Here is a 72,089-nt window from a genome sequence, read left to right as displayed (position 1 = left end):
TCAAGTGGCAAGTTCGATCCAAAGAACAGCTTGTATCTATCCTTTTGTCTATATCTCCGGTCAAACAGCAAGTTCGATCCAAAGAACAGTTTGTACCCTGCTTATGTTTGGTTATCGGTCAAACGGAAAGTTCGATCCAAAGAACAGTTTGTCCCTACCTACATGTTATGATACTGATCAAGCGGCAAGTTTGATCCAAAGAACAGCTTGTATCAGTCTTTTGTCTATATTTCTAGATCAAACAGCAAGTTCGATCCAAAGAACAGTTTGTACCTGTCTATCTGTTTGTATCATCAATAAAGTGGCAAGTTCGATCCAAAGAACAGCTTGTACCTATCTTTTGTTTGTATTCTCTCGGTCAAGTGGCAAGTTCGATCCAAAGAACAGCTTGTACCCGTTTCTTGTTTGTATTTCCCCGGTCAAGTGGCAAGTTCGATCCAAAGAACAGCTTGTACCCGTCTCTTGTTTGTATTTCCGGTCAAGTGGCAAGTTCGATCCAAAGAACAGCTTGTACCCGTTTCTTGTTTGTATTTCCTCGGTCAAGTGGCAAGTTCGATCCAAAGAACAGCTTGTACCTGTTTCTTGTTTGTATCTCTCGGTCAAGTGGCAAGTTCGATCCAAAGAACAGCTTGTACCCGTCTCTTGTTTGTATCTCTCGGTCAAGTGGCAAGTTCGATCCAAAGAACAGCTTGTACCTGTCTATTTGTTGCCCGTTCTTTCTACCTTGATGTCTATAAATCCCTTGGTGGTGTGACACAGCCCGTAGATTCCGGTTCGATTGTCTTGCATTCATAAATGAAATGTTGCATGGCATTCGTGTTTGTTTGAAAATCTGAAAGTGTATTTTTATGTCCAAAAGCAGTGCAAATGTTAATATTTAAGTATCTTCGTCCCGTCAACTCAAAGACTCCGTCTCTTGACCCTCCGGACAAAGAAACTTAAATAGGGGCAGCTGTTATACCCTAATTTTGGACCTAAAAATACTTGATCAATTCTTCTTTTCTTGCATTATAAGTCATTTGATATGTCTCTGATCAATTGCATCTTTCTCTGCATTTTATTTCAATATTATTTGCAAAATTCATGTAAAAGGGTATTTTAGTCATTTCCTGCATTTAACTCATTTTTATCCTTGAAAATTGTTTGAGTCTGTTAAATTGGTTTGTATAAGTCCTTGTTTCAACCTCATGTCAAAATTCATTTCAGAAAATATTCAGTTGAGTCATTTTTTAGTCATTTTAGCCCCTAGGGGCATTTTAGTCATTTCATATGTTAAAATTCTTTCAGTCTTTTAAAAATTTGTTTGAGTCCTTTCAAATAGTTTGAATAAGTCTTCATTTCAAATTCTATGTCAAAATCCATTTTAAAATTGCATTTGAAGTCATTTTGAGTCAATTTTGCCCCTAGGGGCATTTTAGTCTTTTCATGTGTCAAAGCCCTGTTTAAATTCTAAAAATTGTCTCTGAGTCTTGTATAAACTCTTGCTTTAATCCCTTGTTAAAAAATCATTTTAAAATTGCATTTGAGTCGTTTTTAGTCATTTTAGTCCCTAAGGGCGTTTTGGTCATTTCACATAATATTTCTGATTCGTTTTAATCTGCTTCGTTGTTTTTAATCGTCTCATTTTACGTTAATTTTCATTTTTTACTTTTTCAATTCAATTTTAGTTTTAATTTTCATTTTAGTCCGCGCACTTTCGTTATTTACATTTTAATCCCTTTTAAGTTTGTTAGAGTCCAAGTGCCACGTGTCCAAATGCTATTGGTCCTTAAGAGTTTGTTACAAGTCTAGTGCCACATGTCTCTATCCTATTGGACCAAGGTCAATGACTTAGCCTATATAAGTCAAACCATGGTCAATTTTTTCATGCACCAATCATTTTTTACAAACTCCAAAAAAAAATCACAAACTTTCTCTCTTTTTTCCCTCCTTTCTTCCCTCATGTAACAACCTTCTCCTCCACCATAACCACTTCTCTCCACCACTATCACCACTCTAACTAACTCATCACCACCCTAACAACCTTCTCTCTCCACCATAACAAACCATAACAACCTTCTCTCTCACCTCTAACTAACACAAAACCACCTTTAACCACCACTCAACCACCACAATCCACCATAAAACCACCACAACAACAACCTCCAGCCGCCACTTACACCACACCAACTAATCCAATTCTGCACAAAAACAATCCGAATTCAATCATCATCACCGCAAAATCATCGGATCAAAGCAAGCGTCTGTACAAAGATTCCAATTGCATCCGAGAAAGAAATAGGAAAGAGGAACGGTTCACGCAAACTTCCAACAGCAAGCTCAATTGATTCAAATTCAACAAAATCAAGAACAGAGAGCAGCAATCGAATTGGATTCGAACGGCGACGAACAACGCAAGCTGAATTGAAGGCGGAGTAGGATAAGAACGCAGTCACAAAGTACCGGAACGAATCAACCAGAATCACAGTGAGGGAGTTCAACACTGAAACGTTGAACAAGGTAAACGCCATGGCCTCATGCTTTTACGTGTCGTTGATTTCGTCTTTGTGTTGTTTGCGAACCTGTTTGCATCGGATTTAGGCCATTCTTGATCTGATCTCGAAAGATATGCTTGATTTCGAATAGAAGAGTGAATTCTGGTTACGAAACCATAATTTTTGTGTAAGTTGGAATGTTGTGAGGTTCGCCGGAATCTGCACTTCTCGCCGGAGAAGATGAAGATTCCGGCGAGTTCATGAGTGTCCGGCAGTGCCATGCGATTTCCGGTGAGGCTAAAGGAGAGAGGAGAGGGAGCGATTGGTATAAAGAGGGAATAGCGATCAAAACGTGAGTTTAGGAAGGAAGAGGGAGGAACATCACGTTTCCGTTTTTCTTCAGCAAAAGGAACGTGAAGCTTCCTTCAAATTCTGCTCCTTTAACCCGTTTTTTTTGCTTGCTCCATGACCCATGACCCATGGGTCAACCCATTCTGCATCATAAAGACTGGGCATGGGCTTAAGTTATCTGTTTCCTTTGTTTTCTTGCAATGTTTTTACTATCCTAACACCACCTAATGCTGTTTGCACCCGTGTTCTTACTAAAATCCTTTCGAAAATTCCAAATAAATTCTTGTATGTTTTTTGATACTTTTTTGAAGTGTTGTGATGATTTTTGCATGTTGAACATTGATAGAAAAATGGTGAAAGTTTCGTGCTTATATGTGATGTTTTGTATTAAATTTTGAGGAATTTCGCAACGTTCTTGACTTTAAACCTTGACACATGATATTGAATTTTGATATGTGAATTTGTGACGAATTTACTTCTTTTTTTGATATTTTACTGTTTGTGAATGTGTTGTTGTTAGTTACTCGTCTTACAAGTCATGGTAATATTTGTTTGTGGAAAATAAGTGTGAAATAAGTTTAGAATATGTTATAATTCGTAAAATTTGGCGTTGCCTTGTAATTCTCTTGTTAGGGCCTGAATGGAATTTTTTTTTGGAAGATTGCAAGTAACATGAGAATTATAGGTCTTGGGCTTATATACCTTCTATGACATATTCTAGGCATATTTTTGCTATCTTTTTGGCTAAATCTTTGTGACTTTCTTTTTTTTGTCGAGTTTTGCTCGCTTTGCTATGCAATTTCTACTTGCTTTATTTTCCATATTATATCTTATATTGCTAACCTTTTTGTTTCATGTTTCATTCATAAGCATTCCATACTCCATATCCTCCTTCATTTTATTTCTTGCACTTTAATTTTCATGCAAAATTAGAATGTAATAATTAGGAGTTCTTGTAATATTTTACTTTTATGCCACTTTTAATTTCTTGGCAAAGAGGCCATAGAATGTATCTAGGGTATGATGTAAAGGACAATGGACTCTAATGATGTACACCGACACAAGCACCGACACATGCACACACACCACCATAGCTAGAATATGCATGTTTAGATGTATGCTTAGGATTGTATGTTTAGATGAATGCCTAGGACTTATACTTAGAGAAAACCAATTTTCCAAACAAATGTGAACAACTTCACTCAAACCTTTTCCAAATAAACCTTGGGATCCAATATCCCATTGTATTTTCTTTTCCATTTTCTTAATCAAATTTCAATGAAAATAATCAAACTTTGACTTCTTTTGCAATTCATTAATTCAACCTCACTATTTTCTAAACTCATGCCCTTGAGGCCTCTTTCTATTCTTCAAACTCCATTTTCAAACTTAAAATCAACCAACAAAAACAAAAACATTTTTGAGAGAGAACTACGGTGGATTTGATCCCTTAAACGGGTACGTAGGCAAGGAAACAAAATTCCTTCAATTCAACTAAAATAAAAATCCAAAAACATTCTTCTCCCTCCAATTCCTCACTTAGTAATTCTTAGGTGTAAATATCATTTCAAAATAGCATTTAAAAATAAAGCGCGCGCGTAGAAATTAAAGACGGTTCCTATAGGTTACTATAGTCGTTATGGGTGCCTAACACCTTCCCGTAGCGAAAACAACTCCCGGACCTCGATTCTCAAGGGTTTTGCTTACTTTTTCCCTTCCCAAGAAAAAATAAGATATCACCGGTTCAAAAGGTTCAAACGTAATCAATGTTTGACACCCGAAAACCAAGATAAAACACCTGCCTATCTGTTTGTGTTTTCAATCAAGTAGCAAGTTCGATCCAAAGAACAGCTTGTATCTACCTGTCTTTTGTTTGTATTCCCAGTCAAGTAGCAAGTTCGATCCAAAGAACAGCTTGTACCTGTCTATTTGTTGCCCGTTCTTTCTACCTTGATGTCTATAAATCCCTTGGTGGTGTGACACAGCCCGTAGATTCCGGTTCGATTGTCTTGCATTCATAAATGAAATGTTGCATGGCATTCATAGTGTTTGAAAATGTGAAAGTATATTTTTAGGTCCAAAATAGCGTCATGTCTGATATTTAAGTATCTTCGTCTCGTCAAACAAAGACTTCGTCTTGTGATTCTCCGGACAAAGAAACTTAAATAGGGCAGCTGTTATACCCTAATTTTGGACCTAAAAATACTAGCTCAATTCTTCTTTTCTTGCATTTCAAGTCATTTGAATTTGTCCTTGATCAATTGCACCTTCCTCTGCATCTTATTTCAATGTTATTTGCAAAATTCATGAAAAAGGGTATTTTAGTCATTTCCTGCATTCAAACTCATTTTAGTCCTCGAAAATTGTTTGAGTCCTTTCAATTGGTTTGTATAAGTCCTTGTTTCAATCTCATGTCAAAATCCATTTCAAAAATTACGTTTAAAGTCATTTTGAGTCAGTTTAGCCCCTAGGGGCATTTTAGTCATTTCCAGTGTTAAAGCTCTGTTTAATTTCTGAAAATTGTCTCTGAGTCTTTTAATTTGCCTGTATAAACTCTTGCTTTAATTCCTTGTTAAAAACCATTTTAAAATTACATTTGAGTCATTTTTGAGTCATTTTAGTCCCTAGGGACATTTTGGTCATTTCACACAAAATTTTGACAGAGAGAGGTTACGTTAAAGTACCTCATTTAGTAGTTGGTTCATTTTAGTCCGTTTTGTTATTTTTAATCGTTTCACTTTACGTTAATTTTCAAATTACTTTTTTAATGCAACTTTAGTTAATTTTGCATTTTAGTCCTCAAGTTGTTAAAATTGCATTTTAGTTCATTTTTTGTCCAAGAAGTTAGTTACGCCACATGTCCTACTCCTATTGGCCCAAAAATTCACACATCACCTATATAATGGGTCCCATGGTCAAAGAGTCAACACATTAATCATTTTTTCACAAATACACAAAAAAAATCACAAAAAAAATTTCTTTTCCCTCTTTCTTCTCCAAGCCGCCACCTTCATCACCATTTCCACCACCACAACAAACTTTTTCCACCACCCCAAACCACCATAACAAACTCTTTCCACCACAATCTTCATCTCTAACTAACTTCTTCCATCACAATCTTCATCTCTAACCTCTCTCCAACCACCACAATCTTCTTCATCCACCATTAAAATTCACCACAAAACCTCCATAACCACCACAACCTTCATCTCTAACAAACTACAACCACCACAATTAACCTCAAACCTCCACAAATCCATTACCAAATTCAAGGATTCATCCAAAAACATTCATCAACACAAACCTTCAATTCCACAAAAATCACATCCATGAACAACAATCTTCAATCAATTCCATTGTGACCGAATTCAACAACGACGAACCGGAATCGGACGGAAGAAAGGAATGCAATCGAAGCAAAGGGAGAGGAAAAACAGCACCTAATCCGAATACATAAGAAGAATCCGGAGCCATTCAAAGCTTCGTCAAGCATCACGGTATTGTTCTTGATCCAAACTTTTTATTCCATCCTTTTTTCTTCCAATTTGCGCGGCTATATGTGTAGATGTAGGTGGATTGATTGTGTTTTGGATGTTTCCGGGTTCATATTCGAAAAGAGGATAACGATCCGGTTTTAAAAAGTGTAAAAAAAAATTCGAATCGGAGCTCGCCGGAATCCGGAAGTGTCGCCGGAGTTATGAATTTTCCGGCGAACCTTTGAAGATTCCGGCGAGTTTGATGAACTTTCCGGTGACATTCATAAGGTTGAAGATGAACATTTAAGAGAGAGAAGAGAGAATTCATGCATGCTTTGGCTTTAGAGAGAGAAAGGTGTGTTGTTGTTGTTTTTTTCTTCTTTCACGTGAATGGTTTTCTAGTCACCACATGTTGTGTGATTTTATCCTATGCGCGCATGACCACATTCATTCCATGCTCCTTTGCCTTTTTGATCGTTGGATCAAGGATTGATCCAATTGGATCAATCCTACGGTCCCTAATGCTTTCTGTGTGGATATGGATCTTGTGTGTTTGGGCTTGGACTTTTGTCACTACTTTTTCCTATTTTCTCGCTATATGCACACTATTTCTTGCTGTTTGCACCACTGTTTGCCTAAAAACTTTGATAAAAATTCCTAAAAAATTTGTTCAATATTTCCTTGTTATTTTCAATAAATGTTGATGAGTTTTACATGTTAATCTTGATAGAAAATACATGAAAATAATTTGTTCCTTGTGGATTCAATTCTTTTTCATTTCTTGATAAAAATTTTGTTAAAAACTTCTAAGAGTTTGTGTGAGTTTTCGTGTGAGTAATTCTAAGCATTTAAGACCTATCTTTTGAATAAAATTACATGTAAAAATTTCATTTCAAAAATATGTAGGATATATTCTTGTTTTTGCTTACTTTTTGTTAAATTTTTATGACCTTTTGGTATGATCTTAAACCCGGATTTTGGCATATATTTGTGGCCTTGAACATGTAACTTTTGAAGTGAGTTTGCCCCTTGTTTTGGTGTATGCTTGCTGTTTTGATTTAGTTTCTTGTGGATTTTGTGTTTGGTAAATAATGTGAAATAAAAGTGCATAAAGAACTTGAAAGTCTTGTAAACTTTGGCATAATTAAATCCTTAGATTCTCATGTTGATTTTCTCGAAACAAGTCATCCAAAATTTCTCCAACATTATGAGAATCTAGGCTTCAATCTAGTCTTAGTTTTGCATTAAGTTTCAAGTTCTTTTATCACTTTTTGTCAAGCTTGATTGGTTTACTTTTCTTGCAAGTTACAATAGCTTTACTATGCATTTTGATACTAGTTTCTATATCATTTGTGCTACTAACCCCTTTTGTTTCATGTCTCGTTTCCATAGCATCTCACATCATATTTTCATCTCTTATTTCTTGCACTTTAATTTCTTGCACTTTAATTTTTACCAAGGCTTAGAATGTAAAACTTAGGGATTTTGTAATTTTTTCTTATGCTTTTAAATTCTTGCAAGACCATAGCATGTATCTAGGGCATGATGTAAAGGACAATGGACTCTTAATATGTACACCGACACTCACACCGACACTAGCACACACCTCACTTGGTTACTTTAGATGTATGGCTAGGATATGCATGTTTAGATGTATGTTTAGGATTGAATGTTTAGATGAATGCTTAGGATTTACACTTAGAAAAAAATCAATTTTCCAAAAAACTTTAACAACATCACTTGAAAACCTTTTTCCAAAAAATATAGGAGTCAAAACTCCTTTGCATTTTCTCTTTATTTTCTTAATCAAATTTCAATGAAAATTAATCATACTTGACTTTTTTCCAAAATCACTAATCAAACCTCACAATTTCACAATCTTATGCCCTTGAGGCCTCTCTCTCTCATTCTTCAAAATTCCAATTTTCAAACTTAAAATCAACCAACAAAAACAAAAACATTTTTTGGAAGAGAACTACGGTGGATTTGATCCCTTAAAAGGGTACGTAGGCAAGGAAACAATATTCCTTCAATTCAAATAAAACAAAATCAAACATTCTTCTCCCTCCAATTCTTCACTTAGTAAACTCTTAGGTGTAAATATCATTTTTTCAAATAGCATTTAAAAATAAAGCGCGCGCGTAGAAACTAAAGACGGTTCCTATAGGATACTATAGTCGTTATGGGTGCCTAACACCTTCCCGTAGCGAAAACAACTCCCGGACCTCGATTCTCAAGGGTTTTGCTTATTTTTCCCTTCCCAAGAAAAAATGAGATATCAAAGGTTCAAAAGGTTCAAACGTAATCAATGTTTGACACCCGAAAACCAAGATAAAACAGCTGGCGACTTCACTGGGGAGATTCGAGAGTTACGCCTAGTATTTATTTCCACGCTTGCGCTTTCGTTTTTACTTGCTTCTTTTACTTGCTTCTTTATGTGAATAAATGTTTAATTTCTTGCAAACGTGTGGGGTGAGAATATCAAAAGTCCTACACCCGGGCTGAGTGAACTTAGGATTTAGGGGGGATATAATCGACAATTCACTCCGAGGGTTGCCTTGTGTATTGGATTATGCGATCAATCCCACATAGCTGAGGCATTTTGGGGGTGATGTTGTAGGCGCGTGTTGTCGCATTTAGGCACTTTACTTCTAATTGTTCTATGACGCTATGAACCGTAGATAACCGAACCCATCCATGGCCATTTTTTTAGGATGTAGTGCGGAGGCTAAACCGAGTGTTGTCTCAAGTTTTAGTCATCACGCGATACTACGCTCAAGTTAGACCTTCTTACGGATAATCATGGAGCGAGTGTTTGTCTCGTGGCACCATGATATACGTCGGAGAGGTTGCAACTTGGGAACCTTTTTAGAACCCGGTTACTATTATCCAAAGCCCTAGTTTCACCGGACACCGTGTCCACCCATGACTCCTTGACTTTGAATTTCAACCCACCATGTTTTCTCCGTACTTGAAACATAATCATGCATACATGCATACATGCATAAACTTTTACCATGCATTTTATCGAAGGGCTTAGACAAATTGAATTTGTAAACATTGTAGGAATGGGGAAGACTAAGTCCTACAAGTTCAAGGAAGTGGATTTGGCTAGTTTGAGAGATTTGGCACTCAAGATCGAGGATCCGACTAGTTTCCGACATCGTTACGGGGCTTTACTTACTCTTCTCTAGACTAATGTGGATGAGAAGCTTGTGCACACTCTAGTGCAATTCTATGATCGGGACTATCGGTGCTTCACTTTTCCCGACTTTCAGTTGGTGCCCACACTCACGGCTTATTCTTGCTTGATGGATCTATCTATTGCTAAGGGGGTACCCTTCACGGGACTTGAGAATCCTCCTACTCCATTGGTTATTGCTAAAGATCTCTATCTCAAGACCACCGATGTCTCCAAGAATCTTGTCACTAAGGCTCACATCCGAGGGTTCACTTTGGAGTATTTACTTGAGAAAGCCAATCTCAAAACCACTTGTCAAGACACTCTTGAGGCTATTCTTGCACTACTCATCTATGGGCTTATTCTCTTTCCACACCTTGATGACTTCATGGATATGAATGCTATTGTGATCTTCTGCTCCAAGAATCCGGTTCCTACTTTACTAGCTGACACATACCATGCTATTCATGATCGATCCGGCAAGGGTCGTGGATATATTCTCTGCTGTGTACCTCTCCTCTATAGGTGGTTTATTTCGCACCTTCCAAATTCTTTCCATGATAATCCAGGGAATTGGACTATTTCGCAGCAGATCATGGCTCTCACTCCTAATGACGTGGTTTGGCTCACTCCTGCCGCTAGAGTCAAAAAGATTATCTTCGGATTTCGCACCTTCCAAATTCTTTCCATGATAATCCAGGGAATTGGACTATTTCGCAGCAGATCATGGCTCTCACTCCTAATGACGTGGTTTGGCTCACTCCTGCCGCTAGAGTCAAAAAGATTATCTTCGGTGGTGGGAAGTTTCTTAATGTACCTCTTCTTGGTACCCGGGGTGGAATCAACTACAATTTGCAACTTTTTTATTCCTAATAATGTTTACAAAAGCTCTAATTTGTCTAAAACCCTTCGATAACACAAAAAGAGTCTTTTGCATATGCATCTGTACATATCATGCATCATTTTACATTCATAGTTCCTCGTCCGTGTCTCACGTGTTCTCTTTCCTACAAAAGGGTAGTCTCTGCAGCCTAAAGTCAAGCTACAACTGCAAAACGCTCGGGCTAAACAAGAAATCAGAATGAGTCCATTTGAACAAGAAATCCAGGAGCTTCGCGAAGAAGTAACAACTCTCCGTGGGGAGGTGGAGAGGTTAAGCGCCTTGGTGACAATATTGGTAGCCGCACAGGGTCAGCCAACACCCTCATCACCAGCCAGCTTTCAAGCTCAAATGCCTGATGTTACTGTTCCGATTCTGACGAAGGTTGCCAATACTCCCGTGCTCTATGGTCTTGATGAAGTACCTCTTCCCCATGTCTCTGAGGTTCCAACGCCTACGCACCTGATCAGAAGAGGTGGTCCCACTGATGGTCCTGGAGAGAAAGAACAAAGAGCGAGTATGGTGAACTTCAATGATGCCGCTGTTATACCTATTATCAAGGCTGCCCAAAACCTGGGTCATCAATCTACTGCAACTGTGATACCTGTCTTCCATGCTGCTCAGAAACATGTTGCTACTGTTACACCTGTAATCAAAGTTGCTCAAAGTCCCAGTTATCAGACCCAGTTTCAACTTTACCAGCGTCGAGGACAACAGAATCTCCAACAATCTCAACAGCCTCAACGGCAACATCAGGGTCCCCAACCTAAGCAAATCTTTCCTCCTATACCAATGCAATATGCTACACTGCTCCCATTGCTTATTGCTAAAGGGCATTGTCGGACTAGGAAGGGCAAGCCTCCACCCAATCCTATGCATCCCGAATTCTGTACCGATCTCAGGTGTGTTTTTTACCAAGGTGCTAGGGGCTATGATGTTGAGGAATGCTATGCTCTGAGGTATATTGTGAAGAAGCTGATAGACAAGGGAGAGTTAACTTTTGAAAATAATACTTCTAATGTCCGAGACAATTCTCTTTCAAATCATGCACCTGTTGTTGGCAAGACACGACCATTACTACACCTTGCACCAAGGAGCACGAAGCCTTGAGCTCGAGCATTGTTTTTTTCTATGAAAATGGAAGTCCAGAAATTGATTGAGGATAACATCTTTCTGTCCATATGTGGAAGTCAATTTGGAACCAGGGGCATGGCGCCTACTGCTGATACATGGGATATTCAGCCGCAACTGAGATGTTTTGTTGATGTTTTATACTGGTTGTTTGTTTGATAATTGTGTTTGTTTGCTGTTTTTCAAAAATAAAAAAACCCTTTCGTCTCGCCCGAGGACGAAAGTGAACTTATTTAGGGCACTTTGCTTCATGTGTTTGCATCATTAATAAAAAGTCGTTTCTATCGCGGCTTTGTTTTTTTTTTTTACTTTGTGCTTTCTTTGGAAAGAATGGTAATACCAAAAAACCGTAAAAAAAAAATTTTACTTCACTTTGATCATTTCTGAATACCTGCATAATCATAATTTCTATTCAAAATCAAAGCATGCATTGATAAACCCGTTGAACACTGTAACATTGTGCTCTCTCGACTTTGAGTTCCTATGTTCGAAGCTGAAGGAGCTGGAGATGAGAAGTTTTCCAATAAGATCTCTCGTCCACTAGAACATTCTAGTCATCTGAGCTGCAGATATGAGCATCAAGAAGATTGTCCCGCAAGGACATTTGCTTAGAAAAAACTGATTCAGGGAGCTACCACTAGTCTGGCATGGATATCGTACTTCAATACACATCAACAAGGGCAAAGGGATGCCTAGTTCCAAATGATAATGACAGGTTCGCATGTCTATGAACCCCAATGCAGTCAATGAATGCTTTGTCAAAAAAAAAAAGAGAAAGAAAAATAAAAAAAAAAATTCAAAAAGCTCGACAAGTCACACACCTAAAAGGTGGCTTGGGCAAAAAAAAAGAGCGTCTCGATGGACTAAAGCAGTCCATGCAAAATTTAGAGACACAAAAAGTGTATCCTGATAGATCGAAGACCCGCAAGGGCGATCTATGCAAAAATTAAGGATTTATGACAAAGCAACTGCATCGGGTCCGACAAGATTCACCTGGGGCAATCCTTTTATCTCTAGTATATGGAATGGAATCAGTACTCCCGGTGGAAGTCATGATCATGTCAGTGAAAATTCTCATGGAAATCGAGTTTGTCTGTGTTTAAATGATGCTCCAACAAATGCGATCGGCTAAATTCGAATGTTAATGCTTTGTGCCATGGTCAATTATATCAAGAGGAGGATGGATCAAACTTTCGACAAGAAAGTCCATCTCGGTGCTTTTCAAGAAAGAGATCTCATGTTCAAGTATGGTCTTATATTTTCAAGCCCACTCCAGGGGCAAGTGGAGGCTGAGCTATGAAGGCCCATATGTCGTCAAGATGATTTTCTCCAGTGGTGTAATGACTCGTGCAATCATGAATGATGTTGAACTTTCTCGCCTTGTGAATACTGATGCAGTCAAGAAATACTTTGTCAAAAATAATGAAAAGAACAGCGTGGTAGGTCGAAAACCCGAAAGGGCGGCCTAGGCAAAAATGCGCTTCCTGGTGGATCGAAAACCCGAAAGGGCGATCCAGGCAAAAATTAGGGACAAAAAAATGAATATGAAAAGCTCGCTGAGATTGTACGCAACTCAGGCAAGAATGAGCGTCTCGATGAACCGAAAACCCGAAAGGGCGGTTCATGCAAAAATGTGATTCAAATGAAAAGACAAGTAACTATATCAGTCAGTCACGACTCACTTGGGGCATCTTAGCTATCAAAGGACCCCGATTCAAAACGTCATCTATCAGAGGACTCCAGTTCGGAATACCTCTAATATAAAGTCTCTGCTATGCAAGGCGTATCAAATTCAAGACATCTCCAATGCAAAGTCTCTGTGGTTCAATGTATCTGTAAATTCAAAGCATCTCCAGTTCAACGTACTTACAACTCCAAAACATCTGTGTTTCAAAGCATCTGCAATCCGGAAGTGTCTACCATTCAAGCATTCGAACAGAGGAATTCAAAGTTGCCAGTGAGAACAATGTTATTGTGTTCCATGTATCCTTTCAAATATGATTACCATCTTCCAAACTTTTTAGATCTGTGGAGCTGCGCCCTCGGCCGGTTACCACTCTTCTACATCCATTTGAGCCTGTGCCCATTTATTTGGAACTCTCATTTCTTCTACTTGCAAAATTTCTTCTATTTGTGATGCTAATACTTAAAGCAAAATTTCAAAAAAATCTTTTTTCAAAAAAAATCTTTTTATGCAAACAACAAACATGCACTATCTTTGAACTTATGAACAGGTGAAACATGCATCAACATCCATCTCAACATGCAATATGAACATACAATCTCTCCAGGACAAACTGTGGTCAATGGCAAGAATGAAAAAACAGAATGAAAGTAAAAAAAAATGCAAATAAAAAGCTCGCTAAGTTGAAAACCCGAAAGGGCGGCTTAGGCAAAAATGAGCACCCCGCTGATTGACAATCTATGAAGGCAATTCAGGCAAAAATGGGGCAATGAAAAGAATTTATTCCCGGTGAATCGAAAACCCGAAAGGGCGGTTCAGGCAAAAATGGGATTGAAAAATGAAAGAATGAAAATGAAAATGAAAGCATTGACCACAGGTGCGACATTCAAAGTCTATCCAATGCTGGTTCTGGAGAACTGGCGACCTCTGCCAAAGCCTTGTCTAAAGGACTTCCATGTGAAACATCCAATGTATATCCATTACTAATTCCTGAGAAATGGCGACTTCTGCCCGAGTTTGTTCGAAGAATTTTCAGGGGCAATTTTCAAAGTTTATCCAGCTTGCGACTTCTACCAAAATTTTGATCAAATGGCTTCCCCCAAGAAGCATGTACTATTGCAAGTATGATATGATCAGGTTCTCTCAGTTATGGTTTTGATACGTCTTTCAACAACGTCATCCCCTTTGAAGATAGCCGAGTGCGTATGTTGTAGCTCAAGTCACTACGTGCCCAATCTTCCAATGTTTTGTCTATCTCTGTGAAACTTTCTTGCCAAATTGTAAACCAATCATGCATTTCCAAGCATTCATACATGCATAAGCATGCATTTTATGTGCTCATACATTCAACGATGTTGTTATACCATACATACATGTTGCATTTCCAATCTCAACTTTCAATTTAACCCAATTTCAACTGTCAATTCAACTCAATCTCAAACTTTCAAATTCAACTCAATCCCCAGGTTCAATTCAATTCAATTTCAACTCCCAATTCAATTCAATTCCAACTCTCAAATCAAATGTCAATGTCAATGTCTATGTCTATGTCTATGTCTATGTCTGTGTCTCTGTTAAACTCTCTATTCAATACCATGTCAATGCATTTGTTTCTGATTACTTTCGACTTTCAATACCTCTTTCAATGTCAACTTTCAATTCAATTCAAAACAATGTCAATTCACTCTCAATTTGCTTTTGGGCCAACAATAATGGCCATGTCTATTTTCAAATCAGGTCAATGTCAATTTACCCTCAATTTGTATCTTGTTAAATCAAACTTCCAATTTGTATCTTGTTATGGGTCAAGTGGCTAGTTTGATCCAAAGAACAGCTTGTACCTGCTTATATGCCTATGTTTCCGGTCAAACGGCAAGTTCGATCCAAAGAACAGTTTGTCCCTACCTACATGTTGTGATACTGATCAAGCGGCAAGTTCGATCCAAAGAACAGTTTGTATTAGTCTTTTGTCTATATTTCTAGGTCAAACAACAAGTTCGATCCAAAGAACAGTTTGCACCAACCTACATGTTGTGATACTGATCAAGCCGCAAGTTCGATCCAAAGAACAGCTTGTATCAGTCTTTTGTCTATATTTCTAGGTCAAACAGCAAGTTCGATCCAAAGAACAGTTTGTACCTGTCTATCTGTTTGTATCATCAATCAAGTTGCAAGTTCGATCCAAAGAACAGCTTGTATCTATCCTTTTGTCTATATCTCCGGTCAAACAGCAAGTTCGATCCAAAGAACAGTTTGTACCCTGCTTATGTTTGGTTATCGGTCAAACGGAAAGTTCGATCCAAAGAACAGTTTGTCCCTACCTACATGTTGTCATACTGATCAAGCGGCAAGTTCGATCCAAAGAACAACTTGTATCAGTCTTTTGTCTATATTTCTATATCAAACAGCAAGTTCGATCCAAAGAACAGTTTGTACCTGTCTATCTGTTTGGATCATCAATAAAGTGGCAAGTTCGATCCAAAGAACAGCTTGTACCCATCTCTTGTTTGTATCTCTTGGTCAAGTAGTAGGTTCGATCCAAAGAACAGCTTGTACCCATCTCTTGTTTGTATCTCTTGGTCAAGTGGCAAGTTCGATCCAAAGAACAGCTTGTACCTGCCTATCTGTTTGTGTTTTCAATCAAGTAGCAAGTTCGATCCAAAGAACAGCTTGTATCTACCTGTCTTTTGTTTGTATTCCCGGTCAAGTAGCAAGTTCGATTCAAAGAACAGCTTGTACCTGTCTATTTGTTGCCCGTTCTTTCTACCTTGATGTCTATAAATCCCTTGGTGGTGTGACACAGCCCGTAGATTCCGGTTCGATTGTTTTGCATTCATAAATGAAATGTTGCATGGCATTCATAGTGTTTGAAAATGTGAAAGTATATTTTTAGGTCCAAAATAGCGTCATGTCTGATATTTAAGTATCTTCGTCTCGTCAAACAAAGACTTCGTCTTGTGATTCTCCGGACAAAGAAACTTAAATAGGGGCAGCTGTTATACCCTAATTTTGGACCTAAAAATACTAGCTCAATTCTTCTTTTCTTGCATTTCAAGTCATTTGAATTTGTCCTTGATCAATTGCACCTTCCTCTGCATCTTATTTCAATGTTATTTGCAAAATTCATGAAAAAGGGTATTTTAGTCATTTCCTGCATTCAAACTCATTTTAGTCCTCGAAAATTGTTTGAGTCCTTTCAATTGGTTTGTATAAGTCCTTGTTTCAATCTCATGTCAAAATCCATTTCAAAAATTACGTTTAAAGTCATTTTGAGTCAGTTTAGTCCCTAGGGGCATTTTAGTCATTTCCAGTGTTAAAGCTCTGTTTAATTTCTGAAAATTGTCTCTGAGTCTTTTAATTTGCCTGTATAAATTCTTGCTTTAATTCCTTGTTAAAAACCATTTTAAAATTACATTTTTGAGTCATTTTAGTCCCTAGGGGCATTTTGGTCATTTCACACAAAATTTTGACAGAGAGAGGTTACGTTAAAGTACCTCATTTAGTAGTTGGTTCATTTTAGTACGTTTTGTTATTTTTAATCGTTTCACTTTACGTTAATTTTCAAATTACTTTTTTAATGCAACTTTAGTTAATTTTGCATTTTAGTCCTCAAGTTGTTAAAATTGCATTTTAGTTCATTTTTTGTCCAAGAAGTTAGTTACGCCACATGTCCTACTCCTATTGGCCCAAAAATTCACACATCACCTATATAATGGGTCCCATGGTCAAAGAGTCAACACATTAATCATTTTTTCACAAATACACAAAAAAAATCACAAAAAAAATTTCTTTTCCCTCTTTCATCTCCAAGCCGCCACCTTCATCACCATTTCCACCACCACAACAAACTTTTTCCACCACCCCAAACCACCATAACAAACTCTTTCCACCACAATCTTCATCTCTAACTAACTTCTTCCATCACAATCTTCATCTCTAACCTCTCTCCAACAACCACAATCTTCTTCATCCACCATTAAAATTCACCACAAAACCTCCATAACCACCACAACCTTCATCTCTAAAAAACTACAACCACCACAATTAACCTCAAACCTCCACAAATCCATTACCAAATTCAAGGATTCATCCAAAAACATTCATCAACACAAACCTTCAATTCCACAAAAATCACATCCATGAACAACAATCTTCAATCAATTCCATTGTGACCGAATTCAACAACGACGAACCGGAATCGGACGGAAGAAAGGAATGCAATCGAAGCAAAGGGAGAGGAAAAACAGCACCTAATCCGAATACATAAGAAGAATCCGGAGCCATTCAAAGCTTCGTCAAGCATCACGGTATTGTTCTTGATCCAAACTTTTTATTCCATCCTTTTTTCTTCCAATTTGCGCGGCTATATGTGTAGATGTAGGTGGATTGATTGTGTTTTGGATGTTTCCGGGTTCATATTCGAAAAGAGGATAACGATCCGGTTTTAAAAAGTGTAAAAAAAAATTCGAATCGGAGCTCGCCGGAATCCGGAAGTGTCGCCGGAGTTATGAATTTTCCGGCGAACCTTTGAAGATTCCGGCGAGTTTGATGAACTTTCCGGTGACATTCATAAGGTTGAAGATGAACATTTAAGAGAGAGAAGAGAGAATTCATGCATGCTTTGGCTTTAGAGAGAGAAAGGTGTGTTGTTGTTGTTTTTTTCTTCTTTCACGTGAATGGTTTTCTAGTCACCACATGTTGTGTGATTTTATCCTATGCGCGCATGACCACATTCATTCCATGCTCCTTTGCCTTTTTGATCGTTGGATCAAGGATTGATCCAATTGGATCAATCCTACGGTCCCTAATGCTTTCTGTGTGGATATGGATCTTGTGTGTTTGGGCTTGGACTTTTGTCACTACTTTTTCCTATTTTCTCGCTATATGCACACTATTTCTTGCTGTTTGCACCACTGTTTGCCTAAAAACTTTGATAAAAATTCCTAAAAAATTTGTTCAATATTTCCTTGTTATTTTCAATAAATGTTGATGAGTTTTACATGTTAATCTTGATAGAAAATACATGAAAATAATTTGTTCCTTGTGGATTCAATTCTTTTTCATTTCTTGATAAAAATTTTGTTAAAAACTTCTAAGAGTTTGTGTGAGTTTTCGTGTGAGTAATTCTAAGCATTTAAGACCTATCTTTTGAATAAAATTACATGTAAAAATTTCATTTCAAAAATATGTAGGATATATTCTTGTTTTTGCTTACTTTTTGTTAAATTTTTATGACCTTTTGGTATGATCTTAAACCCGGATTTTGGCATATATTTGTGGCCTTGAACATGTAACTTTTGAAGTGAGTTTGCCCCTTGTTTTGGTGTATGCTTGCTGTTTTGATTTAGTTTCTTGTGGATTTTGTGTTTGGTAAATAATGTGAAATAAAAGTGCATAAAGAACTTGAAAGTCTTGTAAACTTTGGCATAATTAAATCCTTAGATTCTCATGTTGATTTTCTCGAAACAAGTCATCCAAAATTTCTCCAACATTATGAGAATCTAGGCTTCAATCTAGTCTTAGTTTTGCATTAAGTTTCAAGTTCTTTTATCACTTTTTGTCAAGCTTGATTGGTTTACTTTTCTTGCAAGTTACAATAGCTTTACTATGCATTTTGATACTAGTTTCTATATCATTTGTGCTACTAACCCCTTTTGTTTCATGTCTCGTTTCCATAGCATCTCACATCATATTTTCATCTCTTATTTCTTGCACTTTAATTTCTTGCACTTTAATTTTTACCAAGGCTTAGAATGTAAAACTTAGGGATTTTGTAATTTTTTCTTATGCTTTTAAATTCTTGCAAGACCATAGCATGTATCTAGGGCATGATGTAAAGGACAATGGACTCTTAATATGTACACCGACACTCACACCGACACTAGCACACACCTCACTTGGTTACTTTAGATGTATGGCTAGGATATGCATGTTTAGATGTATGTTTAGGATTGAATGATTAGATGAATGCTTAGGATTTACACTTAGAAAAGAATCAATTTTCCAAAAAACTTGAACAACATCACTTGAAAACCTTTTTCCAAAAAATATAGGAGTCAAAACTCCTTTGCATTTTCTCTTTATTTTCTTAATCAAATTTCAATGAAAATTAATCATACTTGACTTTTTTCCAAAATCACTAATCAAACCTCACAATTTCACAATCTTATGCCCTTGAGGCCTCTCTCTCTCATTCTTCAAAATTCCAATTTTCAAACTTAAAATCAACCAACAATAACAAAAACATTTTTTGGAAGAGAACTACGGTGGATTTGATCCCTTAAAAGGGTACGTAGGCAAGGAAACAATATTCCTTCAATTCAAATAAAACAAAATCAAACATTCTTCTCCCTCCAATTCTTCACTTAGTAAACTCTTAGGTGTAAATATCATTTTTTTCAAATAGCATTTAAAAATAAAGCGCACGCGTAGAAAGTAAAGACGGTTCCTATAGGATACTATAGTCGTTATGGGTGCCTAACACCTTTCCGTAGCGAAAACAACTCCCGGACCTCGATTCTCAAGGGTTTTGCTTATTTTTCCCTTCCCAAGAAAAAATGAGATATCAAAGGTTCAAAAGGTTCAAACGTAATCAATGTTTGACACCCGAAAACCAAGATAAAACAACTACCGTCTAGGAAAGCAAGTCCCCACACACGTATAATCAACCGCTAGGTTGTATTGTAGACACGTGGTGACCGTAGGTTTTCCCCGTGGTTGCCTATAGCCTAGGATTTAGGGGAACTCACTGAGACATTATGTCTCATCCCAATCCTTATTTGTTTCAGATAAGCTGGATGATTATGCATGTTCGTTGTTGGAAGGATGTTCCATTAAGGGTTCGTTCGTATTGCTGCAGGATGTTATGGTCATCAAGGATGTATTTTTATGTATGGATGAGATGCATTGTATTATTGTTTATACGAACGTGACTTGATGTAAATATTATTCATTACGAAATTTTATGTTGTATATTTTTAATGTATCCAGTACTAAAGATAACGCTCATGCTAAACTTTCTAGATACGTCTAGTATGGGTGTTATAGACATCTTGTCCCATCCCAATCCTTTTATTTATTTTTCAGATTAGCAGGTTGCTTGTATCAAGAGGAGACAAATATGCGATCGAATGGGTTATCGTAAAGAGCTCGTTTCGTACCAGATGAAGATATTCTATGCTTTCAAATACTTATCAGATATATGTATTTGGCAGTCAATATTTTTATCAGATATACGAACTTATTGATGTATATATATTTATTTGGTCGAAATTATGTTGTAATTTTAATGTATCCAGTACTAAGTTAACGCACATACTAAATATTCTAGATAAATTTAGTATGGGTGTTACATTTGGTATCAGAGCAGGTCAATTCATATCGTGCCTTGGGTCATTAGAATTCAATAAACGTAGTGTGACCATTAGGTTCTAGATATTTATTCTGAATGTCACATCTAGTTGAGCCTGATCAACTCAGTCTAGTATATGATAGTTAGAACGAATGTCTGAGAGCTAAATAAGACCTAGGAGGAATGGAGTATATGTAGAAGACGAATCGAAGTGTCAGAACTTGAGACGAAGGTTGGTGAAGAAGTACTCAGTGCCAAATGGTTGCCAATATTGTGAAGTAATTAAGAGAATTGACAGTGAATTTTCTTCAAGAAGATATTGGGAAAGTTTCAAGAGCAAGGCGGGGTACCACATCACCGAGGGGCGTGTAGTGGAATACAACTTCGTCCGCGGAAGTAAGAATTCAGAAGTGTTTAAGGGAATCATGTGGGACCTTAACGGAAACCGTAGTTAAGAAGCGGAAATATGATGCAGAGTAAAGAAGTAGTTTTGAGTGGAGGTTTAAGGTTGTGGAAATAGGAAGAAAAATTAGAATGAGGAAATTATCAGACGATGAATGGAACTCCTAAACCCTAGATGAAATTATCAAACGAACTTATTATGTTTTATGCACCTGTGTTTTTTAATTCAATTGGGTTTAAGGATGATGCTGCTCTAATGTCAGCTGTCATCACTGGTGTTGTTAATGTTGTTGCTACTTGTGTCTCAATTTATGTAGTTGATAAGTGGGGTAGGAGAGCCCTTTTCCTTGAAGGTGGAGTTCAAATGATCATATGTCAGGTAACCCCTCTCTTAACTTTCATTATAGACTTATAGTATTCAACTCCATTCTAATTTTATAATATTGTTTGTGTGTACTTTACTTTGACAAAGATTATTTCATTACCAGTGCAATCAATTATTATAGGGTTAAACAAGTAATTGATCTCCTTAAATATATCAACTTTTGATTTTAATCCTTCTAATTTTTTTTTTAAGTTTTTGGTCCCTACATAATTTTTCATCTATGAAATGAATCACTATTTTTCAGTCAACTCATGTCTAACCTTTATATTTTTTAATGAAATTTTCCATAAATTGGTAGAATATTATGACAATTTCTCCAAAAAAATGGAATTTTTTAACAAAACACGAATTAAACATGAATTCTTTATGTTTTGGATGCTAAAAAATTCATATTAAATTGATGTTTTGTTAAAAAATTCTATTTATTTTTTTTGGAAAATATTGTCATAATTTTCTACCCATGTCTGAAAAATTTCATTAAAAAATATGAAGGTTAGACATGGGTTGACTAAAAAGTATAGACTAATTTCATTAATGGAAATTTTTAGAGGGACCAAAAGTGTAAGAAATATTTTAGGAGGACTATTTACTTATTGAATCCATTATTATAAGTTAAAAATATTGAAGTTGTATTGAATTAAGTTCCTCATTATCAAGGTAGAAGATTCTTTTTTTTTTTTTTAATTATTGAATAAATAATGTATATGTTCTATAATGAGAAATGATATTTTGACAACCACTTTTGACAATTTTTGGACAACTTTCTCTCTCATACTCACATGATGTTGTTATCCTCTCTCTTCCTTTTTCTCTCTCCATTGTTTTTGACCAATAAGAAGTAAGAAAAACAAAGTTGTCAACAAAGTTGTCATCAAATGGATGTCAAAATATCATTACTCTTCTATAATATAAATCAAATACCTCATTCACTCAATGAATTTAAAAAGAGAATTTTCTCTTATATTCAAGATAGAAAGGAATATATGTGTGTGTGTGTTTGGCAACCTCATATTATGTGTTCAGTAGCATTCAAGCCCCTTTAACAAAAAACATGTCCTTAGCATATACAACAAAATCTAATTTCATTAGATACATGTTGATATGAACTGTATAATTAATACAATATTTCTTGATGTATGCAGGTTGTAGTTACAGTTGCTATTGGGTCCAAGTTTGGAATTAACGGAGACCCTAGTGATTTGCCAAAGTGGTATGCTGTAGTAGTTGTACTCTTCATCTGCATTTATGTATCAGGATATGCTTGGTCATGGGGTCCTCTTGGTTGGTTGGTGCCTAGTGAGATTTTCCCACTAGAGATTCGTTCTGCTGCTCAAAGTCTCAACGTATCGGTCAACATGTTCTTCAGCTTCTTTGTTGGACAACTTTTCCTGACAATGCTTTGTCACATGAAGTTTGGCATGTTCATCTTCTTTTCCTTCTTTGTGGTGGTGATGACATTCTATATATACTTTATGCTTCCTGAAACAAAGGGAATACCAATAGAAGGGATGAGTAGGGTTTGGAAATCACGCTCATATTGTTTAGTATTTGATTTTTTAGTGTTTAATATAGTAAAAACTAATCAGGCCTAAAAGGCCTCATTTTTTTTATATAATCAAGATTATGCAATGGATATTCAACCATTTTGAACTGAATGAATAGTCAAATTTGTCCCTAAATTTACACGAATCAGACAAAAACGTCCCTAAATGGCTATTTTGTCTCTGAATTTGTCATATGTCACTCAAATTAGTCCCTCTGTCCATTTTGGGTGTTAACGGTGATGACGTGGCCGTTAACCTCTCACATGGGTTGCCATGTTAGATGTCACATAAGCAGGGACTAATTTGACCGATAGTGACCAAAATTTTCAAGGACGAAACTGATTGATTGCAGAAAATGATATGATAATTAATCCCTGTTATATTTGACTAACTATGAAATCGATCTCTCAATTATAAACCATCAAATAAGTCCTTGAATTATATAAACAGATATCAATTTGATCCCTGAAGCATATATGTGCAGAACAAAGTAAAAAAGTCAGAAGGCACAACTTCATTCTTGAAAATACCATCAAATAAGTCATAAGTCTTAAGTCTGAAATATTACATAGGCAAAAGCAATTCAACTATGAGGCATTAACAAGTCATAAGTCATAAGTCTTAAATAGTACAAAGGCAAAAAGAAACCCAACTATGGGGCATAATTCAAACAAGTCTAAATATTACATTTCCAAAAGCATATTTTAAATACGTTTCCATCAAGCATCACTTCTTTGAAAATCTAGGGGTTGGGATAAACTCCATGAATTTAGGTTGAGTCGAACCGGAAGGACCATAACTTGGATATGGTACTCTAATAATGCCAGAAGCAGTTGAATGTGTTGGTGCAGGACCCCTCCTTGGTGTTTGCTTAGGCCTCTCATTTGAAATAATTAGTCATCTATTGCCATACTTCCTTGTAGGAACAACATGCAACAACATTTTCAATCAAATCAGTCCCTAAAACATAAAATATTCAATCAAATCAGTCCCTAAATTATTACACTTACTAGCAAATCGATCCTTAACATTTAAGAGTCATATCTATCTATGCACTACTTCATTTGCAACAACATTTACAACATTTTGAGCATTTGTAACATTTCCTGCATTTTCTTTAGCATGTCCAACATTTTCAGCAACAACATTTTTTGCATTTCATGGCACATCATTTTCAACATTTTCTGCATTTTCAACTTTTTCTTCTTCTGGCTCAGTATCAATCTAATTTTTTGGTCACTTATCAACACCTTGCTGCACACATCCTCTTGACTTATGATCAATCAATCCACACCTTCCACATTGAGTGTCATTGTAAGTCTTCTTCATTGACTCCCACAAACAGGTTCCTCGTTGCCATCCTTTATCCTATTCTTCTTTGGTCTTCCTGCAACCCTTCTCACCTTTGGTGGCACAGGTTTGTCATAAGGAGTTGGTTCCCAATATATTTAAGAATTCACTGGTTGGATAAAGTAGTTAAAAGTTGGCTTATATGATCCAAGGGTCAACCAAGCATGACAGTGTTCTTTGGCATTCCTGTTAATACAAATAACAATACAACCAATGTAAAAACCTGTTATAAGTATATCAAATCTAAACCAACAAAATAAGTCAAAAAATACAACATTTACTTGTTAACTACCAAAATATGTAGGTGCAAGTTTGCTTAAACAGATCAACATCCACCTTGACTTGTTAAAGCTCCATAGTTGGGTTGTTTTTGCCTATGTAATATTTCAGAGTTAATACTTATGACTTATTTGATGGTATTTTCAAGGATGAAGTTGTGTCTTCTGACTTTTTTACTTTGTTCTACACATATATGCTTCAAGGTTCAAATTGATATCTATTTATATAATTCAAGGATTTATTTGATGGTTTTTTAATATAATTTAGGGATCAATTTGATAGTTAGTCAAATATAACAGGGACTAAATTGCATAACATTTTCTGCAATCAATCAATTTCGTCCTTGAAAATTTTGGCAAACTTTCATAAAGCTCAGTGGATTCTAGCAAACCTTCATAAAGCTCAGTGCATGCATTCTGGCAAACTTTCATAAAGCTCAGTGAAGCCCAGTGGATTCTGGCAAACTTTCATAAGCCCGGTGGATTCTGGCAAACTTTCACAAGGCAAGCGGATAGCTTGCAAATTCTTATCTTATCAAAAAGTGTCATTCCCAATGTGTCTGGTCAAGAGGTGTCCCTAAAAAATTTTGTCTTTATTAAGCTATCGTTCTGAACCAATGCGATAGTAGACGACCTTTTTCCCCAGTGAAACTACATTATCCACCAGCAGAGTCGGATCCCTTTCTTCAACGAACTCGGGTATCTTTTTGTTGAGTCTTTCCCCAATCGGATCGTTCTTGCCGTCTTGCATTCATACTTGCATCACGAGCATTCATGACATTTTAGGGTCAAAAAATGGTGTACTTTATATTTAAGTCTCTTCGGCTCGTCGAATCAAAGATTTCATCTTCAAGTCTTCCGCCCGTCGAATCAAAAAATGGTGTACTTAATTTTTCAATTTTTATTATTTTTATTTTTTTTAATTTCGTTTTTTATTATTAATTTTATTCTGTTTTTTTTATTTTTATTTCCTTTTGTTTTATTATTTTATTTTGTTATTAAAATTTAAAAAGAATTGTCCAAAACATTTCTGTCTAAATCATCAACCAAATCAAGGTCTCTTTTGTCCAACAAATTTTTTATCACAAGTCTAAAACCCTAATCCCACCCTCTTTATATATACCTCTTAAATTTAAGAGACAGGGGAGGCAGAACTATGGGAAAAATTGTCAAGTCCAAAACCCTAAAAACTTTTGTTTCCAGAGTCCCAAATCCAAAACCAACACGTTTCCAAATAATACCATCAAGTCTCAAAGCCAACATTTTTTCCAGAAAACCTCAAAACAATATCAACGGAATCTCAAAAAATCAACATCATACAAACTGCGAACCTCAAATCGGCCAAACCAACATAACTACATAACAAAACCAAATCGTTTACGACACTCAAAGAATACCATAATCGAATCACAAAACCACACTCAAAGAGTACAAAAACCGGACCACATAACCCAACACCTTAAACACAACCACAAATCAAACACGCATAAACCAACCAAAACAGAACTAGAAACGAACAAAAAAGGAGGTGGTTTTTTTTTTCTTTCTCTCTCCCTCTTAGGATCTAGGGTTTTTTTTGTTTCTTTTGAAAATTTCAAGTCCAAAAAAGAACAGAGGAGAATGAATAGAGTTGAAAAAAGTTTTTTTTTTTAAAAAAAAAAGGAGCAATCTTTAGGTCCAGCGCGGTGCCGCTGCCACCTTTGGCCGGCAGCCACCGCGCCGGAAACTTTAAGCTCACCGGAAACCTCAACCGGAGAAGATGGAGGTGGACCACATTTGTTTAGAGAGAAGAGAGAGGAAGCAATAAAGAAAATGACTTTTTTTTCTGAATAAAAGGCTTTTATAGCCATTTCCCAGATTAAATCTGGGACGTTGGTTAACCAACAACCCAGATCTAATTTGGGAAGCCCACCAATTCGTCCTTTCTATAATCAGCTCAATCTGACCTTTTTCCTGCTATTTACACCCCCCATTTACACTACTGCACCCCCTGTTTTATGTTTATTTAGTTTTTATTATTTATTTCTTTTCATCTATTTTTTTTATTGACACTTTTATTTTTTTTAGCATATTTATTTAATACTCAAATTTATGTCATGCACTTTACCTTTATTTGTCATTTTATTTTTTAACTTGTCATTTTTATCTATTTATTTATGCTTTAGAATGTACTTTAGGAATAAATGTAAAGATAAATGAGAATATGTGTTGCAGTCATTTTTATTTATTCCGCTTTTACGTATAAAAAAAATGCAAAAAAAAATAGTAGTTTAGTATTTAATCCAAGGAAAAGGGGATTTTCATTTTGATCCAACGTCATTATGAAAAATCCCTCGTGCTTTATTTTTTAACCTTTATTCTTTAGGCTTCAAGTAGAAAATATATAATAACAAAAAAATTCAAATAATCAAAAACTCACAAATAATTTCTTTTTCTAAACAAACCTTGATTTTCAATCAAATGATTCTTCGTTTTTTTTTCTTAACTAAACTTCAATCAATTTAATTATATTAGACTTTATTTCTTCAATTAAAATCAATTAAATCCACTTTATTTTTTGCCACTTTGGCTTTTTATCCTTAAAACCATTTTCAAAAATTAAAATCAATCAAACAAATCATCGGATTTTTACCCCGAACTACCTGATTTTGATCCCGCTCGGGTACGTAGGCAAAAAACTTTGTCTTTCCAAATCAACAAAATAGAAAAAAACATTTTCTTTTCACTCATCACTTTAGTCCTTTTTTTAAGAAAATTATTATAGCCAAAAATAAATAAAACCAAGAGGTTCCTATAGAGTACTATAGACGTTTAGGGTGCTAATACCTTCCCTTTACGTAACTAACCCCGGACCTTTAATCTATAAAAATTAGGGTGCTAACTTTCCCCTTTTTCTTGGAAAAAATAAAAGCTCTGTGGTGAACTAAAAATTTGTGAGTCAACGCTAATCAATAGCTTGATATCCGAAAATCACAGCGACACATACTTTTGATGTTGTGAATTTATTTGTGTTGATGAATAATGTTGAAGTTGAATTACCTTTTGCTGAATCTTTTGAAATTTAACTTGATGAAAAACTTTTCAAATTGATTATGCTTGTTTATGAAATGTGAATTAACCCCCTAGTGGTCGTTTGGTTGACCACATCACTATATTTAAATATGGTGTAGATGGCGTGCATGAGTAGCTTTGTTGTTTGCTTGGTGAGTGCTTGAGGATAGCGGGAGCTTACTCCGTTATTTGTTTTGGAGTCTTAGTATAGGGCTCTGATTTAGGATGTTGGTCTTTCTTTTATCTCGGTGTTGAATATGTTGTTGAGATTTTACTCATATGTTGAGATTGGAGATTTTATTTGATAATGTATTTATGATGCTTATGACATGGCTATTTGGAGGCGTATGCTATTTACCTGTTGCGACGTTTCTGAGAAATTTTTAGTATGCATGTTTTGAGGACTATTGAAGACGTGACGTCTATCTTTTGAATATTTATATTATTCGCATGTTTTATCGCTTTAATAGATGTAGGGCGTTACACTTCCGTGCTACGTCGATCTTTATGACAATTCAATGTTCTAATCAGGTGCCGCATCAAAACAGTTCAAGCCTAGTGGTACAACAACCCCCCGTTTCAAACCACCTTCAATTTGTATCAAAGCTACGGTCTCTTGACTGAACACTTAATGGTGTAAGAGCAAAGATCTTTTTTTCTTGTTGAAGAAATCTCAAGTAATGAAGTTTGAACTTTGGTTCAACTTTAGTTTCCTTCAATTACTTAAGGTTGCTCGTTTGTAGAACTACTAAGGTAAGATAGAATATGTTGATGTACTTCTAAGATTTGTAGATTAAGGAGAACCTTTAGATGACAATTTAGGAGTTCTTATTTGTTTCAACATGGAACACTCAAAATGAAAGAAAAAAGAAGTAGAAATAAATTGAAATATATATTTGGGTCCCTCTACATCATTCTTCAGAGTCTTTGAGGTCTTCTTATGGTTGACCTTTCTTCAGATCTTCTACCATAGTCTTTTAGCTTCTCTTGTGCTTCTTATGCTCTTATACACGTTCATACCTTGTTAAATTTTAATATATGGTCCTGCACACTTGAACATATATTAACATATCCAATTGTTCTTCAATACTTTTTTATCATCGAAACTCTAGAGGAATTGTAGAAACGAATTTTGTTCTAAGAATTTCCAAATTTTTGAGAAATATAATGGGATCATCTTCCCCTTATAACAATGGACAAAACTTGTGTTTAAATTTTCTTGGCACTTTTGGTCTGTTGAAAATGTAAACATCATTTTCATATCTAGTTTGTTTTTCTCAAAATTAATAGAAAACAAATTATGAAATTTTGACTGAAGGTGAGAAAAACACAAGAAGGGGTGTTGGATTATGTTGGCTTTTACAAAACTTTTTCTAAGTTTTTGTAAACACTTCAGAGTATGAAGCAGAACAGAGTTCTTTTGAGAGTCTTAAACTGAGTTAAGCAGCAGTTTAAAAAAATGAAACACAAAGAGAAAGAGAAAGAGAAGGATACAACACAAGCAATTATACTGTTTCCTTTCACAAACCGAGAGTAGTTCAGTTCCGTTGCACTTGCAAGGGATTTTCACTATAATCAAACGAGATTGCTATTGGGTCAAACACACAAGTAAGATACTTGCTTTGCTCAATCACACAATAAAGAGACTTCTACAATCAGAGTTTAACAAATAAGTAAGACTTTGTTTTACACTTGACGTACAATTAGCGGTGTAAGAAATTTAAGTCCAAATGACTTCTTATATTTAAGAAATTATAAGATATTAAAGTTTGAAAGAATTTTTTTAATTCTTTTTGTAAGCTATGTAATTTGACAGAGTAATGACACTTGTAAATTGACAAAAACCTTGTTTTTTTCTTCAACTGCTCAGGTTCTTATATAAAAAATAATGGGAGAGACATTGTTGAAGAATGTTAGCACATCAAACCAGTATTAAGAAATTTAATCAGAGACGTTAAATTGTTACCTCAAATGGATAATACCTCTGAATAGTCATCTTTATTCTTCAATAAGCCTTTTGTGATTTTAGAACTAGAGGCAATCCTAAAATCAAATATGGCATAGGTTTTGCCTCTAAATCTAATTAGGTAGACAACTTTCTCCTCCAAGATGGCCTCTAGCTCTAAATTCAGAAAAGACTTTTTGAAGATGCTTAACACAACTCAATATTGACATGTCCATCAAAAATCTCCCATGCTTTGAATAATCAATAGTCTTTGTTTCCAACTCATCAGTTTGACTTCAAAATATCCATCTGAATTTCAATAAATGATGTGCATGGGTGTTCAAGTGCTGCTTGCAAGAAATGTGAAATTTATCAGTGATAAAATTTTCAATTTCCGTACCATTGTTTGTTTATTTTGAGCTTTGCTTTGGTGTTGCATTAGTTAATTTCCTGCAAGTAGCAATTTATTGGTATAAATAAATGATTTGGTCTCCGTGGATCCAGAAATTATTATTTTCGACGCATGGTACACGAGTTGTAATAATATACTCCCTCCGTTTCAAAATACATGTCCAAGTCAACCACTTCACACATGCCAATGCACAATTTTGACCGTTAATATCTTTAATTATCTAAAGTAAAAAATTATAAAAATTTAATATTTTAAAAATATTTGTTGAGACAAATCAAACAACATCTTACATGCTAATATTTGTATTTATACATTAGTTAAAAAATATGGTCAAAGTAAGTCAAGTGAATAGTGCACATTGCAAAAATTGGACATGTATTTTGAAACGGAGGGAGTAATATATTATTTTATTGAAGCAAGGTACACGGGTGTATCATTTTTTTTTAATTGGTTAGGTGGATAAATATTCGTTCCTAGTACTATTCACGAGCTGGCTACTTTGGTGCCATTAATGGCACCGTGCCATTAAATCTGGGCCATTAATAGCATCAAGATAGATGTGTTGTGTGGCCCAGATGCAATGATAATATGTTTGTATGACCCAGATTTAATGGCACGGTGCCATTAATGGCACTAAAGTGCTACCTGTTTATTTTCAACTACCCAACCCCTTTAAAAGAAGTATCTTTTTTCTTTTAAAATTTAAAAGATGTTTTTTTTTTTTTTTTTTACAAAATCTAAAAGATGTTATATTAAGTTTTTACTTTTTTATGAAAATCTAAAAGAAGATTATACATTGAAGTTGAGAAAAATAAAACTTTGTACAATTATCGACTCGCGATTTGGTGAAATATTATCATGTGTACTTTCATAGTAAAAATAGGATTTTTATTTTCTACACTCTAGAGTTTTGTAAGGTGCTGGTAATCAAAATTTAAATATAATTCAAACGTCCAAGACCATAAGAGACTTAAAAAAACATTACACTCTTACCCAAAATCTTAAGGCAATGAGTTTATGGGTTCCCTCTCTTATATATCCTTTGTTTCCTCCATTCCCAATCGATGTGGGACATAATCACTCACACTTGATTACCTAACAATACATACATATATAATAAAACTCAACCGTACCAAAGTGTTACAAAAAAAAAAGTGAGGACAATTGATAAGAAGTAAAAAAAAGAAGTTTCGTTTTTTTTTTTTTTTTTTTGTAGATAGACGAAATGGCAAAAGTCATTATAAACCCATACACACAAGTGGTGGTATGGAGGTACTGGGTTCGAACATCGGTCATGGCATCCGCCCTAACAATTTTGTCATTTTACCAGTTGAGTTAGGACTTACGGATCTTTTACATAAAACTGATCAAGTATCTAATTGACTTAAAGGTATTTGTTAGCATAGCTAAAAAAAAAGCTAAATAACTATTGAAAGACACAAATATAAAGACAAGTATGGTGACATCCATAAAAAAAACACAAGGAACTTAGAAATTGTAGCTCAACTCACTAATCAAGCAGAATAGCTTACAAAAAAAAAAACTTATAAAGTAAAAATATGTAGCAATATCTCTAGCTATAATTAAGTTTACTAATCATTACTAAATGAAAATGTCAAAGTATTTTAAAAAAGTTTCAAGTTACAAATGAAGCTATCAAAAGACAAGAGACCAAGTAAGTCTATAGTTTTTTTTATCTTCAAATATCTGATATACTATCTAATGCCCTTTCAAGGTGTAGTGTTGAGACATTAATGTTTATGATAAAGATGAGAGGTTTTCATGCATGAGCGAAGCTGAGGTTAGAAGGAATAATTTTAAGGATCTTAGATATATTTTGAAAAAATTGCCTCTTAATGTCATAATTTTTTTCTTCAGATAAACGAGTAATGACACATGCATTAGTTATGACGATTGACAAAATATTAGCCATTTTCAATCACTAATTTCATCATTGTTTAATTTTCTTGAATAATTGGCATATGTGAAATGCTTGAAATTATGATATGTATAAAACAAAAACTCATGAGCAATTCTTGGTTCAGTTCTATTTTTCAAGGAGAAAACTAACATAATCAATCCAATACATCTTATTGCCCTCACCCAATTACAACAATGTAATTTTGCATGACAACCAACTAACAAAGCTCTGATCTACATACTTCGAATATTTTAAATCACAGTCATAGCCTAAATCTTTTATATTGCAGAGAATTGCGGTCAAATATAGTTGATAGTCATCACTTACAGTCGCTTTACAGGCTGAAACATCAAAAGATCCGAAGAAAGATTTTGAAAATTCATGATTTTAAGTGCATTTTTGCAATGACAGCGAGTTTGACAAAATTGCGGTATACAACCACAATTTAAGTAAAAACTACACTTTGAAGATTCAACAAAAGCACGGTACAATAGAAGATCTTAAACCAAACTACAAAGTAATAGAAAATGAAATTACTCCCCCAGGTTCAAAAGAGGATCATGAACCAAACTACAAGAAAAACATTGTTGACCACTCTCATTTCCTCTTTGAAGTGAAACAAGACTTTCCACATATCTAGCAGCTCTTATTGAATCATACTTTCCAGAAACCTGAAGATATCTTATATTTCCACCCTCAGCTTCATACAACACCAACCTCTCATTGCTATCTTTCCAAAGAAATCGATTACTCCCATAAAACCCAACAAGCTTATAAATCACTGGCACAGGTCCAATACTATATAACTTGATCCAAGACGCCTCATCCGAATAATCTTTCATCAACCAAACATCAAACCATTTCTCTAATCCCTTTACAGGATAAATAATGACACCAATAGTATCAGATTCATCAAAAGGTACTAATGTTTTAAAACATTCACCTGAGGAATTAGAATGCTCAATCTTTGGAACTTTAATCTTCCTAAACCGTTCATCGACCATGTCAAATGCTAAAACAACATCTCCTATATTACCATCAATAAAACCCCACCAATGACAACAATTTCTTACAAAAGTGTAGATTCTAGAAGAACCCCAAATATCAAAAGGAAGAGGTAAATCTTCAGCATCAAGTTTCCTCCAAGAATTTGAATTAAAACTATATAACTCAACATTCCAATACCCATTTTGTCTCTCATCTGTTTCCTTTAACCAAAGATCTTTCAACACAACAACTTTATAATCATTAGTTTTAGGGTCAAAACCAAAACCATAATATTCACTAAAAGAATAAAAACCTTGAGGAGCTGTAAAATGGGATTGAGGTAAAACCATAAACTGGATCAATGAAGGATTCATCATTACATTTGGATTACCTTCTAGAAAGTATATGCCATTACAAGGACCCATTATTTCAGTCCAATATTTATGGTCTGAATTGTATTCATAAGGTGGGTTAAAAATCTCAGAAGAAATAATATGATTTTTGGGATCATTAAAATTCCAAGAAAGATGTGAAATGTAAGTTTTGAGACCACAAAGAAAAGGTCTACGAATGACTAAAAGATGTTCTTGTTGGTTGTTGTAGATAATATAGTAATTAGTAATAAATTGAGGATTAGTTATGAGAGCTAACCATGATTTGCAAATGGATTTGCATTTTGATAACTCTATTGCTGGTAACTTTATGAGGATTTTGGATACTAAATCTTGTGGCAAACGCTCCATTTCTTCTCTTTGCTTTTTCTTTTTTGTGACACTTTGAAAATGGAATTGTGTAGAGTGTTTTTTTTTTAATGTAGGAATCATGAAACATGAAATAAGAATAATAACTAGGAAATAACGACAAAGATTAAAAAAAATCACTGTTGGCTTTTTGTTGATGTCTTTAATGCAATCTAATTTACGTGTCAGACTTGTTTGATAAAGACAAAGTCTTGAATTTTTAAATATATAAAAACAGTTCAATTGATTGATAGCTACTATCCATTATTTTGTTGGAGTTTTAATATCCTACGCAACTAGATTGATAGATATCAATTTTAGAATGGCCAAGAAAACCGATCAGAACTATGTGGAGTCTACAAATAATTTTACTTTTTTTTTTAAGATATGTGGAGTTTTTTTTTTTTTTATCCGGGGTTCAAATCTCAAACCTCGCATATATTATACATTGTCCTTACCAACTGAGTTAAGCTCACGGGGACAGATATGTGGAGTTTACAAGTTGAACAAGTGTTTTATTTTTAAAGAAGTTGAACAAAGTGTTATGTTAGCAAAATATCAAAACAGATATAGATATATCTGTTGGGTCCAAAAAAGATAGAGATTTAGATATAGTGAAATAAACATTTACTCTAAATTAATGTATAATCTAAATTAAAATAAATAAATCGTTAAATAAAAATGATAGAATATTTTTTTAAATTAAAATATTTTTTCGTTATTATGGATGTGTAATGAAAAAAAAAAGACTTCGGAACAATTATTTTATTACCAAGATCAAATGAAAAATACATTAAACAACGGAGCACAACATTTTAAAAAAAAAATCGTTGAATAGAAATGATAGAATATTTGTTTAAATTAAAATATTTTAACGTTATTATGGATGCGTAATAGAAAGAAAAAAAGGCATGTCCCCGTGAGCATAACTCAATTGGCAGGGACAATGCATTATTATATGCAGGGGTTGGAGTTCAAACCCTGGATGCCCCACTTATTCACTTTAAAAAGTGAGTTCTAGCCACTAGACTACTTAACCAAAAAAAAAAAAAAGACCTTAGAACAATTATTTTATTAACAAGATCAAATGAAAAATACATTAAACAACGGAGCACAACACCCGTTTAAAGGAGTGTTGGCTCATAAGAAGCCACGGTCAACATACAGAGAACACACGCTAAGACTGGCTAGAAATAATCGAACATAACTAGCTAAGTTGCATAGTAAAATACTTAATGAAATTAGTCCATCCGTGATGAAAGTCAAATGCTAAGTTACTGATTTTTGCTTGTAACCACATAAATGTAAATAGCTTCACGCTGTTTACCAGCTGCCGCAAAGATTGATCATTGTGTTGGAAAATACGACTATTCATTTCATTTCCTTTCATAAAGAAAACTCATACAAACGACAACAACCTCACATGGAGTACAAAATGGATTTTTCTGGAGTCGCTTGCTAAATTTGTAAATTGATGGAAATGTTGAGAAATCGGTAAATTGTTTGCCGCAAAAATGCCAAGCCACCGTTAATATGCTCCCAAATGCAACCATAAAAAGCATAACCCGTAAAAAAATAATCTACACTTTCAGCCTAACCACATCCACTCTAACAAAGACCTGAAGTTTGTCGAATAATTCCACGAAAAATCAGGTTATCTTTCATAGATAGCCGATTTAGTACTAATCACTGAGTGAGCAAAAAGACCTTCAGAGATGCCCATTTACGCCACACCGTGTCATAGTATTCCGACCTACCAGTTTTTACCACAAAAGAAAGCTAATGATAGGCTCTTAAAATGAAGTACCATTTGCCTGGACAGAGACTGCAGTCCAACTTGTCTTTCACACCATCTTGCAATAAAATACTATACATCAACATACTACGGTCTCCCACACGCTCCTTCTCCCATGCCAAAAGCCACGACATTACCACAACATTTTCTCTCCTCAACAGGATTGCGACCACAACATCATTGGAGCACCGCCATCAAAGTTGGAGCACCTACTTCCATCAATCAACCACCATTGTGAGTAACTTTATCATCTTTGGATAAATTTTCGATTTATTCTGAACTGTAGCGCCGTTTGTGGGAAATAGTTTTCTCGTCTTTTCTCTTAAAAAAATACCAAAACTACCAAATGTGAAATTCAAGAGAACTAGTAATGAATTCACCAAGGTGGATCCACAAATTTACACTAGTAATGAATTCACCACTAAAGAAAAGGATTAATTCTGCATTTTTCATCAACCAAAGCCATGATCGAATTCATCGCAAGAATGAAAATTCAAGAGGACTGCTACCCATATGAAAGTTCTCCTAAATAAGAGCCTCTTACCTGAAAATCTGAACCACAATGTTCTTGGGATCGACAATACAGAGGTCCAACATGAGAATCCTATAAGTTGAATCCATGTCTTCGTCCAATGTCGTCCATTGGAAAAATGGATCCATTCCTTTGCTGATCATGTCTCTATCTGAAACACGAGAATCGTGAACTCTAATTCAGAGACTTCAAGCTTCACTTTCTATTCATCAAACACATATGATTGTGTATAACTAACAAAATATATTCTAGTTATTTCGTCCAAACATGAAGGTGTAGGGATAATTAATGTTATATATGTGGCATTCCATGGCAACGACCGAGCATCTCTGATATCATCATTGGTCTGCCTGTCATCAAACCAGGAACATTAAAGTCCAATTCGGCTCAAGCTCGCAACGCCTGCTTGAATACCCACACTAAACACCATCGTTAGTCCAGGTGACACATAAGTGTTGCCAATAAACATTTACTCTAAATTAATGTATAATCTAAATTAAAAAGAAATTGTTAAATAAAAATGATAGAATATTTGTTTAAATTAAAATATTTAAACGTTATTATGGATGCGTAATGACAAAAAAAAAGACCTTAGAAAAATTATTTTATTACCAAAATCAAATGAAAAATACATTAAACAACGAAGCACAACATTTTAAAAAAAATCGTTAAATAAAAATGATAGAATATTTGTTTAAATTAAAATATTTTAACGTTATTATGGATGCTTAATAGAAAGAAAAAAAGACATATGTCCCCGTGAGCATAACTAAATTGGCATGGACAATGCATTATTATATGCAGAGGGGCTGGGGTTCGAACCCCGGACGCCCCACTTATTCACTTTAAAAAGTGAGTTCTAGCCACTAAACTACTTAACCGGAAAAAAAAAGACCTTAGAACAATTATTTTATTAACAAGATCAAATGAAAAATACATTAAACAACGGAGCACAACACCCGTTTAAAGGAGTGTTGGCTCATAAGAAGCCACGGTCAACATACAGAGAACACACGCTAAGACTGGCTAGAAATAATCGAACATAACTAGCTAAGTTGCATAGTAAAATACTTGATGAAATTAGTCCATCCGTGATGAAAGTCAAAAGCTAAGTTACTGATTTTTGCTTGTAACCACATAAATGTAAATAGCTTCACGCTGTTTACCAGCTGCTGCAAAGATTGATCATTGTGTCGGAAAATACGACTATTCATTTCATTTCCTTTCATAAAGAAAACTCATACAAACGACAACCACATCACGTGGAGTACAAAATGGATTTTTCTGGAGTCCCTTGCTAAATTTGTAAATTGATGGAAATGTTGAGAAATCGGTAAATTGTTTGCCGCAAGAATGCCAAGCCACCATTAATATGCTCTCCCAAATGCAACCATAAAAAGCATAACCCATAAAAAAATAATCTACACTTTCAGCCTCACCACATCCACTCGAACAAAGACCTGAAGTTTGTCGAATAATTCCACGAAAAATCAGGTTATCTTTCATAGGTAGCCGATTTAGTACTAATCACTGAGTGAGCAAAAAGACCTTCAGAGATGCCCATTTACGCCACACCGTGTCATAGTATTCCGACCTACCAGTTTTTACCACAAAAGAAAGCTAATGATAGGCTCTTCGAATGAAGTACCATTTGCCTGGACAGAGACTGCAGTCCAACTTGTCTTTCACACCATCCTGCAATAAAATATTATACATCAACATACTGCGGCCTCCCACACGCTCCTTCTCCCATGCCAAAAGCCACCACATTAACACAACATTTTCTCTCCTCAACATGATTGCGACAACAACATCATTGGAGTACCGCCATCAAAGTTGGAGCACCTACTTCCATCGATCAACCACCATTGTGAGTAACTTTATCATCTTCAGATAAATTTTCAATTTGTTCTGAACAGTAGCGCCGTTTGTGGGAAATAGTTTTCTCGTCTTTTCTCTTAAAAAAAATACCAAAACTACCAAATGTGAAATTCAAGAGAACTAGTAATGAATTCACCAAGGTGGATCCACAAATTTACACTAGTAATGAATTCACCACTAAAGAAAAGGATTAATTCTGCATTTTTCATCAACCAAAGCCATGATCGAATTCATCGCAAGAATGAAAATTCAAGAGGACTGCTATCCATATGAAAGTTCTCCTAAATAAGAGCTTCTTACCTGAAAATCTGAACCACAATGTTCTTGGGATCGACAATACAGAGGTCCAACATGAGAATCCTATAAGTTGAATCCATGTCTTCGACCAATGTCGTCCACTGGAAAAATGGATCCATTCCTTTGCTGATCATGTCTCTATCTGAAACACGAGAACCGTGAACTCTAATTCGGAGACTTCAAGCTTCACTTTCTATTCATCAAACACATATAATTGTGTATAACTAACAAAATATATTCTAGTTATTTCGTCCAAACATGAAGGTGTAGGGATAATTAATGTTATATATGTGGCATTCCATGGCAACGACCGAGCATCTCTGATATCATCATTGGTCTGCCTGTCATCAAACCAGGAACATTAAAGTCCAATTCGGCTCAAGCTCGCAACGCCTGCTCGAATACCCACACTAAACACCATCGTTAGTCCAGGTGACACATAAGTGTTGCCAAAAAGGAAATGGAAAAATACCTACTCAATTATGTTGTTTTCCAACCAACATCAGTGGTAAGAGAAAAGGCAAAGAATACTACTGTCCCACATTTACTTAATAATTGGCATATACTCCTTTTATTATGGACTCAATATTTTCCTTTTGGTTAACAGTTACACAATCTTTATTGCCATCAGCATTCACTGGTTACCACACAATTGTCTATAAAACTCACTTAAAGGTTATTTTCATAACACATTTAATTACTTGTCCTCCAAATTAACGGTTGGAAAAAAATTAACTGGTTACACTTGAAACATTTTTCAGCTGAAGGAAGGGGACATTTGGAAAGTCCTTGACCGACTCTATCTAAAAGATCAGCAAGCTAAAAAGAGTGCCCATGTAGCACCAATCCGACTGAATTTTTCCAACATCATTGTTGGTTCTGAGAAAGCGGAATCTAAACAATTTTAGAAGGCTTCGAAACATTATATCCGACATCTAGGAACAGAAAATCTACTACAGGTCATAATCTTGACAAGTATTTTGCTGCACTTGTCAAGCGAAACTCATCGACATGATTAATGTCGGAACAGGTTCTTCGTATTTTAAGTATTTAAACTATTACATTCTAAAACACCCTCTTCATAGAAAAAATTATCCTAAAGTGATAGGAATCTCCCCCTTACTTCGAATCTCCGAAGTCACAGCTTTTCGGCTCTCTTATTTGGAACTAGGGTTTACTCCTCCTCTTCTCTCTTCTTCTCTTGTTTCTACGTTTTAGCAAAAGTAACAACTCTGATTGTTAATTCTCAATTAATAGTTGAGCTAACGTCTTACTATTATTCCTTCCAGTATATTTTCTATTATTTTTACTTCTTCCTCCCCCACTTAATAAAAACTTTTATTTTACATCTGCCGCCTCTATATTATTTTATTCACTTTTCCCTTCATCATAATAATCCTTCTAGCACATCATTAATCATCATAAATCTATTTCTTCATAGCTAACATAATATTCTATCATCATAACATCATTATAATCATAAAATCAAGAGTTCTTCTAATTAACTTCGTTAAATCATTTCATGCAATTTTTCGGGTGTTACATTTGGAGTCTAGATTAGGACTCTGATTAGGACCTTTTGGGATTTATTCTGTTTATATGTTATGTTGGAGTTTATGGAAACTTTGTTATTTTATTTTGGTGTATCTGAGATTTGAATTATGTTGTTGAGATATTGATACGATGTTGGAGATCTTATTTATTCTGTTGCGTAACTTTGATGAAAAATGTAACATGCACGATTTTGGAGTTTTATTGACGCAGCACCTTCAGTATAATATGAATTAATTGTTGTATTTATATTAAATGTTAATGGTGGGGTTCAAGGGTGTTACAATAAACATCCTTAGATAACCTTTAATTCATAAATAAATGTGTTGTCACCTTTTCGATGCTTTATTTATACAACTATGTTTTTCCATTATTCATTATTGTTGAGTATGTTTTGGAATTTTCCTCTGTCCATTTTGAAACGCTAAAAGATAAATAAAAATATATATTTACCTATAATAAAAAAATAATGAACTTTGATGATCATCAAAAAATTTATGTGAGATCTTTACTAATGTTAAGTGATAAATTGAATGAGCTAAAGGGGTAAGCACAACATATTGATTAGATTCACATAACGTTAATTCAAATTTTATAAATGGATTCTTGTTTGTTGCAACTTCCAAGTACAGAAATCCATTTAAATGAATTTAACAAACAGTAATATTTTTACGTATAAAGTGATAAACAAAAATCTGTTTATTACATACAAAGGATGAAAAATATGCCTCAAATTCTCAAGTGTGTTTACCTTTTCATTATCTTTCTATCTTTATTTCATGTTGTAACCAATGGTGGTAAGCAATTTTTTACACCATTTTCAAATTTATCTTACACACAATATTATATCACGTTTTAGTAACATTCCTTTTTTCTTATTTGACAATGCAGCACTTCCTTGTGCTACTGACGATGATTGTCCAAACGCAGTTTTCTTTATAGTTTTTAAGTGTATTAATAATATTTGTATACGCATTGAAACCTTTTAGATAATATTTTTCAAGAATTACCATATTTTAAATAGAGAGAATAATTATTCTTGAAATTTATAAATTAACAAACCTATTTATGAAATTGTAATGCATGAGTCAAACTTACATTTATTAATTATATCATAAAATTTTATTGTATGACACACAAAATGAATATGTGGTCTTCCACCTGGATCATACATCGACTCCACGTTACACCTCAAGGGGACCCCTAATGAAAACAAGGGAGTAGTGAACTCCACTGGGGTGGATTACCATATCCAACTAAACAACTGAGTAGAAATTTCTTGGACAACTTTTGAATATGTCAATTGTAAAATTTATATCTTTAATTCACGAACAGTTTTTTAGTTGGTGATTCTTCTTGTTTCTATTACACAAGAGTCAATTACGACTTAATTAAATTGAGAAAGAAAAACAACCCCATAACTACCTTGAATTCAGATAACCAAATTCTCCCTCCAATATTATGCATTTTGAGGAGGCAATGGTCACCAAGAATAATTTAGGTAACACCTTCTCCTCAAGGAAAAAAACTTGCTACAATAATTATCACCACCAAATATATTATATTAGATAAAACCTTTCAATCTCGTAATGGGTTGAGGTTTACGCCTCCTCAGAGAAGAGAACTTAATAAAACAAGTTATATCACTGAATATAAAATCAAGAGCAATAGGGACAAACACTTGTACTAGTTTATCTACCAATAATATTTAGAAAGGCAAAGTTTCCTATACACACTACGTATACACCATGACTTAGGAAATTTCCATAAATTCCACAATCATCAATATGTCGGGTAGAATGTCCAATTCATGATAGTAATATAAATTGTGTAGTCTTCGTGATTTACTGTGTTTTTCTTTTTTACGTTCCTAAATGATGATGGTTACTGATTTTGCAGCATATTTTTACCAATTTTCGGATTATTATTTTTTAAAAATTAAATCTTGAGTGATACTTTGAGTTGTATAATTGTAAGTTTCAAGAGAAAATACCACTTCAAATTCAAAGATGTAAAATTTCTCTATGAATTTAGGTCAAATTAAAGAGTTGTTAGTACTACTCTGATTTGACATAATCATTCTTAGTAAGCGACCATCTCCAATATTGCCTCTCTACACATTTTTTCAAAGTCATCATATGAATCTTTTTTGGTTTGTGCATATTTTCACTCTTTATCATGTTCATAATACTGACCTACCACTCTTTGACCTAAATTCATGGATGAAAAATTCAAGGCATTTTAATGTGATTATCTAAGTTTCTGAGTTTGCAGCTTCATCTTCTTTTTTCTATTTCTGGAAAACTCTAATTTCCGTCTCTTATTAATCCTAATTTTTATTTTCTTTTTTCTTATTTAAAAAAATATATTTATGCAACAAAATAAATATCAACCACAGTTATATGGAGCTTTATGCAACGACAATGCTTGACCAACATCAAACAATAATTTATAAGTGGATGAGTGTAAGTGTACAACCAATTGTATTTTCCATAATGATTCTCTAAATTTATTTTTGTATATATTTTGAACAGACCGATCTTTGATTAATCAACTTAAATCAACAAGTTTGAGTTAGATATCTATCATTTTCAAACATGACGATACATGATCATCAAATGTAGTCTAGCACATCAACTTTTATGTATTTTTGACAAAAGATGTAGCAAAGTAACTCCATAGTTTATACTCGTAAAATACCCATAAATGGGAATGAGAAGGACCACTAACTCATGCTTAGAAAAGAGAGAATTAGATAGGAGTAATTAGTTTCCATAAACAAAGAAAAAAATAAAAATAAAAAGTGGACGGCCATATACTATAAACATTTAGTGATTGAAGGTTACACGTTAAGGGGAAGGAATAATGGGATTTTTCTTTTAAAATGAAATGAGAAAGAAAGTGAACACTACCATATATTGGTTAATTTGTTTCATTTCCAACCACCGTTGCTTTATTACTGTTATTTTTTTATGCCAATGTTGATCGAAACATTTGAAAGAAAATAAATCCTCTCACATGCCAATATATTGGTTAAAGTGTTATGACTTATGAGAGGATTCATAGAATAAATGAAGAGCGCGATGATTTGCATATTTTTGAAGAGGAGATAATTGACGCTGAGGTCCCAAAGGGACTTGTTGATTCTACTCCACCGGTTTACAATGGTGAGCACGTTGTCGTGCAGGAGGAGGCTTCAGTTTCCCCGGTTAGAGTTCCTTCAACAAACCAGAGCACGGATGATCCTGATGACACCGTTCCTACTGAATCTGTGGATGCCTCTCAAGACTTGGCAGCTGAACAGCTGTCTGTGCATCTTGTTCCCCACGAAGGTGCAGCTGTTGCAGCCGCTGCCGCACCCATTCAGCCTCCTTTGACTATTTCAGTACCGATGGTGAATGCCACACTTCACGAGACTTTAGTTGATAGCACTTCCCGTGATGCTCCCCTGAGCAACATATTAACCCAAGAGTCCAGCATGACTTGGATCTTTGGCAGCGAATTAAAGAGTATGATAAAAAAAGCAGCAGAAGATCCTCCCTTCATCGCAGTTATGTCGGAGAAGCAAAAACAAATTATGAAAAAGGAACTTCTTGATGGGAAGCCGCCGTATAGTTACCGCTCTAGGGGACCTATCTTCTCCAACTCCCCGATGATCTTGGTGTCCATGTCATTTACGGAGAAGGCAATTGTTGTGCTGACAACTTGGCTGCCATGGGTCATGTCGTTCACTGTTTTGTCTGGTTAACTGCTTTGCCCCCACCTTTGAGTGTTTATTTCTTTAGGGACAGATGTGGTTTGCCTAATTACAGATTCTCTTAGTCTGCTGTTATTTTTTATTTATTTTCTGTTTTCGCTTTCTTTCTTGTTTTGAGGGTCTTGGTCTAATCCCCCCTCTTGTACATATTTTTCCCCCTTTTTTAATAATATTGAATTTGGCGGCATAAGATAGAGGTTCTCCGGGGTGCCAACTTATTTGGGATATCGGTGCCTCCTTTTAATGCATGTCCTCTCTCCTGACTTATCCAAAAAAAATCATAGAATAAATGACATACGGTGAAATATAAATATACTTGAATATCAGGTAGTGAGAACTCCTCATTCTTTTTATGCCAGTGTTGATAGAAGAAAAACATATGAAAAGTTTACAAATCCCAAGGCTAACATGGTCCATTAATTTTGTAACATTTAAGTATTTTTATGTTCATCAATCCTTATAGCAGAAAAAGACATTATGAAAATTAAGGTGACAATTGATTTGTTGTTGTTAGATCATAGGGGGGGCCTTTAAATCATCAACATTTAACGTTCTAATTTTTTAAAGGGGAATGCTTTAATTTTATTTTTTTTTAGGAAGCTTTAATTTTTTTATTCAAGTATAGTTACATTTTCATTTAGTATTATAGATGTTCCTTTAAATATTTCCATCATTTCATTAAATATTTTAAACTTTTTATTTATCAATCACTCATTAATTTTATTAAAAAAATATATTTTTATTAACAAATAAGATTTCATAAAAATGAGGCTAAATATAAAATTAAAAGAGTGGTCCTCTTATTATTATTTTTGAAGGGAGAATAGTCATGTTACATAATGTTCAAAACATACGAGCACAAAATAATTCAAAAATATACATTGGCTTAACAACAACCACTAAACGTGTATGTATGAGAACTTTACATGACAAAAAAGTGTGAATTCTTTGGGAACGAAAAACAAAACTTCGTCATTTTGTAGGGACGAAAAGCATATTTAAACCTATATAATTGGATTTTTTTTTTCTTTGGTAAAAAAACAAAATTGGATAGCTTTAAAAATTTAAAATATATATTTTATTTATAAATAGTCAAGTTAAATGCTTTGTAAAGAAAGAAAAACAAAAAAAAAAATATAAAAAAATTGAAGAAGAATATATATATATATATATATATATATATATATATATATATATACAGGGAGATGCTACAACACACCCATCTATTTTTGTGAAGGTGTGTTTTAGCATTGTCCACCTTTTTTGTTTTGACTAAAAAACCATTTCTCCTTTTTGAAAACAATTAAAAAAGAAGGGTGATCCTGTAATTCACAATTTAACATTTTTTGTTATATTTTTATTCCAGCTCTCGTTCCCAAATTCATTATTTTTTTTCCCTGAATTTTTTCAACCCGTTCTCTCTGCTGTTCTTATTCTTGCAAAATTGTTAGTGGAGATGTCTCACAACCTCATTCAATCTTCCAATATTTTTTTCTTGCACTAACTTTGCTATTTCTACCCCTTTGAAAGTTGCTGCTCTTGAGATATGCTGTTTCCACTCAAACTGAGATTACAAGCATGAGTTGGAATTATTTGCTTTCAATTGTAAGTTGAAATTGCACAATAGAGATTGGAGAGAACGAGAAAACTCAAATCTCAAATTCATCATTCAAACTAGCAAGAAAATGAAAGAAAAAAATATAAAATTGTTGACCATCAATTAATTGCCATTCGAGCTTCCACCGGTAGTAATTTTAAGATTCCTATGAGCTTCCATTCACTTGCCATTCGACCTTGCACTGCACATTCCAAGGTAAGCGCGTAAAGAAGAAATTGGGAGCAAGAGCTGGAATTAAAAAATATATAAAAATTGACATTAAATTGTAAATGACAGAATTGCCCTTCACCTTGACTTGTTTTAAGAAAAGAGAAATTGGGTTTTTTGTCCAACCAAAGAAGGTGTACAATGCTAAAACACACCTTCACAAAAATAGATGGGTGTGTTGTAGCATCTCCCATACATATATATATATATATATATATATATATATATATATATATATATATATATATATATATATTAACTTTGGTGATGGAGTGAATGTATCTTTTACCAATTTAAGATAGTAAGTCAGAGAGAGAAGTAATTTATTTGATAAATTTATTATTTTAATATTGAATAATAATAGTTTATAGTATAATTTAAGATAAATGATATTTGTACAACCATTTTGTGATAACTTTTGAACAACTTTCTCTTTTATACTCACATGATGGTGTTATCTTCTCTCTGACTCTCTCTCTCTCTCTCTCTCTCTCTCTCTCTCTCTCTCTCTCTCTCTCTCTCTCTATTGTTTTTAACCAATAAAAAGAGAGAAAAATAAGGTTGTCGCCAAAGTTGTCATTAAATAAGGGTGGCATTTAGAATGCACAAATATAAGATTTGTGCACCATGCACAAGTTCACTCTTTATGGACAGGTGGCGGTTTGGTGGGTGTTGTGTGACCTGCTGAAAATAAAGCATTAAGAAAAGGAAACATATTATAATAGTAAATATTAGTTTTATTGTTTTTGCTGATGCACCCCATAACTGAAACAATGCTAGTAGTAATCGAAACATAAAAAAAAAAAAAAAAAAAAAAAAACAACTCTTCAACAAATTTCTTCCCCTGTTCTCTCTCAATTATTACCTTTCTTCCCCAATGACCTGCAACAATACCAATAATTCAAGCACTAGAATTCCAATTCCAATTAAACTAAACTAATTTGCTATATTAGAAAAAGTTGTTGCTTCCTCAAAATCAGAACGGCGGTTTCAGTGGTGAAAGGAAGGCTGGTGGTTGAAGAACGGCGGCGCGCGGCTGACGAGAGTCATGGAAGCGGATGAGAGACCGGTGGTTACAGAGTAAAACTGAACATTAACGTTCTATGTGTGTTTTGAAAGTAGTAAAATCCTAACATCACTTATCAAAAATGCGCAAAATCCATTACAGCTACAAAAATTAAGGATTATAGACTTAACACAAATTAGAATCATTTGGTTCTTGGTTCTATAATTAAAATTATTTTACCAGTATTTAAAATCTTCTAAACCAAATAGAGAGAGTAGATGATTGGAATTTTTTTCGCAGAAGATTTTAACCATATTTGTTTTTGCAAGAACCTTAAAAAAATTGTGATTGGCTTGTGGAATTTCAAAATATGTATGTGCTTTCTCCTTGCCATTCAAATCCGATTAAAACTACATAAAAATTGTTGAATTTCAGTGTGTATTGAACGAGATCCGGTTGTTGAATTTCAGTGTGTATTGAACGAGATCCGGTCGGGTCAGAACATGGGTCGAACGACCCGTTTTAAACTCGCGGGCGAAGAAGACGAATAATAAAAAAAATTGGCTAAAATAAAAAAAGTTTGAACAAACCAAGGATTCGACCAAGGATTCGAACCAGCGGCCCATGGCTTATTATTTATTACACCCATGACTTATTATTTATTACACAATTGAATATCACCTGTATCAAGCATGCACTTATGAATCTCAAGGATTTTAATTTTATTTAATTGTTGTTACCGGTTTTGAATAATAGACAATTAATCAATGATTTAATTCATTTTATTATGGGTTAGTCCAATTAAAAATTTCTATTCAATGTAATTAATTTGACCGTTGAATAAAACCTAAACAGACTAAGGACGAAATACGAACTCGATTTTTAACGATCCAAAATTTTGTCGCACAAACTATCCCTTCGTCGAAATTCAAAATTTCTTGTTCATTCTAAGTTCAATTAAGTCATATCCAATAATCAGAATGATTTTGTTTGATACCGTTTATCATCTGGAGATGTTTTCTGAAAAACAAAACAGATCAATCAATGTTAATTGAAATTAAAATGCTTAAGAAGCCTAAACAATGATATAACTCTAGCTTGCCTTTGTAATATGAGTCAGTGTACAATTTGATTTCAAACGACTCAATTTTTGCATAAAAATGAATACTTTAAGTATCAATTCTTAAATAATGAAAGAAGCGAAAGGTTCTGGTTGCTCAAATTAAATAAGTATGAAACAAAAATGAAAAGATACACGCTGTCAGTAAAAAATATAGTAAATGAAAGGACTTAAATCACATAAAGTGACAATAGTTTCATGTAGAATGTCTTAAAGAATTGAGCTCTGCCTCTTATTTTGCTTGAAACTAACATGATAGCAGTTTACAACTTTGCTTCAGAAAAATTATTCACTCAGGTATTCGAAGCCAAAACAGTAACGCACAATGATTCATATTATGTACTCGATCATTAACACATAATAGTTTTATATGTCAAACAATTAAACTAAAATTCAATTACTTGCTATTCTATTAGAAATCTCAAATGTTGGAATCGACCCTCCAGTGTGGAGTGGAGCATCAGAAGATTTTCTGTTTTTGCTGTTAATTTGTGCCTTCCTTTTCCATTCATTCTCACTCCATTTTTCATCCAATATCTTACACATTTCAATAGGAATCCAACTACCATCCCGGTTTTTTTTATTCAGCCTTTAGTGCTCCATACTTTGTCCAACATCAGTAAACTTTCGCTGGATAATTTTTATTATCGTATGTGTAGGCGCAATAGCAGGGTTAAACCTATAAAAACAATATTGAAGAAAGATACGAGTATGATATATTTTAAAATTAAAGGACAAAAAGTAATAAAAGCTTACATGTTCTCTGGTCCTGCACGAATCCAAATACGGTCATCAAGAGGGTCCTCAATGTTTGGAGATGAATCCATATCATTTGATGAAAGTGTAGTACCCCTAACTCTCCTACCTCTACCAGTACCTCTTCCTACACCCGTTGGAGTATCATATCCTGCCATCTATATATACATATAAAAAAAACATATTTGAATAAAATTGGAATGACAGTGTATCACTTTGTTTACCTTATGCACATCTTGTTATATAAACTAGGTTTTTAAACTACAATTGTGGTAGTACAACAATATTTGATATCTAGAATTGTAGTTAGATATAGTTGATGCAAATGCAATGGTGGATTTGATGTAGTTGTTTTTTTTTTTTGAATCAGCAATAATTTTATTAAGCTAAGCTCGGTAAGAGAAACACCAAAGCTTGCAAAGAGGACAAAATACAATAAAAACCCCTACATGGTAAACATCAGTACTGCCAAAAAGCACCTAAACAACTCCTATCAAATAGACAAAGCCTACAAACTAAGTGGAACAAGCAACACCTTGTATCCGCAAAAGTAGAGACAGGCAGCAAAAGTAAGGTAGCAAAAACTAACAGAACTAAACCCCCAACACAGCCAGGGAGCAAAATCTGCTATGCCCGAGACAGTAGCCCGAAACAGACAGCAGACCACCAGCTGTACTGCCAACAGCTCCACAACTCACGGCCTAAGTTGAGATCTTGAAAAGCATTAAGTTGTAGCCACAATTATGGTTCTGGTTCTTGTGGAAAGCAACTTGAAAATCATGATACTAAAATAATTAACATAACTCTTTATGTCATGCTCTGTTCCTTACTACCTTATGTCCCAAATTCTATCTAGTTAGCATGGTTTTACTAGCTGTGCCTGAGAAGTAATTGAGCAGATAATATAGCATATGTTTCAGCTATAACCTACTTTGCACTAAATCATTAAAAAAGGGTCATTAAAATGTTTACAAGCACAGTTACATTATTTTTTCAAACAATTTTTAGGGGTTGAAAGGTGGTTTTGATAGAAGCAAAGCAACTCCATATAACATTTGGTTTGAGTGGATGACATTCAAACATAGGTCATTTTACTTCAAATATACTCGTAACCAAATCAAATTTACAGGCCACATTTAAACCATATTCATAAAGGAAATCATAAGCAAAGATACATCTAAAATAGCACAGCAACTGAGCATGTAAAATAGCACAGCAACAGAGCCTGTAAACAAGAGTAAGCAAAAACTAACATCCTAGTTCAGTGAATAAATCTACATAGAAAAATCATTTTATCTTTCATCAATGCTTATGAATAAAATTCATAAAACTCACCATTCTACAATCAATCATACATGCCATACTCATGTTATATGCCAAATATATAGATCATCGTGTCATCATAAGTTCTTGGGTCTCTAATTTGGTACTAAATTAATGCAAGTTACTCAAAATCATTCCACGACCTTTATCATTTTCAAATTTTATTCCGATTCAAAAAAAAAAATTATTCATTCTACCTATTTATATTAAAAGGTATTTTAATCGTTGCAATCCTTCTTCTCTTGACTCTTGAGCTATATGGATGTTTTGTAATTTCAAGCAGCTTCCCAATCATAGCTACGAATATGAACAAAAAATGAAATTAAAAACTGAATAGAATATGAACAAAATGAAACAAAAAACTGAATCGAATATGAACAAAATGAAACAAAAATGAAACATGTAAAGTAAGCCATTAACAATGTAACAATATGAACAAAAACTTAATTGAATCAACACAACTAAATTGAAGAAAAATCAGACTTACACTTGCTGTGATTGTAAGGCCCACTTGAATACTTCACCTTAGATTTAAACAAAAAATATAGTGATACGAAGTTATGAACCCTAATTATATCAATCCAGAAGATTCCCAATCCCTAATTTTGATACCGTAAAAAATTCCCAATTCTCAATTTTGAAGCCCTAAAACAAGCAATTGGAGAAGGAAGGACAAATTAAAGAACCAGTTGGCTTACCTTGGCTTGGAATGACAGAAACCGTGATTCTTTTGTTGCTGCTTTGGGTGACAGAAACGTGATTTATGTGAGAAGAGGATAGAAGGAGCTTGCGACAGAGAGAAGAGGAGAAACGTGATTTCTGCTAAGTGAAGAGAGAAAATTTCAGTTTTTGATTTGGGAGAGAGATAGAGAGGGATTGAAAGGGAGTAGGAAGGGTTTTTAGGTTTTGATTTGGAGAAGAAAAATAAAACAGATGGAAATCTAGTTTTATTCAATTTGGGACTTTACCTAGAAATTAAATGTGGGAAATGTTGGAGCCAAGTGAAAATAGTGAAATTGAGGGGTTGGTGGGAGATGAAATTTAATTATTTTGATTAGAGAGGGAAAGTGAAATGGGAGGGAGATGAAATTTGGTTATTTTGGCATAGAATATGAAATTTGATTATTTTGGCTTAGGAGGAAAATGAAATTGAGTAATATGATTCTGCCAAAAAAAATAATTCAAGTGAAATTAAGTTTTTTTAGTTAATATTCAATTCACTATATTTATTATACAAAAAAAAAATCATTCCCTTAATTTATTTTTTTTAAATCACTCTCTTTAATTTGTTAATATTTTTGTTTCACATAATAAATAGGGTTAAATATGTTTTTAGTCCTTACATTTTATGCTCCTTTGAAGAATAGTCCCAACATTTATTTCATTATATGTTTTTAAAATCCTCGCATTTTATCTCCGTTATCAAAATTAGTCCCTATTGTTAATTCTCTAACAGAATGCTAATGTGGCAGTTAGTGGGTCCCAATTAATTTACGGTTAAAAATGTTTTTGGTCCCTATATTTTGCGTGACTTTGAAAAATAGTCCTTACATTTCAACACATTATTCAAACATTGGATAAAAAAAAAATTGAAGCAGGAGATTGAAAAAGTTAATAAATCGTATTTCCTTCTATGGATGAAGAGAAGAAAATGGTGAAGCTCGCATGGAAGATGATGAAGCTCGTAGAACATAATTCGAATTTTATGGAATAATTTTGTTTGATCTGGGTAGCTTAAAAATGTAAATGAAAGTTATGGAAGGATTGAGATCCACAATTCTTATATCAACCATACCTAACCCTTCTTATCTGTTTGGATTGGAAAGTTATTAGCTAACTGAAAGGAATGGAAAGAAATTTTTCTAAAATAGTGAAATAGAATCATTAAATACTTTTTTGGTAGTACTTAAAGTTAGATGGAAATAAGATTTATATGGTATGTTTGTTTATAAAGATTGTTTGGTTGAATAGAAATTGGATAGATGTAAATATATTTATATACTAAAAATATTAATATTCTCACTGATCAAGCTCCTATTATCGACTAACCAAACTTACAACACTAACCTTAATGACAACTATAAACCTATTGACAACATTTTTTCGACCTAAACTGATACAAATATTTCATCACGACTGATCAAACTTACAACTCTTACCTTAACTGAAAGAATCTTGGAGTCAAAGTACTTGGATGAACGTTCATTGACTAATCAAACTCATGTTATCGACTAACCAAGCTTACAACTCTAACCCTAATGACAAGATTCTTTAACCTAAACTACTACAAAGACTTCTTAACGACTAATCAAACTCAAAATTCTTACCCTAACTGAAAGAATCTTAAGAGTCAAAGTATTTGGATAAACGTTCAATGACTAATCAAACTATTTATCGACTAACCAAGCTCGCAACTCTAACCATAATGACAAGTTTATTAGACCTAAACTACTACAAAGACTTCAAAACAATTGATCAAACTCACAACTCTTACCCTAACTGAAAGAATTTTGGAGTGAATGTACTTGGATCAACGTTCAATGACTAATCAAACTCTTTACCGACTAATCAAGCTTGTAAATCTCACCTTAATGACAATTTTCTTAGATCTACACTACTACAAAGATTTCAGAACGATTGATCAAACTCAAAACTCTTACCCTAACTAAAAGAATCTTGTAGTGAAAGTACTTGAATAACTGTTCAATGACTAATCAAAATATTTACCGACTAATCAAGCTTGTAACTCTCACAGTAATGACAATTCACTTTTACCTAAACTACTTCATCGATGTCTGAACGACTGATCAAACTCACAACTCTTACCCTAACAAGTAGAATAATATACGATAAGTATTTCGATGAATGTTTAATGCGTAATAAAACTATTCGCCAACTTATCTTGCCTATAACTCTATCCCTAACGACAATAGTCTTCGACTTAATTTACTTGGAAGACTACTGATAGTTAGATCAAGAAATCACAACGACTAATCAAACCCACAACTCTTACCCTAACAACAAAAATCTTATACGGAAAGTACTTGGATAAATGTTAATTGATTAATCAAGATATTCACTACGTGATTTATATTTTATTTATTTTATCATTATTATTAAAAAACTAATTTATACATTCAATATAGATAACAAATTACAACTATTTTTTAAACACATTGAAATGAAAATAACATAATAATACATTAATTAAATAAACTCACGAATAATAATACATTAATTATGACTTATCAGACTCACAACTCTTACCCTAACTGAAAGAATCTTGAAGTCAAAGTAGTTGGATCAATGATCAATGACTAATCAAACTTTTTAATCAACTAACCAAGCTTACTACCCTAACCCTAATGACAAGATTCTTTGACCTAACCTAATTCAAAGATTTCAAAACGACTAATCAAACTCACAACTCTTACTCTAACTGAAAGAGTCTTGGAGTCAAAGTACTTGGATTAACGTGCAGTGACTAATCGAACTCTTGTTATCGACTAATCAAGCTTGTAACTCTCACCCTGATGACAAGTTAGTTTGACCTAAACTACTACAAAGACTTCAGAACGACTGATCAAACTCACAACTCTTACCCTAACTGGAAGAATCTTGCAGTGAAAGTACGTGGATGAACGTTCACTGACTAATTAAACACTTGTTACCGACTAACCAAGCTTGCAACTCTAAACCTAATGACAACTCTCACCCTAATGACAAGATTCTTCGACCTAAACTCCTTCCAAGATTTCAAATCTGCTGATAACAAGAGTCAACTCAAAACTCTTACCCTAACTGAAGGAATCTTGGAGTCAAAGTACTTGGATGAACGTTCACTGACTAATCAAACTCTTGTTATCGACTAACCAAGCTTACAACTCTAACCCTAATGACAAGATTCTTCGACCTAAACTACTTCCAAGATTTCAAAACTATTAATCAAACTCACAACTCTTACCCTAACTGAAAGAATCTTGTAGTCAAAGTACTTGGATGAATGTATAAATGACTAATCAAACTCTTTATCAACTAACCAAGCTTAAAACTATAACCCTAATGACAAAATTCTTCGACCTAAACTACTTTAAACATTTGTTTCTATTTAATTAATATTATGGTTATTCTTTCTTCAAAAATAATATTATGGTTATTATAATAATTAATTTATATTACATCATAATTCAACATTAAATTTAATAGATTAAATGACAATAACTAAAATTCAAATAAATACAAAAACACAAACTCCATAATTAAAAAATATTTTGCATGTTTTAATGTTCATTTACCTTGACCCATTCGACAATAATATACACCATATCGTCGCGGATTATTGAATGCCTATTTTATACTCATTCAATAAATGTTGTGTGTTTTTTTTTGACAAGAACAAATGTTTTTTTTTGTTTGAAAAATGACAAGAATAAACTTGTATGTTGTCTTTAATATACATCACATACACCTATTTTATACTCATTCGAAAAATGTTTTTTTTTTTTTATAATTCGGATTGTGAATTTATTAGCCAAATATTACACACAATTTATTCATCTTCTAATTTTTTCCAAAAAAATTCAACTGCGTCCAATTTACAAAAACATCTTCTACTAAATTTTAATTCATTATTTCATTTTCACATTTTTCCATATTTCTAGGTTTCAAAATTTATATACTTCTTGTGAAAATCAAACCCATATTAATAATCTTGTTTTGGTATTAAAATAGATTTAAGGATTAATAACATTTATTGTCCACAAAAATGGACTTAAAGAACGTTTCCAACATTTTTTTATAAGAAAAAAAAAAACGCTTCCTACAATAATGAGTTTTTTTTTGAACGGCCAGCATAATTAGACTAAAAGCATTTCAATAACTAAAAAATTGTGTTATATTTATTCTTTAAAAAAAAAGTTATCATTCCATATACAACATGTAAAAAAAAAAAAAAATCAGCTGCCAAACATAATAAATAAATTAAAGTGGCAGCACAAGAAGTTTTAGTGACATTAATAGCAATTTTTCTACTAGCATAAATTCTATCAAAAGGAATAAAAGGACTAAAACAGAATATAATATGATCTTTTATTCAATTCGTGGGGTCCCCTGTACCATTTCTAGAAAACCACCAGCAGGTCACCCATTGCACTTTTCTGCCAAATCTGAACCGTTGGAATATAATAATAATAAATCAATGGCCTAGATTTGATTTCAGTTTTTAAATGCACAAGTTGTGCATGGTGCACAAATTCTTTCCTTGTGCATACCAAACGCCACCTTAAATAATTGTATAAATATCATTGCTCATAATTTAATGATTTCTTTACTTCTTCTTGAAGTTTGAGTAAAAATTAGTACTTCCTGAAGTTGTGACTAATAGTTGGCATTATAATGTCATATAAAATATCTAATTCATAACTCTACTAAAAAAATATATCTAATTCATATAACTATTTATGAAATAAAATGATAAATACTTTATAATAATTGTGTCTTTAACAATCAATCAATGTTTGTGTCCGGTAAGTTTATTCTGGATAACGCAATGGTAGCGTTTAAGGTTGTTCATTATATAAAAGTGGATAAATGCAAACAGAACAACAATGTGGCGTTTAAATTGGACATTAGCAAAGTTTATGATCGTATTGATTGGGTGTACCTAAAGGAGGTGATGTTGAAGTTGGGATTCGTGCCAAAGTGGGTAAGATAGATTCTTATGTGTGTCAAGTCTGTGGATTATTCTGTCATTGGTAACAATAATTTGGTTGGCCCCATTATTCCGAGGAAAGGTCTGCTCCAAGGCAACTCTCTTTCTCCGTATCTTTTTATCCTTTGTGCGGAAAGTTTGTCTACGTTAATTCATGGTGCCGAGAGGAGGGGAGATTTACATAATATCCATATTTGTGATAATACATGATGAGTCAATAATTAATGTTTTTAATATAATATTTGAGTCCTTTTTATTTAAATTTGAGTCCGTTTTATTTAATATTATTTCCTTTTCAGAAGTATTTTGCTTCAATTGCAAGTTATTTCATTTCAGGAACAAATATTCTAAAGATTCAGTCTTGGAGAAAAAGAAAGAGGATTTGGAGCTGATTCGTGCTTAAAATATGAAGATTGAGTACAAAAATACGTCTCCCCTAAGTCAGAAGCTTGGCACGGCCCGTGCCACCAGCCACACGGCCGTGCCAACCCCCAGGGTGCTCTTTTTCTACTTTCTGCTTCAAGGACAAGCTACCTATTAGTTTATTTCTGACCTAAAACCCATGGTTTCTTGTGGAACATTCTAGTGATATATTTCTTAGGGCTTAAGTCATTGTAAACTATAAATAGAGTATCTAGCTATCACAACAATTCGTTCTTAGAATTCAATAGTGACAATTGTTTTCTCTTAATAAAAGTTCTTCTTTTTATTTTGTGTTCTTCTCCTTCTCCTCTTCTATGTCTACGATGAACATGAGTGAGTAGACTCTTCTTGTCTTGGGATTGTTGGATAAGTCTAATTACATAATCCTAATCAAACCAAGCCTCAAACCCTAATTTTATATAAATCGATTTTCTAATCTAATTTAACCGTTGTTATAATGCATTAACAAATATCAAACTCATAAAGCGACAACGAAGGATTAGTATTTGTTAATTCATCTTCACAAATATTAAGCGATGGATCGAAAAATGATGTTTTAATATTGGAACAAGTAAAATTAGACAAGGATTGTGAAACATGAGAGTAGTCTAGCAAACCTTGAGATAAATAAAGTTTCGTTCTTCAATGATTCTAATAGCAATCAACCATGAGAATAGGCGTGGTTCCTAGAGGAACACACTCACTAAGACCGAAAGGAGATGTGATAGGCTTAAGAAAAACTTGTCTTTCGAAAGTGGGTCTAATATAAAGTTCTAGGTTTAGGGTTTAGTTTGTGAAGGGTTTGTCAACAAGATGAACCAATAATCCCAAGGTTCCTTTTTTATTATTATTTTCAACCGTTAAAAATCCAAACTTTACAACTGAACTTTCTTCTAATCATCAATAAAAGTTAATTGAATTGAATAACTCACTGTCGGAACGATACTCTCTTTTTACTACTTTGGTAAACCGTGCACTTGCGGATTTATCTCATCAATACACCAGTGGTGTCTCATCTGTTATTCGTATATGATTTTTTTTGTTTATTAGAGCAACTGAAATTGAGGTACAAGTGATGAAAAATATTTTGACAACTTATGAAGTAGCGTTAGGCCAGGCTATAAGCCTTCCCAAGTCTAAGATTTATTATAGTTCGACAGTTGAGCAACACATGCATGCTCTGTCATGCAAATCCTTTGCGTCCGAGCGGTCTTGGGCCCTAGCAAGTACTTGGGTTTGCCTTCTATGATAGGTTGAAATAAAAAGCAACATTTGGTTATATCAAGGATATGGCACAAAATTAATTCGTGGAGCAGAAAATGTGTGTCTAAAGCAGGACACTAGGACGCGAGGTGATGATTAAATTTGTGTTGCAAGATATACCTTCTTATGCCATGACTATTTTTCTTCTACGTAAAACGTTGATCGATGAAATAAAAAAATGATGAATGGTTTCTGATGGGGTAACGGTGGGGCAGCTACCAGGGAATGAGATGGATGTCTTGGGATAAACTATTTATTCACAAAATTCATAGAGGAATGTGTTTGAAGGACTTAACGTCTTTCAATGCTGTCGTGTTAAGTAAACAGGGGTGGAAAATTCAAACAGATGTTGATAGCCTTGTGGCACGACTATTTAAGGCCAAATACTTCCCACTTACTGACTTCTTTGGATCAAATATTGGTACAAATCCGAGCTACATTTGGCGTAGCATTTTTATTGCAAAGAATGTTGTTCATCATGGAGCTAGGTGGTGTATTGGTACAAGCGCAAGGATTCCTTTGATGGGGGCACCCGTGGCTGCTAAATGGAGAGTGTATCACAACTTCTTAGATAGGGAATGTGCAATTCCATTCAATTTGTGTTAATGAGTTGATTGACCAGACAACGAATACTTGGAAAGAGAAGCTAGTTCATTACTTTTTTGATCTGCATATTGCATGTTCAATTATCAATACTCCTCTTTTTCCTCAATTCACAACAAATTTGTTAGTTTGGAAAGGTGAGATGAATGGCAAGTATTCTGTTTGTAGTGCTTATCGAATTTGCACTGAAACTATCTGAGACACATCTTACTATGGAACATCAAAGCTCCCATGAAGGTTAAGAATCTTGTTTGGAGGGTGTGCGGTGGTTGTTTTCCTACACGTGTGTGCTTTGTTAGTAGAGGAGTTACTTGTCCCACTGAGTGTGTTGTTTGTAGCGAAGATGGTGAAGATTCTGTGCATGCATTGTTTATGGGCTCCCATGCAATTTAGGTGTGGCATGACACCAGTTTATGGAATGTGATAGGGCAAGCTTTGAGTTTGTATGAGCAGCCCGCTATTGTGGTTTTTTGTATTCTGCAAAAGCTCCAACCAACACAATGCTCCCTTTTTGGAACGATCCTTTGGAGTCTTTAGAAGCGTAGAAATTTAAAATTTTGGCAGAGAATCCATGAAACAAATGCCCAAGTAGTTGAACGTGATGTGCATATGCTAGAATATTGGAAGCTCGTGCAGGAGATGAGACAAAGTGCTAGGACAACCGAAGCGCAGCCTCAACTAAGATGAAGTCGTACACACACTCATACATGGCAGAGACATGCACCCGTTAGATACAAATGCAATGTTGATGCTTCTTTATCATCTGATCATAATAAAGTTGGTATAGGAATGTGCATCCGTGATTCTTAAGGTAGCTTTGTCCTTGCGAGAACAACATGGTTCTCTCCATTATGTTAGGTTGAGGTAGGCGAAGCATTGGGTCTTTCTCAAGTGTTGTCATGGGTAGCTGAGTTGGGATTTGATGGTATGGATTTCTTGCTTGATTATAAAATAGTGGTAGACGCTTTCAATGGTGGAAACAAACACAATACTAAGTTTGATATTATTATTCAGCATTGTAGGCAAGTTTTTAGCAATTGTTGTCACAATTATGTGGTTGAGTTTAGCCGGAGGCAAGCAAATGGGGTCGCTCATGAATTAGCCTAAGAAGCCCCATTAAATGCTAGCTCCAAGTGTTTATTGATGCCCCGCCATGTATCTATGACTTATTATCTAATGAAATGCTATAAATGTTTTTCCTTCAAAAAAAATATTTTATAATAATATTAATAATTTAATAGAGTAATAAAATAAATTGGTGAAAAGTCAATGAATAATTGTAATTTACAAATAAAATAACTTTTTTCAATATTAAAAATTCATATTTCTTTGTGTAGATATGGATTAACATGTGATAATTTTATATTCAAACTACAATTAAATTAAATTATATATATATATATATATATATATATATATATATATATATATATATATTACATCATCACTTATATAGATAAAACCTCCCCTAGCAAAAAATGGACAGATAAAACCCAAAAATTAAACTGAAAACTAAAATAAAATTATATATATATATATTACATCATCACTTATATAGATAAAACCTCCCCTAGCAAAAAATGGACAGATAAAACCCAAAAATTAAACTGATAAAGTTGAATGTTTATCCTGTAAAATCACCTACTCAATAGACGACAAACATTTATCCTCAATTGATCTCAATGAATAACGTTGCGTCGTTTGTAAGTCCTCTAACTGCTTCATCCCAATCTAGCACCACAGCACAAAGCATGGCATCCATGGAACGCCTTGTTATTGAACTCAACAATCCTGATCTTAGAGAAAATGCTCTTCGTGTTCTCTCCAAGGTTATTACCAATCTACTTTTCTTTTGTCCATTTTTAATATCTTTCATGGGATTCTCAAGAAATCCAGATCTTTGGAGAAGTTGTGATTCTCTGAAACTGTTATTTAAATTGTTTGACTGCTTCTTTGTCAACATTGATTCAAATTTTGATACACTGCACTATCACACTAGTTTTGGTAGACTTATTAATATTTTATTGTTTTTATTTTTGGGTTTTTTTGGGGCATAAAGATGAGATTCAAGTCATAATTGAGTTACAAGAGTTCATTCTTTAATGTATCATGGCTGAAAATTTTGATTCTTTTTAAACTAAATATAATAATTTTTCTATATATTTGAAGATTTGTTTCAAATTTAAGGTATGTTAATCATTGTGAATTAGATGAATTAATCTCTTTTAATTTGTTACAAAATTGCATTAGTTGGTGTCATAATTGTCAAAAAATTGATATTGTTATTGTGTAATTATTTATTTCATGGGCCATGTTTATGTTAGACCCTGTGAATCTATGAAGCATAAAAAGGTGTAAGAAAGAGATGATTAGAAAGGAAATATAGAGAGTGAAAGTAAGAATGTGATAGTTAATAGGATGAAATGAAATAGGATAAAAGAAACAGTAGACATAAAATGTTATATGATATATAAGAAGAAAAAAAATTAACTTGAATAATTGGACTCGAATTCACACAACTTAGCCAATCTGACTTTCATGATAGAAATCAAGTGACTTATGTTGTAATTTCAACAAATAAAGAACTTTATAGTGTGACTTTTTTTAACAGTCAAAGTCATTGATTGCAATGATCAATGTTGACAACATCAATTCCATTTGTCATAAAATCTAGATCACCATCGCACTTTCATATCACAAAATTTTAGAATCAAGAATCTTGATCTTCGATAAAACGCTTTACATGTTCTCTTAAAGGTTTCTGCAATTATTCTTTAAATTTTTTATTCTATTTTTCATGTCTTTCCCTGAACACACACAAGTAATCCAACAAATATTTGAACTATGATACGCTTCATTGTGAGACTATCCCCTTTCAGTAGACTTAGTCACATTTGATTGTGATTTTAATGTCTTTATATGATTTTTTGGATAACCAGAATGAGATTCTAGTCATATACTTGAATGAAAAATCTTCATCATTTAGAATAATAGTGAGAAAATGAAAATTTCCATTTGGTTTTTGTATAAAAAATATGATATATTTATATAACTTGAAGTATTCTTCCCATTTTAATATATGTTAATCATTATTAATTAGGTGAGAATAATATTTTATTAGGTGCTATGGACTTGCACTACTTGATATCTAAAATTTAGAACTTTTATTCTATTTTAGAGCTTTTATATTACAGCTTGCTTAGTTCTCGATAATGTTGCTCGAACTCATGCAATTAATACTTTATTTTTTCATTTTTTAAGTTTCAGAGGATTGGGTTATATCCGAAACTTGCACCTTTATTATGGAATTCTTATGGTACTATTGAAATATTTTTACAGGTATGTAATATGTGACTGACATAATATTTCATCAACTAGTTGTTGTTCTTTGCTTTAGTACATCTGGCAAACTGTTTCCCTTGTTTGTAATACTCTTAGAGATTGATCATTTGTTACTAAGGAAGATTTTTAAAAAATAATATTGTTTATGGGTCTTAATTTTAGTGGATAGAAAAAAGTTATTATGCATTTGGCGAAAAACACAACAGTAGTGGTTGAAAATAATATACGTTGTTCTTTGACGTATTTACGAACATAATTTCCTTGTTTTTTTTAACTTTTGAATCTGTTTATCTTTGACTATTTGCTTGTTTTCTACCGTTTCATTCTTTCACCAATTTATGTTTATGTTTTCAACTTTTACTACTGAACGTGAAAACAATATTATTTATTTTAACAATTCAAACAAAAGAGACATGATTATAAGGGAGAGTTGGAAAATAAAAGGTGATGTTATAAATCAATTTAGAAGTTTTTTTAAAATTGTCCAAGAGGTTGTAGCTCAGTGGTAATAGTTTAATATTGTAACATCAATGGAATAAGTTCAAATCTCCTCAAGCGGTTGTAAAATGACAATTGATGTGACTCTTATCAATACTGTTTCTTCTTGATTGCTTAAGTTTAATAGTACTTTACAGATATGTTTATTGATTTCAATACGCTTATCAAATAGTGATAATTTTTCCAGGAAATAACTTCAATATATCCTACTATTCCGCTGTTGAATCTTACTCAGGCACAATCAACTCGAGTGTGCAATGTTCTGGAACTACTTCAGGTGCGATGAGTTTGTCATGATGAGTGTTGAATATTGTGTTTGACATATTGAAACTTTCATTACAGCAATAAAATACTTGAAAATCAATCATGTTAAAACGACTGCATACACAAATAGTATACATTCTTTTTCATGTTAAAAAATATGAAACTAATTCCTCTAGCACTTTTCTCTCATGTTTTCTTTACAGTGTGTGGCATCTCACCCTGATACAAAAATGTCATTTCTCAATGGTAATGTCAAGTTTCTTCTACCTCTTAATTGTTCTAGATTTCTATTTACTTTATTACTTGACAAGTTTACAACATTTGATAGTGATGTAACTAAATGTTATATTTAGAATAGTTGTTTTTATTGTGAGTGTGATATGGAAGTATACAAATTGAACTTTCTTTCATGTCATGAGTAATACTAATGTGAAAGAGTGCTCTGAATAAGAGTCATGGATTTGAATTCTCTATGGCTGGTTAGATGTAGTCAATTGTAGGCAATTATAATAAAATTCAAAAAATTATACAAGAAAAGATTATTCTTTTCTTTATCTGAACTTACCATTTCTTAATTATTTGCAGCTAACATGCCTTTATATCTTTATCCATTCCTTCGAACGACAAGCGAGTTAGCCCAATTTGAGCATTTAAGGCTTGCTAGTCTTGGAGTCATTGGTGCATTGGTGAAGGTATTACATTCTTGTTGATCATGTATTTTGATGCACTTGACTTGATGTTAATAATTTTTATGGTGATACTCATAACAAAAAATGAAAAGGATATAGTTATTAAAAATATTGTGCAAAAAATCTTGTGATGTAAAACTATATTTGGTAGTGTCTTATATATGTTATTAAAGTAAAATTTTCATAATTAATTATTGATTATATTGACACAAAAACCAATTTATTAGTAACTTTAAAATTTATGGCAAATACCTAGTTATTTTAAAAACTATCTACTTTTTACGAAAATTGAACATGTTTTGACAAATATTTCTTATAATTATTTTTATAATGTTCTTAGGGTCATTTATATTGCCTCTAAAAGTAGTTTTTTGCTGTAGTGAATATTTAGTTTACTTGCAATCCTATTGTGCTCTTGGTAAGTTTTACATTTAGTTCCTTGAAAATACATATTAGGAATTTGGGACATACAAATCTAATTTGTTAAGATCAATTTATCTATATTGTGAGTGAATTAAAAATCCTAACCACTTATTTTTTTAAAGAATCTTATAAGTCGATTTTATGTTTTATTTTTTATTACATACCATATTTATTTTTCCTTTGTTAATTATAATAATTTCCTTCTTTTGTACATGATAGTCACAGGTTAACACCAAAGAAAGCATAGATTTCCTTCTTAGAAGTGAGATAATTCCACTATGCCTACGCAGCATGGAAATCGGCAAAGAATTATCCAAAACTGTTAGTTTCTCTATTCTTATTGTTTTACCAATTTATTTTTACAGAGTCTTTTATTTATATGAATTTTACTTGGTTGTTATTTCCTTCTGAATTTTTTTGCCATTCACTTATGTCACTAATATCACCTAATCAAAGTTATCTTCTCTGCAGGTTGCAACATTTATAATTCAAAAAATTATGTCAGATGATGATGGTTTGATTTATGTTTGTGGAACAGCAGAACGTTTTTTTGCAGTAGTTCAAGTTTTGAACATGGTATTGGAAAGTGTTGGCAATCAGCCTTCACATCAATTGATCAAACTTCTGATTCCATGTTATTCTCTTTTGTCTCAACATCCTAGGTTGGTTAAGAAGTTTCATAATATTAAGTTATGTTGAATATTCATTTTTTAAAAAAAAGATTTAGAAAAAAATTCTTTCATATTAACACAGGGCTTGCAATGCATTAAAAAGGCGACTTCCAAACATGCTGAAAACTGTCAATTTCATCAATTGCCTTCGCGTAAGTACTTCTTGTTATATAAGTAAATATAAAATTGATTTAGAACTTTTTTTATACACGTGATATGATATAAATTAATATTACATACCTATTGAATTTTTTTATCATACACAAATGTGAAAATAACTATTGGTTTGTTACTCAACATTTTAATGGCATATATATAATATGAGATACCTCTTTAACAAGTTTGGTGTCACACTTATGGTATTAGCAAAGTGAGTGTCCAACAAAAAGGAATCATATTTATGCATCAATTACAAGTTAAAAATATCATACCAAAAAATTACATCATCAATAACAACAATTATGATAGTTTGAATAATAATGATAATAATTCAAAATATAAAATTTTTATTAAATTAAAAATTGAATGAAACTTTTAATTATTCTTAAAATATATTTGTTATTATCGAAATAGACCTGCTAGAAAAAAATTGTATAAATTTTAATATTTCTGGTTCCATATTGTATTTATATTAATGTATGTATAAAATTATTTTGAATGTGCTTGCATGTGTGTGTGTCTGTTATGATTTTAAATGTCTCAATGTTTTGATTAACTAGTTTTCCTATTATTATGAGATATAAGATGGATTTAATAAATAAATTCATATTAAAACAATGCACATACTACATTTTTTTATACAAGAAAATCATAGTAAACAACTTCTAAGCTTATATTGTATTTTATAACCTTAGGATACTATTGGAAATTAAAGAAGTCTAGTGTGGACAGGAACATGAAACACTACGACTTGTTATTAATGAAAAAAAATCTATTTTCATTTCTTGAAACTTTTGTTAATTTTTCTTGTTTTAAAGCTAAGGAGATACTAAAATTTTGAAGACAGAAATTGTGTCATTTTTCAAGAGAGTTATCTCCACTATTTCAAAAGTCTCACTTTTTTAGTTGACAATTTAAAACAAACACATATTATAATAAATTAATATAAAAATATTTTCACAAAGTAAATGAGGTTTAAATTGTTTATAAGTGGTGAGGATTTTGAGTCTATTGGTTAAAGCTTTTAGACCACGACCCTTCAAACTTAAGAACACAAAATAGTTTATAATATTTTTACACTCTAATTAGGTCTATGCAAGAATCTAACAGATAGTAATTAGAGAAGTTTAGACTCTTCAAATACTCAATTACAATTTTAGATAAATTTTAATTACCTTTATACAGAGGTAGTTTACATTTTTTGTTTTGCATTATTTGATATTGGATATTGTTTTGATACATTCAGGAAGATGAAACAACTTGGAGCTGGGTAATGAAGTTGCATGAAAATATTGGGGTGAACCAGGTTCCCTTGGTACCAGGTGGAGGGAATCAATGATATTGCAGGTCATCATTATCAGAAAAATTAAATGTCTTGTTCCCTTTATTGATATTGAAACACCAATACCATATGTCCTGCTTATCTTTTTATTTGAGAACTTGATTTAAGTCGATAATTGCTTATGTATTAAGTTGTAATATTTACTTTGCGTTTAAACATGTTGCTAGGTTGTTTTAACAAATTTGAATGTATTATTAATTATGGGATTTTTTATTTTAACCTCTTGATGGATGTTCAATCTGATGGTATAATCGTTAAAAAGTGGCACTTTCAAACTCTTTAATGTAGTTTTTTTACTTGATCATGTTAAAATTAAAAAGCACCATGAGATATGTATGTTATGTGCAGTTGGTGCAGGAGATAGAATAAAAAAAACGGGGCTTTTACATTTATCTTTTTACTTGCTTCATGGAAAGCCTCTCTGTTGTCTATTGCTGGGAGAGTTCAATTAGTGAAATCGGTGGTGCAATCAATGTTAATTTACACAATATCTGTTTACTCCTGGCCTATTAGTTTACTTAGAGAGATAGAGAAATGGATAAAGAATTTTATTTGGAGTGGAGACATATACAAAAGAAAGCTGGTTACAGTTGCTTGGAAGAAAATTTGCTCAAGCTATGATGAAGGTGGTCTGGGTATCAGGTCACTGATCAAACTTAATGAGGCAACAAATTTAAAAATGTGTTGGGATTTATTGCAATCAAAGGAGGACTGGGCTATCTTGTTAAGAAGCAGGGTCCTAAGGCAGTCAACATGCATCAAGCATCATGTATTTTCTTCTATTTGGAGTGGAACTAAAAATGAATACCGTGTTATTAGAGACAACTCCAGTTGGATAGTGGGCAATGGTGCAAGTATTAATTTCTGGCTAGATGCTTGGTGTGGAGAACCTCTCATTCAATCTCTCAATCTTCAATCAGCACATGTTTCTCAATTCCCCATGAAGCTATGCAATTATATTCAAAACTTCCATTGGTATATCCCTGCAGAAGTATCTCAGATGCTCCCTAATTTAAGAAATGTTGTCTCAAAAGTTCCTATCCCTAGACAAGCTAAAGAAGATATTTTGGTTTGGAATCACACTCCCTCTGGAATTCTCACGCTAAAAGATGCATATGAGTTCAAAAGACAACATTTCCCAAAGGTTCAATAGACAAAAACCATATGGTCAAAGGATTTCCCACCTTCAAAATCTCTGATGGTCTGGAGATTGATGCTGAACAAGCTCCCAACTGATGATATCCTCACCACTAGAGGATGTTCCCTGCCATCCATGTGCTCTCTGTGTGGTAAACATCCAGAAAATTCTTTTCACCTCTTTTTTGAATGCATGTATGCTGTTAATCTTTGGTGTTGGCTGGCCTCTACCTTAAATAGAACCCTGCATTTCCAAGCTCCCGAGGATATGTGGACAATTATCAACAATTCCTGGAACCCTCAATGTAAGGTGGTAATCATTGCCACCATGATCAACATCATAAACTCTATTTGGTATGCTAGAAATCAAATGAGATTCAACGATAACAAAGTCCCCTGGAAAACTTATCTTTCTAATGTGATAGCCTGTACATCTCTTTGTGGTAATTTGACTACGGCTGTGGCATCTTCCAGCATTTCTAATTTTGTCATTTTGAAAAAGTTCAATGTCAACCTTCACCCTCCTAGAGCCCCCAAGATCATAGAGGTCATCTGGAAGCCTCCTCCTCCTAATTGGGTCAAATGCAACACTGACGGATCTTCAAACAATCTTTTATCTTCTTGTGGTGGTGTCTTCAGAGACAACAACTCCAACACCCTCCTTTGCTTCGCAGAACATACAGGTACGGGGAATGCTTTTCATGCATAACTCTGTGGTGCTATGAGGGCCATTGAATTAGCTGAGCAACACAATTGGTCCAACCTTTGGCTGGAGTGTGATTCTGCCCTAGTCATTAATGCCGTCAAGAACAAAACCCTTATTCCATGGGAGATTAGGAATAGATGGGAGAATTGCATGTCTATTATTTCATCTATGAATTTTTTTGCTTCTCATGATTTTAGAGAGGGAAATGCTTGTGCTGACTCTCTAGCCAGTTTAGGTTTATCTCTTGATCACCTTAAGATTTGGTTGGATCCTCCTGATTGTATCTTGTCTTCCTTAGCTAGGAACAAAACTGGGTTGTCTGAGTATCGTTTTGTAACTTTCTAAGGAGGTTTTGGTTTGGATGTCCCCCTCCTTTTGTTTGTATTTTCATTTCCGCTTTGGTTTATATATTTTGGTAGCATAGCACTTCGCTAGCTACTCTTTTGGTTTAAAAAAATAAAAAAAAAAAGTTTCATGAGTATTTTATCCTCATTCTTGAACCAGAGTAGTAGATCTAGCATTGGATCATTCCCTTAATTATGATTCTTAAGCTCATCATTTTATTGGAGTTCTTTCATTAATTTGACCAGAGGCAATCAAGGACTGAATTGTCATGTATACCAGTGTTGCGTGAGGTTTTGATCAGAGCCATCTTCTGTTCACGAGAGGCATAAAGCGATACTTGTTGATTCTCGATATTGTGACAAGAATCGTGAGTCATTAAGCGTCGTTATTGCTCAACACAACTCATATACCCTTGCCCCTTGGTATCCCCTAACCAACGTTGCTTCTTATTTCCTTGTCCATCCACAATGCTCTTAAGATATTATTTGACCATGGCATTGATTCACATCTAATATTCCAAGTCAGAATAATCTACTCCAGCCATTGGTATTGTTCCATCAACAAACTGTATTTTATTTTTGGGCAATCTTGTTCAAAAAAAAAAAAAAATTGGCCAACAATGTCCCGGGTGATTTGAAGCATATGAAGGTAGTAGAGTGATATGATATCATTATCAACTAATATCTCATTCATTTATTTATGAAATGATATCTGAACAATGTGACAACCGTATAAAAATAAACAAAGTTAATATTAGTTTGATTACAAGAGAAAAAAATATTATTAAATTGACAACAATATAAAAAAAGGTGTGAGACAACTTTGGGTTATGAAGTTTATCCCGCATCATTATTAGAAGAAAATAATAATCTCACTTTTGAAATTGCTCAAACGCATACCCCAACGGCAGCTAATTGTCGTTCGACTTTCCAATGGCAATTAAGTGTCGTTTGGACACTTTTTTAGAGTGGTTCTATCTTTTTAAATCAGTTTAACCAATCTTAAAAGTCGAACTGCAGTGTGGTCATATCCTTTGGTGGGCCACCAGTGTCTTTATCTCATTCAGTAATTGAAATTTTGATATGTGATTGTACACGGATACCTTTATCTCTAGATACCATTCAAAATACATTGTATTCAATGAGTATCGATGATGCACGCTTATGCCTATTACATTGTATTCAATGAGTATAGATGATGCACGCTTATGCCTATGTATACACATTAACAAAATAGGTTAACGTCTAACAACGTTATCTATATAATTCATCTAATCAAATATCCTGATTCAAAAACATCATCTTAACAAGTATGCATAACAATTTTATTTCAACTGAACAAAGTCCGAAGATAACCCTCTCTACAAATTACATGTTTATCTACTATTCTACAGCAACCACTAGACTATTTTTAAAGACCTAACAACAATCAAATAGGTTGAGTTTGAACACAATAAAAAAATTACCATGATGGCTAAAATGTGAAGCCATGTCTGCTCAGACAAACTAGGGAATTTGTATTTCATTATCACCTCAAATACCGTGGTTTAGACTATTTTACAAGATTCAACCAAAATCTCGAACAAATAAATAAATGGTTTGACAAGGATCTTTCATCAAGGGACAACCTATACACCTATAGTATACACTCAGAATATGAAGCAGAGTGATCAACATGGTTCCATCAGCAGAGCACACACCATAGGATTGGTACCCTAACCCTCAAAGTGCTTCCAGTAGTGAGGCCAACAAGCAAAACTGGAGTTGGCCAAGAAGATATTACCAGCATAAGTAAAAGACTGTATCCTTTGTGAGAGTTTCATTATCTTGATTCAGCTTCCATATGTATCACCCCTCACCCCAGACATTGATTATTTTGTGGGGCAATCTCCTCAAAAGGTTTGAGTCTTTGAGATAATTGCACCGAGGAAATAATGTTAAGACATTGACATATTTGTAGTGGCCAATTAATTCTAAACAGAACAGTCAAGAAGGAAAATAATATATATAAATAATGAAAGAGTTGTCCAAAGGGACCTAAAATTATAGTGTCCAACAATGCACGTACACTTACTAAGGAAGCATAGTCCCATACATAGTCATAGGGCTTCACAAAAATGGTAATTTAGTCACTAGTCTTTTTCAATCAAGAATCTTAATTTCATTTCGACCAACAAAAAAGAATCTTAATTTCATTGTTGGCCATATGTTCAGGAACTATTATGGATTTACGATTTATAATCCAACAAAATGATCCATAGCTTGCACAATTACAATTTCAAAAAAAAAAATCCAACAAATTACAAAACGTACCAACTAAGCTAACAAGATAAAAAAATGCCTAGAAATTAGGAAGAAGCTAAGCTAATAGTGAGGCATTAAAGCGAGTTTATCCTCACCAAACATTATGCTAGAAACGTCTTCAACTCCAAAACACATTACAGCATCGTATGAATATATGACCAATGATAATGGGAAAATGGTCTTGAACTTTGAAATTGTGGTTAAGGCTTATCGTGCCCAGAGTACTCTGCACAGTTTGCGAGCACCATGCATAGGACTGCCATTTTGAGGAGACGTAGAGCTTTTGCGACCAAAAAATAGTAATATCTTTGTTCAGGTAAAGGAGATCATTAACATTAAAGGGTGTACTAGATTGATAGATGGATTAGACATTGCACACGCGCGCGCGCGCACACACACACCCCAAGAGAATGGCTCATTAAATTTTATATATTTCAATGAGAAATATGACATAATAATACACATGAAAAAATGAATGTCCTAAGGTGTTTGGTACGCATGAAGTATATGCATAACAACGGCTCAACTAATCCTACTATTTCAGACAACTCTATCTTACAAAAGAACTGGTAGGTGGTACAAACATGTAACCAGACAACATACAAAAGCTTATAAAGCAACAAAATCAATCAAATAATATAACCCATCCTGGGTAATAGCAGCAAAAGAGTGATCTGAAGCTAATTTTGAGGTTGAGGAAAGGTAAATATCTACCGGCGAATCAACATCTTAATTTTTTATATATCCTATTCAATACGAGAATTCATGACCTCGAAGTGAAATATATTTCTTGACCCAGATGGCAATGTCCTCGGCACAAACCTGGGCCTGAGGGCTTTTGAGAAGTACATCAAGTGTTGCAAATTCATGTACTGCATCCTTATACTCAAGAACAGGTGCATCAACATTCACCCTCCTGAGCTCCTCTGAGTAAGCAATGGCACGATCCCTCATCCAGTCATGCTCTGCCACCACTGTCAATGTTGGAGGGATCAGCTTTAAAGGAGGAGACCGACCTGAAATCAGGGGATTAGCAGCTGGATGGTCCAAACTAAACTCTACCTCGGGTAGGAAAAGTTTCCATGCAAGCATGCACATAGCCTTGTCATAAAAGTAGGAGTTTGCCAATTTTATTTCAGAACGTGTGGGAACACTTCCAACAAAAAATGGATACATCAAGACTTGTGCTACCACCTTGACAGGGTCGTAAAGCTTGCATCCTTCTACAGATTTTCGAGCCACGTAGTCTGCAATATTTGCACCACAACTCACTCCAAGAAGAACGCATCTGTTTCAATATCAAAGAATTAAAAAAGGTCAAGCACTGAACAAGGGCACTAAAACAGGTCAACTCACTCCATGAGCTCAACTACAACTGGAACAAAAGGAAGCCTGACAGCCAGAAATGACAAACAATATAACAGCATCTATATAAAAGTGTGATTCTGCAGCTTATGATGTTATTGTAGTTTTAGAAGGGCGCTTTGGGAGAGAGATTCTTAGGTACTCCTCCAAGACTCCGAGTCCGAGAGTATCACACAACTCACTAAAAATGTAACATGGAGCATTATGTACCCAAGTATGCATGTTGGATTATATACAAAACTGATTAGAATAAATCTGAGAGTAAATATGGAAGAATACTCTGGATACAGAAAAATACAGAAAACATTTGAGGAAAACATTTGAGGCTCTGCCTACCTCCCAGATGCCCCATGTCCCCAACTATTTCCCAAATGACATGATATCCCTCATAACCGTTCCTCTTATTTACATACTTCATCACTCACCACCTACTAACTAAGGGTTACCTATCAGTATCAGAATATGTTCCACCACATGCCCAAAAAAGTTAATACTTAAAAGTTAAAACATTGGCCAAACAAGTCATAATTTCACCTTATTACTTGAACAATAGCCAAATATGTGCTGCATTAACAACTGACTTACTATTTGAAAAACAGTACTTTAAAAAATTAAAATAATAAATTGATGCGAAGCCGGTTCACACAGTAGCAGCAATTAAAAGAGAAACCAGATCAAAAATGGAAAAGCAAGGAGTGTATTATTGCAGAAAATAAAGGACAACTATAGAAGGATGGATATCCTATTGTGCACATAGTTGAGCTCCTACTGAGAACAGTGCTCTCTGCCCATAACTTTACCCCCAAAATTAATAATTACAAGATACCCCTTTTCTCTCTCCTCGGTCCCTATATAATTGACTCCACTAAGTTCAGTAACACTCTCCTCACCCTCTGTCACATTAGCATTCCCTTTCTTCCTCTTTTTTTTTTTCTCTAATAAATTCCCGGAACAAAAGTTATGTTGTGTGATTATCAACATTGTCAGATATTCCCTAACCAAACTCTGCAGTATAAATATTTAGGATGGTAAACAAAGGCATCCTAGAAATCAGCTTCATAAATAAGAGAATATGGAGATAGGGTGGCAAGATACGGGGGGACAAAAGATTAAAGAAGACATGATATTCTTAGCCACATCAATAAGATAAAAAAGAGCATCACAAACATCACAATAAAAGCAAACCAGAAAACTCCATAATAATTATAGAATCAACTATATTACTATAAAAGAGAGAATGATAAAAAACTAATGCAAAGCATGTAATTATTCTTCCTTGTGGGCCCCTGCTACGGGCCTACTACATATAGTTATTTACCATTGTTATTAGCGTTCCACAATTGCATATTTACCCTCTTGTCAATAAATTGGATAAACTAGATAGGCCTCTTGGCTCTTGGGATGCATTTAAATTACTTAACTCGATTAAAAGGGCACCCTGATCACAAAACTCACAATAG

At 33.8% G+C, this 72,089-nt stretch overlaps 4 protein-coding genes and 3 long non-coding RNA genes across 13 annotated transcripts in view; 3 read left to right on the top strand and 4 right to left on the bottom strand.

Annotated features, from left to right (window-relative positions):
* The first annotated feature begins 21,094 nt into the window (after positions 1-21,094).
* LOC146906054 (sugar carrier protein C-like) lies at positions 21,095-22,907 on the top strand. Its single transcript, XM_085728719.1, has 2 exons — positions 21,095-21,309; positions 22,458-22,907. Exons 1-2 carry the CDS (start codon positions 21,106-21,108, stop codon positions 22,905-22,907), a joined length of 654 nt encoding a protein of 217 aa, XP_085584845.1. The 5' UTR covers positions 21,095-21,105.
* Positions 22,908-25,439: 2,532 nt separating this feature from the next.
* Positions 25,440-30,039, bottom strand: LOC146906053 (uncharacterized). Its single transcript, XR_015018349.1, has 2 exons — positions 29,505-30,039; positions 25,440-29,187 (listed from the first exon to the last, which is right to left on the bottom strand). It is a non-coding gene; the product is annotated as an uncharacterized LOC146906053 (long non-coding RNA).
* A 2,134-nt stretch (positions 30,040-32,173) lies between these two features.
* On the bottom strand, positions 32,174-33,587 carry LOC146906052 (F-box protein CPR1-like). The gene has a single exon (XM_085725075.1). It carries the CDS (start codon positions 33,544-33,546, stop codon positions 32,350-32,352), a length of 1,197 nt encoding a protein of 398 aa, XP_085581201.1. The 5' UTR covers positions 33,547-33,587; the 3' UTR covers positions 32,174-32,349.
* A 6,669-nt stretch (positions 33,588-40,256) lies between these two features.
* On the top strand, positions 40,257-40,673 carry LOC146906051 (uncharacterized). The gene is made up of 2 exons (XR_015018273.1): positions 40,257-40,396; positions 40,491-40,673. It is a non-coding gene; the product is annotated as an uncharacterized LOC146906051 (long non-coding RNA).
* Positions 40,674-47,468: 6,795 nt separating this feature from the next.
* Positions 47,469-50,299, bottom strand: LOC146906050 (uncharacterized). Of its 6 annotated transcripts, none has more exons than XR_015018414.1 (4): positions 49,874-50,299; positions 48,599-49,683; positions 48,064-48,221; positions 47,469-47,986 (listed from the first exon to the last, which is right to left on the bottom strand). It is a non-coding gene; the product is annotated as an uncharacterized LOC146906050 (long non-coding RNA). The 6 variants fall into 6 exon arrangements; XR_015018410.1 differs by having other exon boundaries at positions 49,584-49,683; XR_015018412.1 differs by having other exon boundaries at positions 48,064-49,683; positions 49,874-49,910; positions 50,085-50,299.
* Positions 50,300-58,992: 8,693 nt separating this feature from the next.
* LOC146906049 (uncharacterized) lies at positions 58,993-65,011 on the top strand. Of its 2 annotated transcripts, XM_085723376.1 has the most exons (9): positions 58,995-59,214; positions 60,647-60,724; positions 61,413-61,502; positions 61,693-61,735; positions 62,075-62,181; positions 62,821-62,922; positions 63,073-63,263; positions 63,355-63,424; positions 64,678-65,011. In XM_085723376.1, exons 1-9 carry the CDS (start codon positions 59,068-59,070, stop codon positions 64,768-64,770), a joined length of 921 nt encoding a protein of 306 aa, XP_085579502.1. In that variant the 5' UTR covers positions 58,995-59,067; the 3' UTR covers positions 64,771-65,011. The 2 variants fall into 2 exon arrangements, with proteins under 2 accessions (XP_085579503.1, XP_085579502.1); XM_085723377.1 differs by lacking the exon at positions 60,647-60,724 and having other exon boundaries at positions 58,993-59,214.
* Positions 65,012-69,675: 4,664 nt separating this feature from the next.
* The window catches only part of LOC146906048 (putative carboxylesterase 11), a 4,830-nt gene continuing 2,416 nt past the window's right edge, over positions 69,676-72,089 (bottom strand). The window contains exon 2 of the mRNA XM_085723375.1: positions 69,676-70,552. Within this exon, the coding sequence (XP_085579501.1) occupies positions 70,015-70,552 (538 nt within the window). The 3' untranslated portion in view covers positions 69,676-70,014. The remainder of the gene's footprint in view (positions 70,553-72,089) is intronic.

Source organism: Medicago sativa, chromosome 7, assembly GCF_051527215.1.
Source record: "Medicago sativa cultivar Bolivia chromosome 7, Bolivia_mono, whole genome shotgun sequence".
In the NCBI taxonomy this organism is placed as follows: Eukaryota; Viridiplantae; Streptophyta; class Magnoliopsida; order Fabales; family Fabaceae; genus Medicago; species Medicago sativa.
Note: the sequence above shows the minus strand (reverse complement) of the source record. Positions and strands in the feature narration are given on the sequence as shown.

Coding starts and splice junctions, on each gene's coding strand:
- LOC146906049 (XM_085723376.1), top strand. CDS start 59,068: ATGAATAACGTTGCGTCGTTTGTAAGTCCTCTAACTGCTTCATCCCAA. Junction 60,725..61,412: donor CTATTGAAATATTTTTACAG/GTATGTAATATG, acceptor TAATTTTTCCAG/GAAATAACTTCAATATATCC. Junction 62,182..62,820: donor TCATTGGTGCATTGGTGAAG/GTATTACATTCT, acceptor TGTACATGATAG/TCACAGGTTAACACCAAAGA.
- LOC146906054 (XM_085728719.1), top strand. CDS start 21,106: ATGAAATTATCAAACGAACTTATTATGTTTTATGCACCTGTGTTTTTT. Junction 21,310..22,457: donor TTCAAATGATCATATGTCAG/GTAACCCCTCTC, acceptor TGATGTATGCAG/GTTGTAGTTACAGTTGCTAT.
- LOC146906052 (XM_085725075.1), bottom strand. CDS start 33,546: ATGGAGCGTTTGCCACAAGATTTAGTATCCAAAATCCTCATAAAGTTA.